This window comes from Paroedura picta, chromosome 4 (assembly GCF_049243985.1).
Source record: "Paroedura picta isolate Pp20150507F chromosome 4, Ppicta_v3.0, whole genome shotgun sequence".
Taxonomy (NCBI): domain Eukaryota; kingdom Metazoa; phylum Chordata; class Lepidosauria; order Squamata; family Gekkonidae; genus Paroedura; species Paroedura picta.
In genome coordinates this window covers 92,118,326-92,169,848 of record NC_135372.1, presented here as the reverse complement: position 1 = coordinate 92,169,848, position 51,523 = coordinate 92,118,326, and the positions used below count along the sequence as shown (strand labels likewise).

General features: G+C 45.3%; 1 protein-coding gene across 5 annotated transcripts; it reads left to right on the top strand.

Moving 5' to 3' along the window:
* The first annotated feature begins 283 nt into the window (after positions 1-283).
* On the top strand, positions 284-51,314 carry AMPD2 (adenosine monophosphate deaminase 2). 5 transcript variants are annotated; one of them, XM_077334197.1, is made up of 18 exons: positions 284-550; positions 19,947-20,077; positions 22,495-22,625; positions 23,856-23,924; positions 25,076-25,187; positions 31,638-31,824; positions 32,634-32,775; positions 35,089-35,178; positions 35,832-35,961; positions 36,466-36,660; positions 37,136-37,267; positions 38,594-38,757; positions 41,160-41,286; positions 41,622-41,785; positions 42,098-42,218; positions 42,503-42,676; positions 47,256-47,366; positions 48,432-51,314. In XM_077334197.1, exons 1-18 carry the CDS (start codon positions 541-543, stop codon positions 48,645-48,647), a joined length of 2,406 nt encoding a protein of 801 aa, XP_077190312.1. In that variant the 5' UTR covers positions 284-540; the 3' UTR covers positions 48,648-51,314. The 5 variants fall into 5 exon arrangements, with proteins under 5 accessions (XP_077190312.1, XP_077190314.1, XP_077190311.1 ...); XM_077334199.1 differs by lacking the exon at positions 284-550 and adding an exon at positions 1,204-1,887; XM_077334196.1 differs by lacking the exon at positions 284-550 and adding an exon at positions 1,907-2,457.
* The last annotated feature ends 209 nt before the right edge of the window (positions 51,315-51,523 follow it).

Below are 51,523 nucleotides of genomic sequence, written 5' to 3'. Positions count from 1 at the left end.
TAGAGCAACTCCCATTCTTTTTTGTAGGGGAAATATTGCCAGGCTTCTAAAAGCCCCTGTTTGTATTGACAAGCTGGAGAGATGTCCCTCTCTATTGCTAAATTCCTAGTTGAGAAACACACTGGGGCAAGGTGGCGCCATTCTCTGAGGATAAAGTTCTTTCGGCAAACTGGAACTGCTGTTCACGATCGCTCACAGCGGGGCGGCCTTTGGACGCCCAACCTGCGAGTCGTGGTAGGTAAAGGGGGTGGCGGAGCTAGAATCCAGGAAGGGATTCACTCCACTAACAGCTCTTTTCTCATCTAAACGGCCCTGCAGTGACCAGGACTCCAGATTCCGGCCACAGTACAAAAACCAAGACGCGGATCTGGGCTGGGTTCTTCCAGGAGGAAGTGGTTACCCCCCCCCCCCCCCCACCGGGCCCTGCAAATCTGAAGAGGCCGCCACTGTCGCGCTTCCTCGCGCGGATAGGCACAGCTGGAGTTGAGGGCAGCCCCTTTCGCTTGCTCGGCATAAGCTGGAACCCCTTCCAGGGTCGCCATGGCGTCAGGTAGGGATCGACGTGCCCCGCTTTAAACAAAGAAATGCTCCCGGCCTTTTCGGGCTTGTCACTTCTGCCCCCGACCCTTGCCCCTTCCCCCCCCCCTCCTCGCTACCCCCAGCATTTCTCTTGACTGCGCAGCAGGTTCTCCTCGAGAGGCAGGACGGCCCCGAGCAAACTTTTCTGGGCAGAAGCCGGGGGGGGGGGGAGAGAACCGGCAGCCTGCCAAGGCGAGAAGTGCCCCTTTGGCAAAGCAGCCTGCCCCCCAGGTTGCCAAGGGAAAGACCAGGAGCAAGGCGGCGCGCCGGCAGGAAGAGAGGCGTCGAAAGCGGATGCGGAGGGCTTGCCTCCTCCATGACCCCTTCTCTGCCCGGGGCCGATGCCGTCCAACCCCCCGCACAGGAAGTTTGGTTTGCAGCAAGGCGGAGGGATGGGGACGAGGAAGCCCCCGGGCAGAGCTGAGGCCGTTTGCTGCTGCCACGTGCACCGAGCTTCACCAGGACCTGGCGGCGAGTTGTTACAAGCGACCCTGGGCCTTGCAGTCACGCGCCGGCGAAGCCCCCTTCCCCGCGGGCCCCTCGGGTTGGGAGGCCCAGGTTAGCTCTTCCTCCGGAGACGAATTCCGTCCTCCGCGCCCGCCTAGAAGCGCTGGCCGCCCAAGCAGCCGCAGGCACGAATCTCTAGGCCAAACCTTTGCGTAACCGCCGTTTTGCAAACTTTTCCCCAAGAGTGGGGAAAGGCGGCACTTACGCCACCCGCAAATTGTCGGGCTCCCGTGCGGAACGGAACGGAACGCAGCGCCGCGGGCGCCACGCCCTGATGGCAGGCTCCGCCCCCCTGGCGGCCAGGCCTACGCGGGAGGAGCCCGGGGCTTCCCAGCCGCCTTTCTTGGGTCAGCGAGCCCAAGAGGGAAAGAGCAGGCCCGGTAGCTGGCCGCCAGTGCCGCTAGCGACAAAGAGGGCGGCGGGAAGCTTCCGGGGGGGGGGAGGGGAGCTGGCTGTGGTTCCGTCTCCGGCCCCCTTCCCCAATTGTTAGAGGCTGAGCGATGGAGAAGTGCTCCTGTCTGAGTCCGAGTCTTTCCCCTGCAATACGAAATCTGGGGGTTCCCCCTTCCCCCATATGGGTCTGTTCGATTGACTGAATAAAAAGCCCCGTAGTCGCTTCCTTCGAAATCCAGGCGGGGAAAGCCGCTGGCAGTCGGAAGAGCGCCTTCGCTCTCCTCGGAGGCTAGCCCAAAGCGGCGCAGATCTACTCCGGATGCTTGCCTCTGGGGGAAGAAGGGCCCCTAGGCACGGAGCCGTTTGAACACATGTTTAATGCCTCTCGGTAGTCGGCGCAGCCAGCGGGTAGGCAGCGACTTGGAATTTTCCATTTTTTCCAAGGCGTAGGTGGAGCACGTTTGTTCTCACGCTACGAGGCGGGTGTTCCTGCGTGCGCGAAGCCCCGTATCCTAGCCTGCATTCGGGCTCCCTGGAACCGGGAGGGCCAGCCAAATGCTGGGGATTAGGGCGCACCCTTCAGAGCGCCAAACGCCGCTCTCCGGCCCATGCAAACTGAAACGGCGCGGGTTCCGGCGAGGGTGCTCCCAAGCGCCCGGGACTGCAGCCCGGGTGTTTCCGTAAGAGCGGCCGGGAGGGAACAAAAGCGGGACTCCGGCTGGAGATCCGCTCGCGGCCGTCTGCGGGGGTTCTGGCCAGCCCCTCGGGCGGGAGTGCGGCGCTCTCCATCAATCAATAGCGAGGGCGCGGCCCACCGCCGTCTCCGCCGTTGTCTGGAGCCCGATCGCTCGCAGCCGTGCCGGTTGTGAGACTCCGGCGGCGCATCAAGAAGGGACAAAATGTCGTCCGGCATCGTGCCCCCCAAGAGCGGCTCCCCACTGAGGAAGCGCGCCAGCCTTCAGGCTTCCAGCACAGGAGGTGAGCGTGCACGAGGAGGCGGTAGGCAGTCCTCCCAGGCCCCGGTGGGATGCGGCTTCTCACCGGGAGGAGCAGGTCGTGTCCCGGGAAATCTCGTTCTCCTTCCCCTTCCGACGCTTTTCAACAGACGTTTGCTCTCTTGATGTATTGTAGGAACACTTCAGGAGTGGCAGGGAGAGTAAAAGAATCAAGGATTGGGAGGGGAGGGGGGGGTGTCGTGTTAGCTATCTAGTCCGAAGAGCTTCAGCATTAAGCTGCCAGCACAGCTGTATGTTTGGAAGCCTCATTTGAGGTGACCGAGAAAGGACATGGGAGGCAACTGCCTGGGTTTTGAATTTTAGGGAGGTGTTGATTTGAGCATGCAGACACTTTCCTCCTTCCTTAACATTGGTACTGTCGGCCTGTTTGATGAACATCATCAGGGACTATATTACTGGAATCTTCAGCAAAAGGTTTTTAGGATGCTGAATCGAAAGCCACTGTTAATGCAGGCGATTTAGTTAGCACTCTGGGGGTGGAGGATTGATGAGCATCTGGGGGTTGACTAATTGTATATCTTCCCACACCTGACAGGCTAGCTGGTGGCAAGGCATGTGGCTCCACCCCTTCCCAAACACATGCTCTGACAGAGGGAAGAGACTGCAGTCCTGTACGGCAGCAGCCATGCATTTCTTGTGCAAGAAAACCATCATCTGGGAAATACCTAAATTTCCTTTCCTACTTTTTATTTTTTGTTCCTGGATCTTGATATACGTCTGAGCTATCAGTCCAGAATTTCCAGGGTTCAGCTTTGAAACATTAAAGCAATGTTGTTGCTGAGCATGTGTAAAGTTCATTACTTTCCCAAGGAACACTCACAGGTAGCATCTGCACATCAAGTCATGCCTAACACTGTTCTTCGAAGAAAAAAGCATAGCCTGTACTTTCCTGCTTCTTTGGTTAGCGTTTAGCGTGGCTAGTTTCTTTTTAGTTCAGTACAGGTTGTGTAAGCAAATTAAATGGCAGGCAAGGGCATTTTTGATTATTTTATATCCTGACATCAGACTTTTGTACGAAGTGTGGACGGCTTAATGCACTTAAAAATCTTATACACTTTGGGGGCATATCTGCAATATGCAGTTATGGGGGAAGTGTAATAGCATGGTAGGCATGTGGTGTTTGCTCTTCCTGAAGCAGATTGCTGCCCCATCTGGCTTTTTGTCTTGCATCCTTGCAAGCTCCTGTTCTTCTTCATTTTGTGTAGAGATACTAAAGCTGGTATGTAAAATGTGGATCTTATAAATGGCGATAATTTACCTGCTCACATGTTACATAGCCTGGATGATTAAGGAATATGAGAGGTATGTATTCTTGAGACTGGGCATCATGCTAATGATGAATGCCTCATGCATGGTTTGAGTGGCCTAATTTAAAATGTGCTGATTTCTGTGCATCTCCCCCCCCCCCATCTACTAGATTGCGTAAATGGTCATTCATGGCATTTCATTTAATTTGGAAATAAGAGCACTGGCCAGGATTTCAGTATCACAGTGCTCTCCTGTAGTGTTTATCTACCCTGTTACCAGGACTTGCCTTTCGAGAGGCCCAATCTCACTTGTCCTGGGGTGAGCAAGCAGAAGGTGAAAACAGGGAGAGGAACCCACAAGGGAAGGAATGCCTTAAGAGTTTGCCCTTCTGGCCCCTCTCCCTTTCCATCCCTGATCTGTAGGTCAAAGTGTCATCGTCCAAAATAGCACCATGTCATTCTGTGCAATAAGGAGAAAAAAAAATCTGTCTTGAGCCTCAATGAGAAAGGCAGATTGTAAAAACTTCACCATGTTACCAGCCTGCTGTTGAATACAAATCAGATTTTCATCAATGATCTGTGAAGTGTGAAGTAAATAAGGGCAGTTTCTTTGTTCCATGGGGTAGAGAAGAATTCCTCACAGTTTGATCCTGGACTTTGTGAACCAGTAGTCTGAAGAAAGTCACCTATCTGAATCTCTGCTCTGCAGAACTTGTTCATAGACCGCTGGCATTGGGAGCATGCCATTAGTCAGTGCCACACTGCAGTGGAAAGTAGAACCCAGTGAGGATAGAGAGTTATCCCAAGCCAACTAGGATGTCGCAGTAGTCCTGTTTAGGGGTCCTGGTAAATGTTGAAGCAAAATATCAGGCAGGGTTCAAGTTTCTTCCCTCCCTTTTCTTTCTGCTTAGTGAAAAACTCAGGTTTATTCTCCTGTGAGGCAGAGGAGATGCCAAAGCTGAGTATCTTGTATGTGGGATTGCTGGGCAAACAACAAAATTTGAAAAGAGAACCTCAGTTTGGCTTGCTAGAAACTCAAAGAAAACAGTTTTTTGAAATCTCACAAGGATTAGCAAGGTCTGTAATGAGAACGGTGAATAAGATCAAAGGGTTGGTTTTTAGCAGTCTGAGCAGCTTTCGTTTCCTTCCTCTATGTTTATTAAGTCATATAAATAATATATTTACCCATTTGTGTAGTTCTCCCAGTATTTCCTAAAAATCCCACTTTTTGGAAAGGCACATGCTGAGCAAAAAGGTGTACATTTATCTGCGCTCTTATTGCATGCTTTGGGTTATCTTGCTCAGTTCGGAATTGAATTTGGAGGCCGTTTTTGTTCACAGTTTTGTGCACAGTAGGTGCAGTCCTTTGATTATATAGTCTTCAGAGCAGAATTGGAAGTTGTTGTGACTGTTCCAGTACTCAAGATCTTTATCTGCTCATCACCGTAAGTAAATCACATTCACTTAAAGGAGCTGTACAGTCTGGAGCACTTCAGCCAGTTGTCCTGCCCTTGATTTGCCCAGGATCACACACAGCAGGGTAAAGGACTGCACCCAAATGTGCTGAGTTTTCCATTGTAACCACCGTGTCAGATTTCCTTTCCTTTGTTAAATGACTCATCTTTGTCCCCCTAGGGCTATTAGATACTGGAGCACCAAGATAATACAGGATAAGAGGATTTATTATTATTAATTTTTAAATAAATAAAACAGAAAGGTAAGCGATGTTCCTCTTTTTTCTATCTGGGAAAAATCCTAACAAAACAAACATATAGGTTACTTCTTTTCTAAACATTTCATATTAGTCTATATAACGAGAGAGCTCTCTTAACCTGCAGTTTTTAAGTTTGAAATAGTGCTGGGAATATGATTAGCAGTGGTAAGTCAGCCATTTGTGTTGTTTTTTGGAGGAGGGGGGGGGAAGCTGCAATATCTTTTGAGAATCATATTAAATAAAAATAAATATTGACATGGGAAAATATTGATGGTCATTCTGTGTGACTTATGCAATGAAGTTTCTCGAATGCAGATATGTCACCAGCATAGCAACTGGGGGTGCTATAGACACATCCTGAGGATAGTCACTTGCTATGAGGAAAAATGCCTGAAGCACAGCTGGTGGGAATTGGCCGCTGTGTGAAGTGGCTGCTGGGCAAGATGAGCCCAGCTGGGGCAGGAAGATAGCTGAGAGCCTAACTTGGCCAGCAGGATGCCGCCAACGCAACCCCTCCCCCAGGAAAGGTCAAATTACCCCTTGGGGGGATCGTGACCCCCAGGTTGAGAACTGCTGCTGTAGAACAATGGGGAAATGGGCTCCAGTGACATTTAGTGATGTCAGTGGCCATCTGAACTTCTGGGAAAGGCCGTTTAACCCATAGGGATCTCTTGTGTAACCCTAAGGTTCCCTGAAACCCTGGTTGGGAATCCCTGACCTAACCCTTGGATCAGTACAGATGCCAAAGGGTGAAAGGGGTGGTGATTAGGCGTCACAAGGGGCAGGAGCAGATGCATGTTTTGGAGATCTGAGCAAGAAGGTATTGCTAGGATTTGGATGGTGGGGAAGCAATCAAGGGATATTGGCTAGTGGAGAAAAATATTTTTAAAAGGTAGTCTTATGAAATGTGTGTGTGTGGGGGGGTATTTTTGAAAGAGTTTTAAAAATTATGCTATTTGCATGCCTGTAGTCAGACAGAATGCCTAGGCTGTTTAGGTTTTGATTTCCTCTCTGGATTTATCTCAAGGGCCTTTTAACTTTTTGAGTGAATTTTCACATTTTTCTTCCTCCTGCCTTTTAAAATATAGTTGTTCATTGCCTCATATGATATCTTCTATTGTAGGGCTGCTACTATGAGTTCCATTAGTTTATTTTCTCTTGAATTTGTAATTTTGGTGTTGAGTTATATTTAAATGGACACTTGCACTGTGGGAGTAATTCACTTGCCCAGAAGAGTGGGAGAACAATTCTCTCAAAGCAGATTGCGGCATGTGGTATGAACCAGGTGTTGAACAGCTGCTGGAAAGAAGAGTTCTCCTAGGATACGGCACCACCCTCCCTCCTCAGCAATCTCAATAGAAAGGAGAGCAGCTTTATCATCCTACATTGATCAACAGACTGAATTTTGCCAGACCTATTCATTTAGGTAAACCTATCTGTTTGCATAATTCATTCCGGTGGTGCGATATAGATTTTTATCCGTCACAGGATCCTGCTAGCAATGTAACAGAGTGGCTAAAAATAATCTGGTTCCATTTTTGCTGAATTCAGTTTCTGTTCTTCTTGATACATTTCCTGACTCAAGAGGTTATTGTTAAATGAAGTGGCAGATTAAGGTGGCCTTCATCACCATCAATGCTGGCTAGGTGCGTAGGCACTGAAGACAGTGGGAGCAGGTGGGAAGTAATGCTTTTGGACCTCTAGCTCAGGAAACATACATCAAAGAAGGGGGGAAATACACACCTCCCATTTAAAAGGGAAGATAAATGTTTAGGACAACATGATTAAAATTAGCATATGCTTAGTCTGTTGCTCTTACTGAGTACATCAGCTTCATTTGGCATTATGGACCTACCATCTAATGGAGACACTAGAAGGTGCTAGAGATTCAACTGAGCTTTTGATTGTTTTAAAACTCTTCTTATGAGCCAGTCTCAGAGGGTTGATATTGGAGACAGTGTGGGATTGTTCTGTGGAGTTCCACAAAGCATTATTAAATATCTGTGTAAAGCCGCTTTGAGACTCCCTCAGATAGAGAAAAGCGGCATATAAGAACTAACTCTTCTTCTTCTCCTACAGTTCTCTGTGCAAATTGCCTGGTGGTACTGCAGAGATCCTGAGCCAGTGCTTTACTTATATGGTTAAATGACTAATGACAAGATGGAAATAATTCAGGTTGGGAAGACATAGATCTCAAATGACATTATGCTTCCCACTTTTGTTGGGGTCCAGCTGACACTTGTTGGCTTGTTTAAGAGCCTTGTGGTATACTAGATCCTGCATTAGTGCTGGAGAAACAAGCAATAACAAGCTGGAGAAACAAACTAATACAGCTGTCAAAATGCATTCTTCTAGCTTTGCTTATCCTGAAGATCCTGACCTTGACTCAGCTGATCTAGCCATATGGATCCATGCTACTGCTAGCTTGAGGCTGTCATAGGCCATTCTGCAGGGGGCTTGTTTCTAAAGTCATGGTAACTTGCTGATATAGAATACGGCAGCCTGGTTACTGTCGGGCAATAGGTGAATATGTGTGCCATGCTCATTCTGCAGTTACTCCATAGGTTACCGATCAGTTATTGGCTCCCGTTCAAAGCATTGGTTATCACCTGTGAAGTCCTTAGTGACTATGGAGGTCAGGAAGGCCTTCCACTTATATCATTTCACAGAATATGCAAAACAAACATTCCGGATTATGTTTTATGAAAAGATTAGTACTGTGGTACAATGGAATAGCTGGGGAAGTCTTTTGTGATGCTTATTGTTTGTATCTCTTTGCTTTACTGCCTTGCCCTCTACCTTTGTAACCCAAATTCTTCATTATGGTTTGCTACCCCATGGAGGGGGGGTATTTTTGTTTGGTTGTTTGCATTGTTTCCCAATTCTGTAATCTTAGTGCTGCTATGCCACTGGAGAAAGTCTACTGCTGACCAATTAAGTAAGTTTAAATATATTTAATATACTTTGCAGCTCAGTGAGAAAGATGTGCTGTAATTGAAGCAAATAAATATGGTTGGAGCCAGTTTGGTTTAGTGGTTAAGAGTGGAGGCTTCTAATCTGGAGAGTTGGGTTTGATTCCACACTCCTTCACATGCAGCCAGCTGGGTGACCTTGGGCTTGTCAAGGTCCTGTCAGAGCATTCTTAGGGTGTCTGTTGTGGGGAGAGGAAGGGAAGAAGATTGTAAGCTGCTTTGAGACTCCTTCGGGCAGTGAAAGGAGGGGTATGAAAACCAACTATTCTTTTTTTAGGTGATGCTTGGTGGGAAGAGTATATCTCATGAAATATGCATAGCACAGTACAATTTTCAAAGAGATGAGCCCAGGATTTCCCAAGGAAATATTAGATGTTGCAGAGCATACACCTCTATCTGTACTGTAATTTGAGCTATATGTCTAGAACATGAACTCTTAAAGGGAAGCAAGGGTGGCTGGGTGTTTTTGATTTAAAAGTATTTTTAAAAATTACTGCTAAGGACTGGGACTGTATGCAGCATCGTTGTGTAATGAACTGCAAACCTGTTGTGTCTGGAGCCTTTCTGTAAGTGGTAGAAGCCTATTTCTTTTACAACAAAATGTATCTACAGGCAGAGTTGTGAACTGATCATGTAGAGCCTTGCCCAGCCTGTACTTCATTCTCAAGTCAGTTCATTTCTGTGGAAGACCTGCAGACTTCTAGCTTATTTGCTGCCCATCTTGCTTGTAATAGGGTAATGGTATCCACACACATTTCTGACGCACTTATATTGGTGTGCTGCTAGATGTTTTGAGATTGTTTACGTTGTATTCTTGATATTTATTCTTGGGTTAGTCTATGCCAGCTAAAATGCTTTGAGAATTTCATTTTAAACTGTGAAATGCAAATATACTTCTTGGCCAGTATGGGCTAATCTAAGAATAAATACAAGAACTAAAATCTAAACAGTAGACCTTTCATTTCTATTTGTTAGGGGCATCAGGTTGGCTATAGTAAGATCATCTTTTGCCTGAATTTTGTGAAGTTACACTGATGTGTTTTGGATGATGTTGTGACACCAGTCATGGATTGGCTACCGCTGCCTTAACTAGTACAGACTTGGGGTTGCTGTGATTTCAAATGCAATCAATATGTAAACTTGATTTTTTGTAAATTGATCCATGTTTAAACTGTATGGATGAGAACATGCATTCAGATCAGTTTCATGGCATTTCTCACAATTTGTACATGTTAATAGAAAGAGCATGAAAGAGTCTTAGTCTTGCTTGTGAAAATGATTTTGGCTTTATTAGTGTATGAAGCAATGAAGCCATTAGAAAAGTGCTCCCAGTGTGTTAGCTGCAAGAAGATTAGGTCCCTTGTTGACTATGAACAATAGGTTCATCTCAATGTTGAAATGAGAGTGATGTGGAAAGGTATGGTTTGTCCTGTGGATATTGGGACCTGTCATCTCACCATGCTTTTGCTACGTAAGCCCATGAAGCATCTGCAATTTTTTTGAAGGATGCCACTCCATGGCTGCATTTTGACATATGTGGCAAACTATTGTAGACTTTTCAGGAAAACTAGTAAATCTCATGTTAATTTTTATTTACTAATGTATGATGATAACATCAAACTTTTCATAACTTGCTAGCCATTGTCATTAGCAGCAAGCCAAATTATAATTGCAAGAGATTTAAAAAATAGTTGCCAAATGCCTGATCTGCAGCTTTACAAAACCTGCAGTATTGCTAAAATGACCAAACTGAATTATTTTATCGGCAACTTGGAGGGTAGATGGGCTAGCAATAATTGTCATGTTAAAACCTTCTATTTGTTTGGAACATCAGAGATGGTTCTATCAGTTCTACCTTCACAAATTTTACCTTGCATACAGGATATAGGATTTGCTGCATTAGACTTTGTTTAACATTGTGGCTTATCACTCACACATTATGCATTTCAGCCAGCTGGTGTGAAGATCTTTCTGTCATCTTTTCTGGTTTTGTTGAATGAAAGTTGCCCAGTAATAGTCTTGTCTTGGCAGCAGTGACAGCAAGAAATACTAGTATAGATTATCATATCCACTGTATAGTTCCTGCAGTTTCTCCTGTGCTCTTGTGATTTGCTCAAACAGGTAATCAAGATAAAGAGTTCTAATGTTTGAGTGAGGGAGCTGAAATCATTTTTGTTGAGTTTGCTGTCCATTGTATTTAGCTCGTAGGCTCATTCAGTGTGCCTCTCTCAAGGTAGCGGCCAGCAAACAGGAGGCTTTGGCTGCTCTTGTCATCCTGAAAACAGTTCTATTTCTATAAACCTCAGCACTCCAGTACAGGAGCTAGTGCTGGCTATAAGGAAGGCCTGTGAAGATACAATAATGTGGTGCATCCCCTTCTTGCTCTAGGTTTTGTCCAAAACACAGAACTAAAACATGATTTACTTAAAATGCAGGCTAATTGTGCAACACATTTGAGGTACATTTGTATCCTGTGGACAGTATTGTCTAAAGATACCTTTTTAATGACATCTATATCACTGTTCAAATAAGTGTCAGAAAAAGGGCTATGTGTAATCCCCCCTCCGTTTGTGGGATACAGTAGTGTTACCCTCACAAACATTTTAACCAGGTTAAAGTGCTAAGTATAAATCATTTTGCTTGGAACCTCAGTAATGGAGATTTTGCCATTCATAGGCATAATGGGAGCCAGCATTTTATCCCTTTGTTTGTGGTCATTCCCACACTTAGTGAGGCATCCTGACCACAATTTCCTCACAATGTTTTTGCTCAGTTGTTTGCTGGGTGTTGGATCCAGTTCTTTTTCAGTCAGATAAAAAGAGCTTAAAATCCATGGGCTGGATACTGTGACCAGGCTGTCTGACAGCCAGGTTGCTCTCCAGAGAGATTTCTGGGTGGGGCCCTGAAGCCTGCTCTCTGGCTGTCTTTGAAGATGAGTCTGGGTAATGAAATGCCTGTCATTGTTGCCCCTGAGGCCCTTCATCTCAGTGACTGCCGAGTGTGGGACAGCCTCTTCCATTACGTGGGAGCAGGAGGGGGGCAATAGTCTCTCCTGGGTCATCCTTTGTTCTTAAAAAACCAGCAGGCTGCAGATCTTAGAAACAAAAGCTCATTGCCAGCCTCTGCCAAGACCGGCATATCCACCTCTCAAGCCGAGGTAGCCTCAGTTCCTTCTCAGCTTGTCCCACCTTGATCCTCGGATTAGAGCCCAGTCTAAGGTTGGATTTTAGTTTTAACAGTGGAACTTGTCCTGGTTTAAACTGGGGAATTTGGGGTATAGGAACCCATACTGGCTTGCTTCAGCTAGGTGGCCACTAGTGTTTTGTGGTTGATGCAGGGGAAGCCGAGGCGAAGGGCTCGACTGCCTGAGTTCCAGCCAGACGAGGATTTAATGTTTCAGGCAGACTAAGAACAATAACTTGTGAGTTGACTTCTGAGTGAAATTTGGGGGGCAAGGGAAGCAGAAGAAAAGAAGTTCTGAACTTATGCTTAGTGGCCAATTCCTTTCTCAGGCTCACCCTTTTCTGACGTGATTCGTGAAGCTGTTGGGAGTCCTGACGTGAGGGCTGATCCCGCAGTTGTGCTTTTCTGGAATTGGCAGCTGTGGCTGGCGTCAGGTTAACTCCTCCTTAGTCAGCGGCCAGGAGTCAGCTCTGCTGCTTGGACCCTGTTGGCTTTTCTCCTGTCTATGCCTCTGCCTGTCTCCCTTGGAAGAGGCTGTAATTTTTCTCTCTCCTCTCTCTCCCCGCATTGTAGCTCTGGTTGGTACAGCCCAGGCCAGCTCTGGAGCTGGAATCCTGTGGGATTGCAGCTTGCCTGGAGGAGGTTGTGAAACACCGGCAGCGGCAGCGGCAGCAGAGAGAGCAGGAACCTCTTTCTGATCAGTCCTTGACAGCCTCCTTGCTGGCACTTTGCTAGCCCGAGTGTCGCCCGGGGACTTCCTGGTCCATGCTCAGGTAGATGGCGAGGAGATGCTTCTTGCATAGACTGCCGGCTTCTTGCTTTCCAGGTAGCAAAGACAGAGGCTTAGTGGGGCCCTGACCGCAGACAGATTGGTAAGTATTTGTAGCTCTCTTTTTCTGTTCATTCTCCTGGGGCTTGAGTTACTGCTGCTTGCTTTCGTTAGTAATCATAAGAGGTTGGCTGGGTAAGTGAATCCTTTCTGTTGTTTTTAGGGGGCTGGCATAGAATTATTGTTTCCAGGAATATAAAGCCTTTTTCACAAGCTGGGCATATGGAAGTCCCCCGAAGAGGGTGGTGGGGCATGGACTGCTGCAGCTTATGCACCCTCTAAAGTTAGAGTGGGAGGATTGGCAAGTTCTACGGGTATTTGTGTGTTGTGTTCAGCGTTTGAGGTCTTTGCTGGGGAGGAGGAAGTGTTCTGTCAGGGGAAGCAGAAACTGGCAGCTCTGAGGCATTGCACTGCTGTCATTTCTAGCAGCTGGCTGCTTGCAAGGTCCTCTGTCTGCCATCCTCAGCAGATGCTGGAGCAGCAATATGCAATCATACGTATGGACTCGAGCTTCTCTTTTGGCTGTTCTGTTCCTTGTTATGTTGAGGCTTATAATAATGATGGTTTCTGGTGATGGGAAGATTCCTGAAATCTCGAGGGGGAAAACCCAGGCAGTTCTATCCCCTTCCTTCAGCCTCCATTCTATTTCTGGGCTTCGGTGGCAAGAGACTTCTAATGAGAGAAGCACATAAAAGACATATTTTGTATATACTGAGCTATATAAGCTACATTTATGTGTACGTGTACTGAAAGATGCGAAAGAAATACTGTAACAAGCATTTCACAAAACAAGAATGTTAAAGAAATGCTACAACAATACTTAAGAGTGTTACTCTCTGGAGGGAGGTACAGTATTTGTCTGAAAGACTATTTTCTTCCCCTAAGTATTCTGTTGCTATATTTATATGTTGCTACATTGTGATGCTAGAATAGGTATTTCTGTATTCCGTGATGGAATATGAGAGTTTTTCTAGTTTTTCACCAAGACTTTTGGCTACCAAGAAAGTGCCATTTAACTATAACTGCTGCTCATAATTGCTTTCCCAGTGTATGGGAAAAGCCTCAAGGACAGCTTGCAGGAAAGAAAAAGGCTGTCTGTCACTCAGTCTAGCTGCAGCACCTAAATACCTCTTGCTAAAAAGGTGTTGTAAGCTAACCCCAAAACATGTGTTCAGGAGATGTCAGCTACATTATGGCATCCTCATGCATATGAATTAGTTGCATTTCTCTGTGTGTGCATGCATGTGTGTGGATGGGTAGCATGGGATACCAGAGACCGGTTGTTCTTAGACAGATGTATGTGTGATTGACCCAGCATCCATAGCTACATTCTTGTAGAAAAGCCTATGTATGGCAGGTGGCTGATTGAGTGAAGGTCTGGGTTCCCTATGCAATAAGGGCATTAGACTTTTAAAATGCAGTGGAGCAGATTGGGGAAGCACTGTAGAAAGGGTCTGTCTTCACTACTAATAGTCCCTGATGCCTGGTCTACAAGTGCAACAGAATCAGTGGGGAGCATTTGCTGGGCAATTTCATACTGTAAGAGCAAATAAACAGCACGTTGGGTAGAAAGGTTCTTGCCTAGACCTTGTTTCCACTTGCAGGGAATTGTAACATAAGGGCATCTTTGAACAACATAATCCATCTGCAATAAGTAATACAGTCTATTTTGCTACCTTAGTATTCAGCTGTATGTGTTTACCAGACCAAATGTGAGAAAAGTAGGCTGCATGGAGACTCTTACCAAAAATTTATTCCAGCACTGCAGATGTGTTGTGTTGTCAGGAAGTCTGGAATGTTCCCCAGTAGCCTTTGGTAGGTGTCAGGAAAATGTTAAACCAGGCTGAAAGTTGTGTCACCACACCCAAAGCTGGTGGTGGGGATGGTAGATGAGACCCAACATGGCGTGGCAGGAGACCTGGAGATCTCTGCTGCCCTCCATAGTGATGGGTGGTACTTGGCTGCTCCCTTAGAGTTAAGACTTTGATGGGGTTGCCAAACCCTATTCTTACAAGTGGTCTGGCTTTTCCCCCAGGCCTGCTGGGTTTCCCTAATGAATTGACTGTTTGCACTGCGCACGGGGAACCCATTAGAGAGACATGTGATGGTCATTAGCAAGGCACAGAAGAGGCAGCAGGAGCCTGAGCAAACATGTCTTCCCTCCGTCAACCCAGCCTCTGGGACATGGAAGACAAAAGCGCTACAAATAAGTTTTGACAGCGGATGACTTATGCTGCCTGCACAATGGCACAGGTTGATGCTTCTGCTGCATGACCATGGTGCCCTCCAGAGGGCCAGATGCAAGGCAGCCATCATAGCTTTTTTGTCATGAAGGAGCCCTTGTGCTGACTGTCGAATCTTACTGTCATGCCAGGGAACTCAGGATGTATGAGTAACTTCAGAGAGGCTAAACTGGTTGCACTTATGTCACCCCACACATTGCAAGATAATTGTAACACTTGCCTAACCTACTCACTGAGGAAAAGAATGACATGTGACATAGAGGGAGCAGGCTGCTAATAGAGCAGGTCTGACTTCCATGTGCATGACAACTTCCTGGCTGGAGGGAGTAAAAACTGCATGAAACGCCACTTCACCAGTTACTGCACTGCAGCTGCTTCTGGGGTGCTGGGAGCAGCTATTTGGCTGCACAGCACTGAGTTGCATAGTAGCGAAGGAACATAAAGGCCTGCAAAATTCTGCATGGTGTAGAGAAAACAGATAGGGAGGAAGAAATTTTTCTCCCTTAATTCTTGAACTTTTGGGCCCTTACCAGTTGGCAGGAAATTCAAGCAAGTGAAAAAGTGTGCTAATGAATGGTTGGCTTATGGAACTTAGTCTCATGAGATATGGGGATGACCTCTGATTTAGATGGGCTTCAAAAGGGAATGGGCAGATTTGTGGAGGATAAGGTTTGTCATTGGCTGTAAGCCATGACAGCTGAATGGAACCTCCGGATTAAGAGGCAGAATCATCGGGTACTGGGGAGCAGTCAGCAATTGAGGCTCTGCAGGTTCTCTGTGATGTCTTACTGGCCACCATCCTGAGCTAGGTGACCCATTTGTCTGATACAGAATGGCTATTCTTGTATATGTGATATACTCTGGTATATGTGATGCGGGGAGTCTGTTTGTAATTCTTAGGCACATATTAACTAAGACGCATGTCTCTCATCCACATATCACATTGTCTTTCCCACTCAGTGGGGATGTATGGCGGAACAAGAACAACCCATCTTCCTTGTAATATGTAGAGCATCCTTCAATCATAGTCCACAAAAGTCATTTGTGGGCAAGCTTACAATGATCTGGAACTAAATCAGTTACTCTTTTCTGTGGAGCTAGTGCTATATATCTTTCAGGTTACTTCCAGTTGTTGGTTGGAGAAAAATAATCTACATGGCCAGGCTGGCTGGGAGGGGCGGTTTCAGTGCCATACTAGCTTCTCAGAGCTTCCTTGACCGTCAGATTTAGCAATGCTCTGGCTTCAGTTGTCCCCTTTCTTTCTGGGAAGCCGCCTGTATTAGCAGTTGCAGGCAGGCAAACCTTAAAAGGGACCGTTCTTCCTTTGCTGGATATGGCTGATGAGGAAAGTGTCACCTGGAATTTCTGCCCATTATGGCACTACCCCAGGCACCAGAGCCCTGCCAGAAGAGCCCTCTGGCAGCCCTCGTGCTGGCTTTCTCTTGGAAGGCAGTGAATGGGAAACAGCACAATGAGGCGGTGGCTGCTTTTGGAGGAAAAGGGCTGAGGCAGTTCTTGAGGGATGTTTGCCTTGTGTGTGTCCACAGCAAGATATATATATAGAAAAAAGTAGTTAGTATCTTCTCCAGTGCATGCTGAGCACCAAGCAACCAGGGCTCAAATCAGTTGGGTTTTATACAGATAAGGAGGAAATAGAAAGAACAGTATCATAGAAAAGAAAGAAAAGAATAAAAATACAAAGAACAGACATATCAGTCTTCCATATCATAAGACATCACTTATTAATTCACATTTATCTTTTATATCTAAATAATTTTATTATATATTTTAATGGAAGTATCATTCCTACTCTCTAAAACCACAGGTCATCAAATCATTTTTATCTCTATCACAGGTCATTTCTATCTATCTAGAATTTCTATCTATGTTGCAAGAAGTTGGGTTTTATAATAGCTCCAGTTACTCTGTTCTTTCCCTCGGGGGAGTCCATATTGTTTATCTTGCTTTATTTTTAGGAGTTTTGAGGTCAGGCTTGTAAATTCCAGTGCTTTGAGTTACAGCAGAAGGGAACATGGGCAATTGCCTCTGTGGTTTTAACAACTTGTCTGGCCCAATCCTGTGTGGCAGAAGGTAGCTGGACCAGCCCTTGGATTCCTGTGTGGTTATGGCAGATCTTCCTAACAGAGGGCTCTGGAGGTGATGTTTATTGATTTCTTCTGCACTTCTCCCAGTGCCTTGCATGGCGTCTAGGAGCGGCTGTGTTATTGCAGCAGCAGGAAGGAAAGGTCTGCTCTTCAAGCAGTTGCCCTCATTAAAAAAAGAAATCATGAAGGATTGAGAGCTGAAAGCCAGTCACCCCTATCAAATGGACATTGAGCAGTTTCTCCTGCAATCGTGTCCCCGAGGCTCACTCTAGGGTCTGGCTGATCCATCTACGGTGTTTGCCTTCAGCCTCCGTGGGTATGAATATGAACTGGAGAGAAAGTGTCTGTGCCAGTTTTCTTTCATGGAACAAAGGATACCTTATTCCTTTTACAGCCTCTCTGGAAACTGGGCTAAGGTGTGTGTTTCTGAGCTGAAGCTGGTTGCTGTCTACAGATCAGAAGGCAGGACAGGACTTCTTGCCCCCCTGATTTAGGCTGTGGCATGGAAGAGTGACCCTCCTTCAGTGTGTTTGTCTTTTTGAGATTCTTGATAGTGAACCAGAATAATTTAGGACAGCATCCTGACTAGATGACTGTTTCCCTGGGATTGAGCATAAATCTTTCCGCCAGTCTACCTGACAAGACAGAGGATGAAACCTGGGCCTTCTGTGTGCAAAGCCTGTGCTCTACCACAATGGCCAGTCTCTCTCCCCCCCCCCCCCCAATTAGGATACTCTCTGCAAGACTTGGCGTGTTTTATCTCTCTGTACTGAAGTCTTCCCATCTGTAAACAGATGCTGCTACAAAACATTAATATACTGTGATAGGCACGCTTGAAGCAACTGCAACCCCCCTCTCCGGGATGGGGTTACATATGACATAAAAATGCAGGTTTGTAGCTTGCAGCTTATTGGATTGTGGCCTATGGTTGAAGGTCAAAATCCTCTGAGACATGTTGCGTGTTTTACCAGCTGCAGCTGATACCCCAGCTACTTCTTGGTATGAACGAGTGAGCCATGCTCTGATCGCATCCAGGTTAGATTATAGGGCTGACTTGAAAACTGTCCAGAAACTGCAGTTGGATCAAGATGCGGGAGCCAGGTTACCATTAGGGACAGGATACGTGGATCATATCACCCATGTGCTGAAAGATCTGCACTGGCTGCTCGTCTATTTCCAGACACAATACCAATCTAGTTTAGAATTTTAAGGGCCTAAATTGTTGTGGCCAGGTTACTGAAAGGACTCCCGCCTCTTGCATTGTCTAACCCAGGGGTAGTCAACCTGTGGTCCTCCAGATGTTCATGGACTACAGTTCCCATGAGCCCCTGCCAGCATTTACTGGCAGGGGCTCATGGGAATTGTAGTCCATGAACATCTGGAGGACCACAGGTTGACTACCCCTGGTCTTACCCACTAGCTAAGAGCTTCCTTATAAGCCCTGCCCTTGATGGCCCTGCCTTCAGAGCTGTTGTGTATGGTAACCAGGGGTGGTGGTGGCATTTCCCCCACTCTTTTAGGCACCAGGACTGTCTCTAGAGAGGTGACAAAGAAATTGATGATGATGATGATTCGTTGGCCTAGTGTGTCCCTCTCACCTTTTATTTTTCATTAAACTATCCCTGAGAGGTCTGGCAGATAATGTTTGTAGTTTGCAGTCTGGGAGGGTGAGGTTGAGGATGAGAAAATTTGCTGGGGGCTCCTTCCTTTAGCCCCTCATCCATTAACTGAATGTAACGATGGCTTCTCACAGGGCTGTTGTGAGGAGGAGTTGGAACATGTACATTATATAAATTAAAGAACTGAATGGTGTGTTTATTGAAAGGATCAGTGTTTTGATGTGGAAGAATCTTGAAGTTCTTGTACTAGCAAAATGGTGGCTTACAAAGCAGGCAAAGAATAAAAGCTTTGTGACTCACTGGTTTTATCTCTGATCTTTAACCCATTGTAATAGCAAAAGGAAAAAGATCTTCAAGTAGTTTTGAAGCATTTTCAAGGGAACAGAAATGGGTACCTACAGCAAAGACTGGCAGCTGGGTGTTTTGACAGGGGGGTGCAGCTGACTTGTGAGTTGGACCTTGGGGACTGAGCAAATAGATCAAGCAGGATAAGTTAGTAGCATTTGAATGAAGGAGCAGCTTTCTCTTATTGTAATCTTTGATTGTAATGGGCAAATTTGCCCAATTCATGAACACATGGTCCAGGCAATGAAATAAAATCCAGAGAGTTGTCCATTTGTTGTCAAAAACTGCCGATTATTAGGCACTTTGTATAAAATGCTATCATTGTTGTAGCAGTCTGAGATGCTTTGCCACACATGCATGTGCGCGCACACACACACACACACACAAACACACACAGAGAACATCTTTGTTATGTTTGCTTTCCAGGATTCCGAGCCTGGGGGGTGGGGAGTGCATCTCGGGCATTTTCATGTGCAGCACTGATTTCTCCAACACCTTAAGTTCAAATGTTTGGGATTCCTGTGAATCTGTTTGAATGAAAAGAACACATGAGTATAGTAGACTTCACAAACTGGCTTAACTATTGTAGCATGAGCTTTATTTATTTGTTATGATGATACTTACAGTCCCTTTCCTTTATTCAAGGCAGCTTCCATGAAGCAAAACTGCTTTAATGGTCACAAAATGAGGTTCTATCAGTCATTGCTGTTGCCATCCATTGTCTGTTTCCATCAAGTATTTAAGAGTCTTGAATGAAATTATAGGTTTGTGCTAATTGGCAAAGAGGTTTGCAGATGGCCTTAGTATACAATACTGTGCTTTGAGCAGATCTCATTTTTGGGGAATGTCTTTGTTGTTGTTATGTGCGAAGTCGTGTCCGACCCATCGCGACCCCATGGACAATGATCCTCCAGGCCTTCCTGTCCTCTACCATTCCCCGGAGTCCATTTAAGTTTGCACCTACTGCTTCAGTGACTCCATCCAGCCACCTCATTCTCTGTCGTCCCCTTCTTCTTTTGCCCTCGATCGCTCCCAGCATTAGGCTCTTCTGTCTACCTAGGCTTATTCTCTACCTAGGCTTATCCTAGGGGAATGTCTACCTAGGCTTATTCTCTTAGCCACACTATTTTTTGTGCTAAACTTTCATTTGGTGGCTTTCTCTTGCCTTATAGCTGCTGTGTTATGTTTACACAGAGATCCACGGAGGGCCACGGTCCCGCCAGCTGCAGCCTGCACGTTCCCTCCCAGGGCCTTCCCATTGCCTGAAGCATTTTCCTGTTGACCTGCGTACCTCCATGGACGGCAAGTACAAGGAGATTGCTGAGGTAGCCTTTCATCTTCTCTGCTGTTGTTTTCTTTGCATAATAACCTCCAAATCATGCCTTTGAGGATCCAGACTTCTCCCCCCCCCCCAGTTTTCTTTAATGGTTCACAATAACAATCTTGCCAAGTTAAAACCTCTTCTTAGAGGAGCTTGGCAAAATACATGTGATCCTTTAGCATTATCCAGAAGAAAATCTTATCATCATCACCATCAGAGATGATGCTTGGAGTAATTTCTCACTTAGGTATGCATGTAATGTGGGGTTCTGTAAAAGATGGGGTTACCAGCATGTTACTTCCACCCCAATTTGGAGAGTAAAGTCTTGCATTGGGTCTGCTACCACAGTAAGTCCATCACAGTAAGTCCACAGTAAGCCATCTATCTCTGCAATGGTTGTAAAGCCAGGTAAAGGTAAGAACTGCAACTTCGTTCACTTCATAGTGGCCATTTCCTCAATAAGGTCCAGGACCACAAGCTGCCACAAACTTATCTTAAACCAAATCTGGCCTCAGAAGCCTAGGTGAGTGTAGGGTTCTCATCAGGACTGTTTGAAGTGCGGATTCACCAGCTGTGTGAACTTCGCTGCCATTGTTAGTGACCTGAGAAGACAAGAACAGCCCCTCCATGTTGAGAGAGCCAGGCCATATCAGACACTCATGAACAGTTTTTCAGGAGAAATAATTACAGGGAGGGATTTGGCCTGACTTTATTTTCATCAGCTTTGGAGAGTTTTTATGTATCTGCCATTTTGTAAGACCTAAAAGGGTCAATGTTTTGTAGCCAGCAATTTATTGGTCCTTACCAACTGGTCATGATCTGCACCACCATTAATTCCAGTGCTGCAGCTATTTTGACAGCTGTAAAAGAAATGATTCCAGTGTAATTGCTTGTGTGAAGATTTTGCTTTCACCCTTTAGTTACTTTTCATCAGTGAGTGCAACTCACCACAGGCACATTTTGAAGAATTGGGCCTCAAGTGAATTAATTAAAAATTCATCTCCTTTGACTGGCGGGTTAAGTAATTGAATTGATTGTTTTATTCATTGGGGGAAATCCTTTCAGAGCAAGCCTGACTCAGCATTTCATAGCTCTTATCTATTTTGTGGCACACTGCTTGCTATTTGTGCCTCAGTGCTGATTAATTGCAGAAATGATGCACGCATAGCAAATAAACTCTCCTGCATGCCATCTCTTAGTATTTTTCAGGCTTTGGCTAGCACTAAGATTTGGTGTGGGGCTGCAAGCTACTCTACACTGTGTTCCCTTGAATAACTTTGCAGCTGGGATAAAATGGTCTTTCTTACACCCATTCTTAACAATGCCTGGAGCAGGCGTTTCACTCATTGTATGAACTTGGCTTTGTAACATTTCTTACATAATACTGGATCAACCATTTCCCCCATTCCTGGATTGTGAAATGGTTGTCAGCTTTTTAGAAAAGATGTTTATATTGTGGTTTAAATGAATTTACATGCCAATAAATGTTGTCTTTCACCTCTCATCCTTCTGAATTAACTAACACTTTTAAACCAGTTAAGAAGCTTTTACAGGGATACTTGGAATTAATGATGGTATGGAAGCTAGCCTATAGACATCTCAAGTTTTCTCTATTCAAATAAGTCATAGCAAAACCTCATAAAACTGTATTTTTCAGAACTTGATCTTACACACACACACTTCTGTTCAGTTTATTCAGGGGACATGTCCAAAAAGCCATTGGCTATTGGACTCTCAAAATGTAGCCATTGAGTCAAACTTTTATTTGCCTTTAAAGTTTTAAAATCAGAAAGGAATTGATCTTAAGCAGAAAGGAGGCATGTTCAGGCTGTAGAAAGAAGAATAAGGGTTATTAGGAAAAATCTGGAATCTGCTAAAGTACCATGTTGGGCATAAGATTAAACCCCCCAGCACCTTTCTGATAAATCCTTGTGAATCCTGGGAGGTCTGACTTCCATAGGATGGAGCTGAGGCCTGTTTAATAGTTTAGGAACTGTAGTTTCTTGATGTCGACACATTAATCTGCCAGAAACACATTCAAATGAGTAGTGGTGGAGAAGGCCCTGAGCCTATAAATCATTAATGTACTGTCTGATTACCTGGGCAGTGAGAAACCAGAAACAGTGACATTCCTTCAATAGCAGGAAACCACTGTTGTTGTGACCTTTCTCACTAGTTCATTGAGTGCCCTCATTGATGCTTAAGACAAGGCTGATCCTGCATTGAGCAGGGGGTTGGACTAGATGGCTTGTATGGCCCCTCCCAACTCATGTTTATGGTTCTAGGTTCCAAGTGCCAACAGGTTACATCAGGAGTACCTCGATCAGGGACCTTGTATTTCTAATAGTGCTGTTTATCAGGGGTTTGCTATGTGGGAGGTTTACCTCACTGCCCCTCCCCCCCATGCTGTTGTGCCCACAGGAGCTGTTTTGCCGCTCGTTGGCTGATAGTGAGATGCGCAGTGCCCCCTATGAGTTCCCCGAAGACAGCCCCATTGAACAGCTGGAGGAGAGACGTCAGCGACTGGAACGACAAATCAGTCAGGATGTGAAGTAAGCTGCTGTCCTTCTGTAGCTTTCTTGCGATCTTTCTGGGTCCGTTGGCACTCCTGTGAATAGGAGGGAGCATTTCTAGGGAGTCTGAGGATAAAGATGATTGGATGAATAGGATCCTGGGAAAAATGGCAATAAAGCCTCTTTAGCTACTACCCAGAGCTGTAACTCAAGAAAAGGATTGAAGAAAAAGGTATTGGAGCTCTAAGGTTTTCCTTACACGACTGTATTTTGCAGTAATAGTAGCAACCAGCATAAGATCCAGCTGGAAAAGTAAGCTAGGAGCTGCACATTTACTACTGGGATGTCTGTGTGCTACAAGCATGGCTGTGTATATGTATGTGTGCGTGGCTGGCAGTTTTACACTGTGCTTGTCCTACACACTGTCTTAGGTTTCTTGGGCTTCTCACAGGTGGGTTTGCTTTGGAGTGAGTGGAGGACTACTCTACCAGCAGGCAAAGAAGATGTTTTATCCTGCTCCATCCAGCCCTGGTTGACCACAAGAGTTGGAAACTGCCTGGGGAAAAGAATATCCCATACCATTAATAGAAGCTTAATGAGATGTTATTTATTTATTAATATTCCATTATTTGCATCTATGTCATGAAAAATGTCAGCTGCTCATTTCTGTTCATTACTCCTATGTTAAAGGAATGGGCTATTTCTCTCCAGGCTTGTTGGCAACATACTTTCCACATTCCTTTCAAGATGAAAATTGGAGTGATTTGGCTTTCGGGAATGTTCTGCAAGTTATCCTTGCTTTCCCTGTGCATGCTGATTTCTTTCTTCATTTCTTGATTCACGGTCATCTTAGTTTGCCATGGCATCCAGATGAGGAAGGCTGTAGGTAATGCTAAATGTCATGTTCCTCCAAACTAGAATAAGGAATCAATGCAAAATTGGTGAACAGAATTTGCTGCATTTGGATGCTATGGCAGACTGTGGTTATGACAGGTTCAGAGGGAATCAGTATGTGCATGATAGCAGTGCTCCTGGTGACCAAGCCATTGTTGATCTGTGATGCAAAAGCCAGTTCACTTCCATCCATTTTCTTTGGATCCCATTGCTGGTGAATTTTGCTGTATAGTGTCTGCCGTTTCTGGTGTTGGTTTCTGCATTAATGCTAGTGTTTTCTTTTCTCCTCCTTTTCTTCCATTACTTATCTGTCTCTCTCCATTTCTCTGTTTGTCCTTATCTCGGCGTTGGCCTCCACTACCCTTTTGTCCTCAGACTAGAACCCGACATTTTACTCAGAGCCAAACAGGACTTCCTGAAAATTGACAGTGCTGCTGACTTACAGTGAGTGCCTAGTGTTAACTCTCTATGCCCTTGACTCAGGGGTGGGCATGGGAGCGCCATGCAGGCTGAATCTTTGGCAGACATGAAGTGAGTGATGCTCTTGTGAAGTTCTGTCCACCTCCATATGGCACATCCCCACTTGCAATTGTGTAAGTTCCGGGCTGGTGTTTAAACAATTAGTTCAGAAGAATCCTAATCTACAGAAAGTAATAGTATCAGAAGTGCTCCAAACCTGCCAAGAAACAGGCTCAGAATTGGGCATCAGGATGGAAGGGGAAATAAATGTCCAGGGTGAGTGCACTCTTAGGAGGAAAGGTTAAACCATTAGAATGGAGAAGTCTTCTGTAAGAGAAAGGTTAAAGTAAACCACTGGCTTTGGGGAGGGGGTGTTGCATCAGTTTTGCAAATCTTTCTGATGTCAGAGTTGAAATTAGAAACTTCATTGCCTACATTCTGAGAACATAATCAGTCTTCCAGATATTTGATTGTTGGGCTCTCCCCTGGGCTTACAGTGGCCCAACTCTGGTGACTGGTAAATTCCCCGCTTTGTACTGCTGGTCACCTATCCTTGGTCTTTTGCTGTGAGCTCCATTTCCCTCCTGTCTTCCCGCCCCACTTTTCATGGTAGACCAAGTGGATGGAGCCAGCCTCTTGGATGTGTGTTTATATTTCTTATATCTCCCCCACTTCCAGATTGTGCATGGCTGACTAGCCTTTGAGATCCTAACATGCCAACTGCTCAGCCAGGCAGGATCCATATCAGGGATCACTTAAAGCCCAGCTCCTTCTGCTTCTGTCCATTTTTTCCAGTGTGGAAATGGGGTACAATTTCCCCTTCCTAAGAGTGCTCCTGACTCCCATCTGGAAAAACTCTCTGCTAGGTACCCTCCTTGTGATGGTACTCATGGACCAGCAAGTACCAGTGACCCTTTGATATCTCCCCCTCCTTTTCTGTAGCACAGGGTTGCTGCCATCAGGGGGCCTGGAAGTCCCTGTGTTGCACGTGTTTTTGTGTGCAGTGCGTCCTGCTTTGATGTCTTCATGTGCCTGTTTGAAAAGAAGGCTCCAGTAGCAGGGCACGATACAGGCAAAGTCTAGTCCAGTAACTTAATGTTGTTTCTTTACCTCTTCCCTTTTTTCTTCTGTCACAGGTTGTTTAAGGAACAGGGTGAGGATTTGGTGGACCACCTTCCTAAAGAACGAGATGTGCTTCTAGAGAGGGAGTTTCAGAGGGTCACCATCTCTGGCGAAGAGACATGTGGGGTAAGGTTGCCTGAGGTGGGCAGAATGTAAACTAGGATTTACTCCTGCTATTCCATACTTTCCCCTCAGACGTCAGAGCATGCTGATTTCTGATGGTAAGATTGTGTTTGATGGTGTCTAGGCAGGAAATGATGACACTATTATCTATTTCCCCCACAGTCTTTTCATTGGATTGCAAGGTTTGCTGGCTAAAGGCTCAATTTTTTTTGCTTCTCCTGCCACTACAAAATAGAACAAGTCACAGTCCCCTTAGTATTTCAGTATCTTTGGCCCTTTCATTTTTGGGTTTTTTGAGATTAAAAAACTGGTAGCAGGTTCCACTGCTGTGTTTGTTCCTCCTAGGATGGCTTGCCTGAGGAATAGAATCAATAGCAAGGCTGATGACATCTCTTAACACAACTAAGCATGTCGTTGCTTTGCTGATATCTGTATTTATTGTAGTTTGGAATTATCATTTCCTCTCATGAGAGTCACGTTGGAAACAAACACATTGAGCCTCTTTTCTGTACAAGGCATGTTTCTGTGAAACAGGTGTTTGATTTATGGTTCTGGCTTTTGACTGCATTCCAGAAAGTTGAAGTCTCATTTAAAATCACTTCACACGTGCCCAGATGTGAGTTTCTCCCATATGATTACTTAGCATTTGGTCATTTGAAGCTGAATGCATGAACTGTTTCTGTTGAAAATTATTGGGTTGTGTTTAATACATTTAACTCAAAGAATGGCAGTATCCAGTACATTCAGCTTCACCTATTTCTTCCTTCTGTGTAGACCCCCATTTCCCCCCAAAAAACACTATCATGAGGTTCAAGGGACCTCAGGACCATAACTGGGTATGATTTGTGGGTCTGCAGCAACAGAAGAAAATAGATCAAAGTGCAAACAAATTCTCCTTCTCCATGATCATGGACACTGCTTTCCAAGCATTTTGGATCATAGGAATGGGGAGTGTATGCGGACACACTTCCTCCATGGTTAGGCACAGTGCTGACAAGACAGTGATTATGTGGAGGCAAGAGGTAAGTCTGGTGTGCTCATGACTGCTTCCTCCCCTCCCCCCTCTCTCTGTTGAGCAAAGGTTTGGAGGGGTTGTCCTCTCAGGGTAACAGAGTTCCGACTACTGCTCTCTCAAAGGCAATACTGCAAACTCTTACTGGCCGTGGCTTTTCAGGGTCTCAGAAAAAGGTCCTTCAGATCACCTTCTACTTGATCTTTTAAACTGAAGATGGCAGAGATTGAACCTTTGACCCTCTGCATGCAAAGTATATGCTCTTGACACTGAGCCATGGCCCCACCCCATTTGGGTTATATAAGGGAATCACACTATTGAAAATGGAATGTACAGTGACAGCTCCTCCTGAATACTTTGCCATTTTAATCACTGTTCCACGTGTTATGGCTAACCGCAGTGCACTTCCCATTTGGGTGATAATTATGACTCACTAAAGAACCTGATGGTGACATAACAGAGAGGAAGCTAAAACTTGACATGTCATTGTTGACTTTACAAACTATGAAGGTAACAACAGTTACCTTAAAACTTCAGAGAAAATAAGTACACCTCAAAAATATGGAAATCTTCAGGATGTTACCAGTTTACCTTTCTTTGGTAAGGTCTGTATGAAGAGAGAGCAATAAGGAGGGTATACACAGCTCTCTATTCTATGTATAGAGCCCAGGCATTCCAGGTGCTAGTAATGCCCTGTAGTGAATGGAGCTTGTTCAGAATCAACAACAAATATAAGAAATCTCCTAGATAAATAATTTTGCTGCACCACATGATGTCTTAAAGGCAAAAGAAACAACTCTTATACACATCTGTATCTATTCACTAAAATTCTATTTCCTTCTGATTAGCTCAATAGTTGTCTGAAGTATTTTCATTGTTAAAATATATATCATTGTACGTGGAACAACGTAGCTGGTAATCCTTCATATGGCCTTCACCACATATATAGTGCCTCAGAATGGAGTTTTCATGTTATGCTAATCTAGAACATCAGAAGATAGCAACTAAAACTCACAGACTGTTGATGCTCTCCTGACTGAACATTTGGAAAGGGTCAATAAACAACTTTCACATAATAACATGGGACTGTCTTCGTTAAGTTCTCTGAAAAGGAGACCAAGGAGATTAAGGGAGTCTCTTCTCCTGAACATTTTCTGGACCTTTTGTCTTGTTCAGGGGTTCAATCCATTTAAACATGGCAGGTGAGCAGGTCAGTCCACCTTTCTGTTTCACTGCTCACCCCCTTTCCAAGTGGGGAAAAGAATAAGTAATTTTGCTCCCTTCTGCTTTGGAGTGGGGGGGAAGTGAAACGGATGAAATGGCTTGCAGCCATATCAATGGATGTTCCTACAATAAGAACATCATCAGAATATGGTACCACACCTGGAATTCCTTCAAGGATGTCCTCCATGCGGTTGTGAAAAAATACCAGGAGCCACAGAAACCCTAAACTAAAGACGCTTTACTTTTAAAGCACCATGAGTGATGATAGTTTGAGCATCAACCATAGTATCATCCACCAATAAGCTTGTGCCAAATCCAAATTTGCAACCCCCACCCCCCCATTAGGGAAGCCAGGAGATGACTTACCACTGGAACTGGGTATGGATACTGCTACAAGGCTTCGTTTTTGATGCACGTAGTCACCACAAATCAGAATGCCCCCATTAGCCTTCATTGGGGTGACAGTGGGTGTCTCCCAAGTGGTGTGTCACTGGCTCTATACGTTGTTTCAGCAGATGATCAGCTTCAGCATCAGTCTTTACCTGCATTGCAGCTGGGACATGGTGAGGTTTCATCCGAATAGACACCACAATAGGATCCAGGGCCAATGAAACAGGTGGGCCCTTATACTGGCCAAGCCCCTCAGCAAATAATGTTTAACTCAGTAATAATATGATTAATGGGTGAGCCATTAACTTGATGGATGCCTGTAGTTGTAATCCCTGGAGGCTCAAGCCAGTCCAACCCAAGGAGACCGGTATGGTGACCATAAACAACCAATAGCTGTAAAGTTTCACTAAATGTATGGTACTGCACTTCAGTGTCATAGATGCCTTGTACTTGCAGTTTATTTCCCTGATAATCAAATTGGGTATGGAAAGGAAATATCTCTGGGCCCTTATGTGGAAAAATATGAGGATAAGTCTCTGATGAAATAGTAGAGCATCCTGACCCAGAGTCCACTTCCATGACATATGGAGCATTCAGGATAGGGACAGTTGCTGTTAATGGTTTTGTACACATGGTTGAATATGATCAACAATATGCTTCGCTTAATCATATGACACTTGTACAGAGTGTGTAGTGAGATGACTCTGGGCTTTCTTTTCTGCTTCTTTCCCAGAAGTGGCTTGTTTTTCTTTAGCTCTACTTGCTCAGTATGTCCCTGTGGCTTACAAGAACAACATTGTGCTTCTCTAAATTGGCAAACTTGTCTTTCATGATGTCCTCCACAACTGTTGCATCTCACAGATGGTGCTGGAATGAATCACCATGACATTAGTTTTGATTGGCAGGCTGTTGTGCTGCGCCCTGTGAATATCTAAATAAGAATTTTTGGTCAGTGGACTTGAGAGCAAGGTGGACTCCTTGGCAGCTGCACTTCCTTTTTGCTTACTGCTGCTGCTTCAGAGACCGATGCTTCCTCTTGTGCATTTTGAAATGTAAGCTGCTGCTTTGCAAACAAATGCCTTTGTAAGGCTTCTTCATGCAGACTGCAACATTGCAGTGCTGTGCCAGCTGTTTAAGTTCAGCAATACAGATAGAAACACCCTCTGTTGGACTCTGGTTGTGCTTGTAAAATCAATGTGTGGTGCGATCTCAGAAGGCTGTGGTAAAAAATGTTCTCCCCAGTCATAATGCCTCTGGAAGACATATCAGAAACGTTAGCTAATGCTAGAAGAGCTTGTGCTCAATTGAAGGTATCTGCTCCACTGACACTAAGTAGCGCAGCATGTTTCCATTCTGGCTCTGTGATACAGTTAACTGCTAAATAAAAATCCAGTCTAGCTGCACAATTTGCCCACTTGCTGGGACATGCAGGATTAAATTCTTCTGGGCTGCCATACCATTTGTGTTGCCAACTGACCTGATGGTGTTCTGAAAACAATTTCCACAGAGGTAATAACTTTAGCCCAACTCTGTATTTTCTTTAGTCCATAAGGGGGGGAAAGCCTTTCTGCATGCCTCAGGCTCATGCCACCTTTCACCAGTGTTAGGTTCTCTGAAAAGGAGACTGCCAAGGCAGCAAGACAAAAAGCCAAAGCTGAAAATGAGGCATGGAATGAAATCATCCTATTTAAGGGGTGAGTGTCAACACTATCACATATGGCAAGCCAGAAAGGCGAAACAGTACATTGTCTTCCTCCAATATCATATCTTATTGAAGCATCCTGAGCTAAGACTCAGTTTAAAGATAGATCCTTACACACATGGAGCTACCAAAGTTTTCAATGGTAAGACCCATGTACTTGAATTCAGTCTTCACCAACCCAGAACTCCTTCTATAGAATTTTTTCGGGATCTGCTCTCAAAGCAAAAATTTAGAAAATCAGCTATCCCATGTAAGCTATATGTCCTTGAATTTCAAGCAGCAACAACCCAGTTTGGCATCTAAATGTTATGAAGGCATTTTTAGGGACCTCCAGAAATAATCTCAGGATTATATGTCTGATTCAGCAGTTCTGTCAGAGTTTCATAGGGCTGGGGTCTTCAATCCCAGCTGTTGAGCTACGTATAGAACTTAAAGCAGAATTCAAAGCTGCTTACAATGTAAATAAAACAACTGTTATAAAACAAAACCCTAAAAGACTACAATTTAAAATCTTGGTTAGGATTGAATATAATAATCCTAAATAAAGCTGTCTTCAACTGCCTCCTCAAGATTGTAACATGGTGGCCAGGTGCACCTCCCTGGGGAGATTGTTCTATGATCATGGGGCTACCACCACAAGGAACCCATTCTTGTGTGACCACCAGAACAGTGTGTCCCTCTCATCTGTCTGCTTCACTAACCTCTTTATGTATTACTAGGGGCCAATCCCATTGCATTCAGGAATACAACAGGCGCTAGACTGGGGGTGTGGAAGAACTCTCTGGATGGCCTCTCCCTACTCCTGGGAACTGGAAAGGCTGCAGGCTGGAGGCCCCCAGGAAGGGAACTCCTCAGCAGCAGCAGGGATCTGTAGGCTCTGAGCCTCAGGAAAAAACAAAACAAAAAAGAAAATATTCTGAATTAATCCAATGTCATCTTGTTGCTTTTTATTTTGGAGGATTTCAAGGAAGGTTTCTAAGTAGTAAAATAAATGTTATCTTTACATCAAGCAGACTGTTTGGTGAAATGGTCAGTATATATTTTTTCTCCACTGTGTCATGTCACAGCCAGAACACTAAACCCTTCAGATAAATGTCCGTCATCAAAGATGGAAGAACTAAAAAAGAAAAGGAAAAATAACTAATTATATGTTGCACAGAAAAAAGTAGAAAAGAGCTTCAATTAGTATTTTTGCTCTAATTATTGAAGCTGAGATTTCCTTGCAAAGCAGCCAAGTGTAGTTCAGCCAGAGGTATTCCTTAAATTGGCCACATAGATCTCTGTTGTTAACGATCAAACTTTATCAGAACCCTTGCTCAACAGAGACGATACATTTACAAAAGGATTCTCTTTACCCCTCTGCTTGGATACTGACTTCAAATGCTGCTGGTAGTTTGCCAGTCTTTGCAATTATGATTGCAGTTTTGGGAGTCCAAAATATTGCAAAGATTGCTGATTTCAGTTTAATAAAAAGAATAAGTATAACAGGAATAGGGATCCATTGGAATTAGCTGACCTTATCAGCAAAAAGTCATCTCCATTGTCCTTGATATTTTCAGAACCCCTGTGGTAACCTAATAAATCAAGCCCCCCCCCCCCGAGGGTTTACCTGTCAGTTGGATCTCCCTTGTATGGGAGAGGTAAGGATAGAGAAATAAATTCCTTCCTTGGCATTGTTCACCCCACAGCAAGATGGAACTGGAGCCCTTAGAAATTCTTCTATCAGGTTGCCATATTCCCCAGAAGTCCATCTTGAGATCAACAACCAAAGCAGCTTCTGTTCCAAATCCTGGCCTGAAGCCAAACTGAAATGGGTCCAGAAAATCATTCTCTCCCAAGAACCCCTAGAGTTGAGAGGCAACAAGCCTCTTTAACACCTTGCCCAAGAATGAAAGACTGGAGACTGGCCAGAAGTTCTCCAACATCAAAGAGCTTCATCATTTCTTCAGACACTGGTTTGAGTTTACTTGAACTCTGAATATTATATTTATTCTGTTAAAAATGTTATTATTTGTGCATTAATACATTTTTGACTTTTTATCCAGAGTGGTTCACTTCTGTTCCATGCCTACAGTGTTATTGTGAGAGGAGCTGTTTTCTTGTATTTTTTTTCTCTGATCTTCAGGTACCTTTCACAGATTTGCTGGATGCGGCTAAGAGTGTAGTGAAGGCGTTATTTATTCGGGAGAAGTACATGGGGCTTTCTCTACAAAGCTTCTGCAAGACCACTGCCCGCTTCCTACAGAACCTTTCAGAAAAGCCTTTGGCCCCAAGGATGTATGAGGAGATCCCTGAGACTCCAGTGGCTCCAGGTGGGGATTGAATGTGGACCTTTATGTGAGAGAGCAACTTGAGGCAATAACTGGCAAAATCTCCCCGTAGCTGAGACAGTAAAGAGGTAGAGGAATAAGAAAGCTGAAATTAGTTCCTAGTTCTACTGAGGCAACCAATGCACTAAGGAAGTGCTAGGAAGCTCAGCGGGAAACCTAAATGGAGGGGAAGGTGGTATCACAGCAAGGGACAGCTATGTGAGCAAGCCATGCATTGTCTCAGTCTGGGGGTGGGAGAAGCAGAATAGTTACAGAGCTTAAGGGTCTGTGCAAACTCTGATAATCTGATTGGGCTCATCTCCAAGAGGCGGTGAAGTGAATTCATGGACAGATAGTGACAAGCACAGACAGCTTTAAAAGTGGATTTGACAGATTCATGTATGATAGGAGGATAGGTCTATCAGTGGCTATTTGGAGCAACATTCCAGTTGCCTCAGCGAAAAATGTCAATTAAAAAAAACTGCCCAGAGCTTTGGTGACTAAAGGAAACCGCCATGTCCAGAGGCAGTGAACCTCTGTGTACCAGTGCCAGTTGGCAACATCAGGGGAAGACCTCTGTGCTGTGTTGTTGGATCTCCAGAAGATCTGGATGGCCACTCACTGTGTGAGACAGGATGATGAACTAAATGGACCACTGGTCTCATCCAACATGGCTTCTCTTATGTTCTTACCAATTAATTAGCAAAGAAACTGGGAGACAGAATGCGGCAATGACATCAGAGGGAGGTGGTTCAAGAAAATGTGGTGGTTGAACCAAGGTGTGACTTCTTGTATGCTTCATCCTGTTTTAGATGCTCCAGTGCATCCACCATTTGCAGATCAACATCCGTATGAGAAGTGTGATCCTGAATCTATGCCTGGAGACCTTGGCTTTGGCCTGAAGATGGTTAATGGAGTAGTTCATGTGTACACCAAGCAGGACATCACTGACAAGTAAGGGAAACTGGCAGGGTTCAGGGGAGTCTTGGTGCTCTAGCAGTATTTCTAGGAAGACACAATCATTGGAGGCAATTGGAGGAGGACAGACGTTATCCAGGAAAGTGTGAGCGCCTACAACCATACTGGGCGAATTCCTGACTTTTTCACTTGTATCTTCTATATCTTGGAAATGCTAGATCTAGCTTTCTTAACCAAGGTTTTGTGAAACCCTGGGATTTCTTGGCAGCCCTGGAAGAGCTTTGCCAATTGGGTGGAAGTTAATTAATTTTTGTGTATATTTTTAAAATATGTTAAAAATGTATTGCGTGATATGACCGTATATTGTCATGTTGACCTGCCCTCCCCTCCCCTCCCCCCATGGCCAATCATGGGCCTGGAGGGAGTAGAAAGGAAAGGGGCTCCCAGTGGGCCTTCTCAGCTATGCTTCCGAACCGTATTCTGCACAGTCGTGCCACTTCTAGTGTTTCTCAAAGCCTGAAGAATGTTTCAGGGGTTTCTCAACAGTAAAATGGTTGAGAAAGGTTGTGTTAGATGGTGAGGGTAGCCTGTGCTTGATGGAAGTGCAGACTCGTCTATCATTCAGATTTAGTATCTGCTTTCTGAAGGTTTGCTGTGTAGTTTTATATGGAACTCTTTGCATAGCTAGGCACTTGATCAAAGCACTGACCATTCTTATTTCATGAAAGACACTGTGTTTGTGGTGACCAGCTTTAAAGTTGTTATAAAGGTAAAATGGAGTAGAAAAGAAGAGCTGCTTTTTATGCCCCATTCTTCACTGCCTGAAGGAATCCCAAAGTGGCTTACCAACACCTTTCTGCTCCCCACAACAGTCAGACGTCCTGTGAGGTAGGTGGAGCTGAGAGAGTTCTGGAAGAACTGTTCTTTCAGAATAACTCTGAGAGAACTGTGACTAGCCCAGTGTCACCCAGCTGGCTGAATATGGAAGAGTGAGGAATCAAACACAGTTTTCCAGGTTAGAGTCCACTGCTTTTAGCAACTACACCAAGCTAGAGGAGCCTTTAGATCTCTATTGGGAAAAAAAGATGGGGTATAAATGAAGGAAATAAATAATTTATGGTGACAGTGACTGGCCTGTTCTCATCCCAAAAGCTTCATGGCAGATTGGGGTGTTGAGTCTGAGTCTCCCAGATCCCAGTTTAACTCTCCATACACTATGCTGACCCTGTTACCTCCCTATTCTTTGAAGCTCTATAGCCAGACTTTTGAAAATGGAGCAACCTGAAGAAGAAGCAGAAGAGTTGGTTCTTATATGCCGCGGCTTACAGTCGCCTTCCCTTTCCCCACAACAGACACCCTGTGAAGTGGATGAGGCTGAGAGAGCCCTGACATTACTGCTCGGTCAGAACAGCTCTATCAGTGCTGTGGTGAGCCCAGCATCACCCAGCTGGCTGCATGTGGGGAAGCGCAGAATCAAACCTGGCTCACCAAATTAGAAGTCTGTGCTCCTAACCACTACACCAAGCATTCAGTGGGGAAGAAATATTATATGTGGAAAAGATACTGCTTCATATACGCAGAATCCAGCATTTTACAAGGTGATGGCCAGCACTTTGAATTGGAGGGAGGTCGGCAGAATAGAAACGAAGTGCACCTAGCCAAAATTCTGCATCCTCTACAGCTTTTGGGTTGTTTCAAGAACAGCCCTACGCAGAATATATAACGATAGTTCAAATGATATCAAAGCATGAGAGTAGCCATGTCTGTGTCTGAAAGTTAAGATAATAGAATAGCCCCCTGAAATTTACACAGCAAAACAGATCAAAGGAATGTCCAGGCCATGGGGTATTTGAGCCCTGTTTAGAACAAATTAATTCACTTTCCTTACATCAAGCGTTCTTTCAACCAAATTGACTTCTGTCTGGCTGGAGCCAGCTGGAATATATTACTGACATTGACACCTGGTACTAGGCTTGGGCACTTTGGTGCACTTCGGCAGCCATTCGAGCCCGAGGTGTCCAGCACTGCAGCGTGGGGGGCAAGGCAGTTCTGGTGGCAGCGTGCCACCCAGCACCCGCACACAGGTACAAAGACTGCTGTGCCAGCACCACCTCTCCTCCCTACGCCTTGCTGCTGGCCACCTCAGGCTTGAATGGCTGCCAAAGGGTCCGAAGCGTGCTGAAGCGCACAAGCCTACCTGGTACTAAGTGCCTATTCATGAGAAAACAGAGCTGGGCATCCCTAGTAGCAACTCTTAAACCCATGTCTGGATGCTGCTTGTTTTATGCTCCACTTGATGTCCTCTGGTTTCCTTCTTTCACTCTCATTGGTCTCTTTATTTCTTTAAAGATCTACAGAATTGGACTTACCTTACCCTGATCTACCGGAGTTTGTTGCTGATATGAATGTCTTAATGGCTCTGATCATCAACGGTCCTATGTAAGAGACACAGCTTTCCCTACTTCCTTCATCCTTGTATGCACAGGCCAGGCTTATATGGCACCTGCTTCCAATGGTGTTTCTGCTAAATCTGGTCATGCTCATATTCTAGTAGGGTGGAGGGTGCTTCTGATAACTGTCATGTAGAACTCATTTCCATGGTAACACCTGGAGGAAGAAATCTGCTGATGTCTGCTGTCCATGACCGTTGAAAGTATAAACGTGTTGAAACTGAGACACAGTCTCCAGGAGGTCAGGAAGGCTCCCACTGTCCTGTATACAGGTGCCAGGAATTAATGAGGATGGTTTATGCTTTACTTTTGCATTTCTCTGCAGCATATAGCTGGCCATTTTAAATAACAGAATATTTAGCTTGATTCATCATTAGTCAGATCTGACTAGGCCTTTATATACATTCTGATACTGTTGATCTGCTAGTTCCCATCTTCTACCTCTGGGAATCAGCACGTAGCTGTTCCCATCCATCTAAAGTCCCCTGGGAAAGTCCAGTTATTACTTAATTGCACTGAAATGAGTTAGCTGCATTGGGGGGGATATGGAAGTTAGGTTTTCTGATTAGCAGTACTGGCAACTTTGCCATAAGACTCTGAGCAGAGTGAAGCGTAACCTGTTCCCTTTTTACATCTGGACAGAAAATCCTTCTGCTACCGACGACTTCAGTACCTGAGTTCAAAATTCCAGATGCATGTCCTGCTCAATGAGATGAAAGAGCTGGCAGCCCAAAAGAAGGTGCCACACCGTGACTTCTACAATATCCGGAAGGTATTAGTGCTGAGTGTTGAAGGAATGTGAATGTAGCTATGCTAAATGTGATCAGAATTCAGAAAATTCCAGCTGTTGTTATATGGTGCTCAGCCACTTTGATTCTGACAGTGCCTGACCTATGAAATGGCAAGGAGATGCATATCAAGTGGAAGCCCAAATCTATATTTCCTATGGCAATATACCATCAAAGGCTTTTTATATATTGATTTTTTTGTACCTTAATTGCCGAGGCAGGCTAGCTGTTGAGGCTTTCTGCCCATTCAACAGTCTTCCAGTCAATCACAGTAGCAAGAATCTTGGAAGACGTTGAATGATAAGACTTTTTTTTGACATTTCAGTGCTCCTGTAACAGTTATCTCAGTAATCCTTACAGTAAATTAACATTGTTTTCATGTTGCAGATTAGGAGGGAGATTGTCTCCAAGGCCTTCTGGTAAGTTCATGGCTGGGGACTCCCCAGTTGTACGCTCTTAGCAACTGTGCAACTCCATCTCTTGTACAGGTAGACACACATATCCATGCGTCATCCTGCATGAACCAGAAGCATCTGCTGCGCTTCATCAAGCGGGCTATGAAGAAGCACTTGGAAGAAATTGTTCACGTGGAGAAGGGCAAGGAGCAAACTCTTAAGGAAGTCTTTGAGACCATGAACCTCACAGCATATGACCTCAGTGTAGACACTCTTGATGTCCATGCGGTATGTTTTTGGAAAGGCAGCCAGAAGCTGCCCATTTTAGTTAGCTACAAAATGTTTTCTTACTCCTTTGGAATAAACCTCTTTTTGGCAGAAAGTCATGCTGGACAAGTCATCACCTGATAGGCCTACCTCATATGTGTAACGACAGTCCTCTTTTTCTGTTCAGCTGTGATTACATTACTAATATTTACTACTTGTACAGGCCATCCAGTGCAAAGGTTCAGTTTCCATTTCCCCATGTTGGTACAAAGGATGGAGCAGCTGGCGGTGATTTTCACACAGAGAAGTTTTGCTTGAGAAAGGTTAAGCAGAGCCATATGGTAGAACAATGGAGTTTGGGCAAGATCAGCTTTGATTATAGGGATTATAAATAGGGGTTACAAATGGTGAAGGAAAAGAGAGTTGCAATCACAGGCCTTTGTAATTATAGCTATTTAACTATGATGAACTTGTTTGCTACTTTCCCCTTTAACAGGACCGTAACACCTTCCATCGCTTTGACAAGTTCAATGCAAAATATAACCCCATTGGAGAGTCTGTCCTCCGTGAGATATTCATCAAGACAGACAATCGAGTGTCGGGGAAATACTTTGCTCATATTATCAAGGTGAGGGCAGCTTGAAAGCTCTGTGTGTAGCCACAGTTTTGAATAAACTATGCAGACGTAGAGATATCTTCCACTGTTTTGTGTTTTTGCAAAGTATGCAGGGGGCATGAGGAGAGGCCAGGGTATGCAAATCAGGCTAGGTAATCAGTCAAAGTCAAGAAGCTGGAGGGTAGGGAGCCATACGGGACTCTTTCTTATTTCTTCACTACTAGAAACTTGGCTCACAGTTTTTACTGGACACTTTATTGGTTCTGTGTCACTTTCCATGCAAAAGGACCCAAAGTGACTTACCCAAAACTTTCAGAACAAAGAAATATTAAGCAATGTCATGTAAACAGTCCTGTCAAGAAGCAAATGGTGGGCAGATCCTTGTTAACAGGGCTGGCTATTGTAAGCCCCAAGTTCTGACCCTCTGGCCAAGAGCTCTTTTGCTGGTGCCCAGTGGTTCATGTCTTTGGCCACTCCCACACTTTTATACCCTCCAATAGGAAGGAGACCAAAACGCAACTAGATGTTATGTAGCTGGCAAGATGTTTACAAAAAACGCCCTTTCTTTACCCCCACTTCTTCCTTGTTTCCTCAGCTTTCCCCATAATCACAGGCATTTGAAACTTAGATTTGTGGCATTTCTTTTTCTTTTTTTCTTTTTTTGAAAGCAAGCTTCCTGGACTTCCAAAATCTAGTTTAAACACTTACACAGTGAATGTCAGGAAATGCAGGACATTCATATTTGTTTCTTTCGTTCCCAAGCTGTAAAGGTATCCCCTGTGCCAGCATCGGGTCACGTCTGACCCTTGGGGTGACGCTCTCTAGCATTTTCATGGCAGACTCAATACGGGGTGGTTTGCCAGTGCCTTCCCCAGTCATTAGCGTTTACCCCCAAGCAAGCTGGGTACTCATTTTAGCGACCTTGGAAGGATGGAAGGCTGAGTCAACCTTGAGCCGGCTGCTGGGATCGAACTCCCAGCCTCATGGCAGAGCTTTCAGACTGCATGACTGCTGCCTTACCACTCTGTGCCACAAGAGGCCCATGAGGGCTATAGGATTTTCTTCATTCCGTCTTCCTTCCTCTAGACTTAGGAGTAACTGATACATCATCCTTGGGATGGAAGGGCATCAGAGTTGGTGGGCAGCTAGAGCAAAGGATTCTGGGCAAATGGCTTCTGATTTTTGTCTGCTTCGTGGAAGCTTCCTAGTGCATCTGTGTTTTTTTCTTTTGTAGCCTAGGAAAATAGGCTTGCTTTTTTTGCCCTCCTTCTTTCTGATCTTGTCGCTCCCAGGAGAAGCTGTGTAGCTCAGGCTAACAAACCCTTTCTCTTCTGGCAGGAGGTGATGTCTGACCTGGAGGAGAGCAAGTATCAGAATGCAGAACTGCGCCTTTCCATCTATGGTCGTTCACGGGATGAGTGGGACAAGCTGGCCAAGTGGGCTGTGCGCCACAAAGTGCATTCCAACAATGTCCGCTGGCTGGTGCAGGTGCCTCGCCTGTTGTGAGTACTCCTCCCAATATTCTGGGAGCAGGAGCAGATCTTTAAGGCTGTTTCCCTAATCTGCAGCCATATTTTCCTGAAAATATGATTTATTGATAGTCCACTTTTCTCACTGAGAATCAAGGAGGATTATGTGGTATAAAATCAATGCAGTCAATGAGATGATACATCCAATAAGTAATGTAATGAGACTAGAAATTGCAGAGATTTGAAATGGAGCTGTTGTCTCAACAAAATACAAATATTGTATTTGTGGTGTGTTAAGCAATACAATAGATAGTATTGCATCAATAGGAACATGGTGCATTTTCCTGGCCCAGTTTGTTAGGATGTAGGTCTAGTTCCTTAACAAAAATGCTCTCTTGAAGTATTCTGTTTTGCATAGTTCATTTAAAGCCAGGAGCATGGGAGTCTTCCTGACCTCCTCAAGCACACTGCTTATGGGGGGTGGCTGGTCACAACAGAAAAGGGATACATACAGGCAGTTGCCCATCTGCGGGTGACGCTTGCAGAAAGCCCCGCTCTCCGATGCAGTTATTTTCGCAGGACATTGGGGGGGGGAGTGGGGAGTGGTCTTGCAGATATGTGGGGGGGGGCAAGGCCATTAAGGGCTTTGTATGAGACAGCAAGTACCTTAAATTGAGCCCAGGTACTGATGGGCAATCAATGGAGTACCTGCAGAATGGGTGCAATAGGCATGACCTGCCTAGCTCATGATAATAACTGAGCAGCAACATTCAGCACCAACTAAAGTCTCCTTAGAAAACAATATTGTTGTCCTCTGTGATTACAATAAAAAAAATAACTACTCCTTTTATGTAGCATAGGAAGGCAATTGACCAATACTGTCTGCCCAGTACATGTGAGAAGTAAAAACTTGTCTGGGTATGTGTGTGTTCTCACTTTTAGGTGTTCATAGTATTTATGTATGTGTGTGTGTGCATGGATTTATTGCTGCTACTCCCAATCAAGGCTAGCTTGTGGTGGGTTCCAGTCAACTACAAACATTACAGATTAAAACCCCCCAAAACTATAAAAACCCAGATTTTTTTCTTGTGTATGTGTGTTTGGGCAGCCAAGGAGAAAGGTCAAGCTGATGAAAAATATACAGAATGTTTTACCTATGAAGCTACTGTGTCAGACTGCTGGTCCCTCCAGCTCATATTGTCAACTGTACTGGCTAAGAAAGAGCAGTCTTCCCCAGACTTGCTGCTCAGTATCCTTAAATTGAAGTCACTGGGGAGTAAACCTCAGACCTTAGCATGCATGGCCCTTTCTTTCACTGAGCCCATATTTCTTGGAGGTACCATATGCTTTTGACTCTAGCCTAGCAGAGGACCATGTTCAAAGCCTAGCTGCTCAGCTGTGTTTCCAATGCAGCTTGTAAGCACTGCTTACGTGTTCCCCATTCAATACCTGTTTCACTTGCGGGGAGAAATATATATGAAAACTTCATAACCAAAACAAAACCCACACAAAAAAAGGTGCAAGTATTTTCTTCAGTTTTTCAAGTAATGTTGAGAAGGCGAGGCAGCTTGTTGATGAATTTGTAGAGCCACATATGGGGAGATATTTAGAGAGTCCAGATATGCAGAGAGAATAGCATAAGCCATGTTTTCTTAAGAGAAGGTTGTGAATGGGAAAGTATGTTATTTCAGTCTTGGGCGATCCAGATAACAAGTACCCATGTAGTGGCTGCTTTAAATAGCAACTGAAGAAAAATAAAATCACCCCGTGTAAAGAAAGTATCAAAATGTCCACGCTACAAGAAATCAGTAACAGGTACCAAAGATGTTCTATCTTTCTCTCTTCTTCCATTTAAAAAAAGGACAGAAGATATGTAGTTAACTCTAGTGTGAGTGAGTGAGGTGAAAGCAAGCCAAGCTGAATAGCCCCTGTTGTGCTACAAGGCAACACAAACCACGGAGCTCAGTGGGGCTGTCAGTGGGCATTAGTTTGCCCACTGCATCCTCCCAATTGGAAGCAGTCTGTGGGCTGGTTCCACCTGCCATTTGCTGCTGAGGGGTTTGAGCCAAGAGGCTGCTAAAACACTGACAGAGCTGCTGGGGTTTGGATCTCCTTGCTCCTGAGCCACCAGCAGACCTTCCAAGGCAGTGGCCTACTTGGAAATTTCTCCGTAATTTAAATGGCCAGTTGCACCTGGTATGTGGCTTGCATAAATTTGACATAGATGAGATTTGACCTTGTTTGGCCTCTAGGTTACTATGCTAGTTCACTTGGAGAATCTGGTCTATAAAATGTCCCAGTGCACGAGATTGCCCCTAGGGTAATGGGAAGAAACAAGGATGCAGTTGCCGAAGAAAAACAGCACAGAGATAACCCCATGATTTAGGATCCAGGGTGTAAGGTTGGCTGTGTCCTGATATATCTGTTTTCAACAGTGATGTGTACAAGACCAAGAAGCAGTTGGCAAACTTCCAAGAGATGCTAGAGAACATTTTCTTGCCCCTCTTTGAGGCCACTATCCATCCTGCCAGCCATCCAGAGTTGCATCTCTTCCTGGAGCATGTAAGTATTAAGCCTTGTAAGACATGTTTGCTTTTCTGGTGATGCCAAAGAGATGGCTGGCGAGATCTCCCTTACGGGCCAGAATGGCACTTATCCAGGATGTTTGGGCTTCTTGATCATGGTGTTAACTTTGGTCAGATGGAGCACCAAACCCTTTTAGTCCCTCTGAGTTTAGTTAATTGACTTTGTTGCTCTTCCTGACCAGAGTCTTAGAGTAACACCTGGAACAGCATAAGATATTTCCCACATGGGGTTAGAGACCTCACAAGGTCTTTGAAAACAAATGTTGCCTTCTCATCCTCTTCCCTTTCTTCCCTGGCATCTGGCTGGGCCAGGTGGATGGTTTTGACAGTGTGGATGATGAATCAAAGCCAGAGCACCACATCTTTAACCTGGACAGCCCCTTGCCTGGGAATTGGACAGAAGAGGACAACCCACCCTACTCCTATTACCTTTATTACACATATGCCAATATGGTGGTCCTCAACCATTTGCGCAGGTAGGTGATAAGCTCTCCCCATGGCTCCCTTCCTCAATTCCTTGTTTTCTGAGACACCAGGGCGGCACTGTGGTCTGGGCTCTGAGAGGTGACTTCATGAGCCGGACTCTTGAGAAACCTGGTGATTATGTTACCCACCAGTAGCATACCACACATCTTGATGGGCAGGACCCTCAATGTCTGGCTGCTCCTGAGTTCTGCAGTAATTTCGCATTTGCTGTTGAGACTCCGGCCTCCTTTTATCCATGCAGCTAATTTTATACTCCTGTGCAGTGACACTAAGCTGTGTCTTTTGCTGCCCTTTCTCCCTAGGAAGAGAGGCTTCCATACGTTTGTGCTGCGCCCCCACTGTGGGGAGGCAGGCCCCATCCATCATCTGGTATCAGGTTTCATGCTGTCAGAGAACATATCTCATGGCCTCCTGCTCCGCAAGGTGAGAGAGACGTCAGTAGTAGCACATGTGCATACTAAAGTTTTGGTAGCACATCCACGTGCATGGAAGCTTGCTGGATTTTTCAGGATGAGCAATGGGTTGGGTTTTTTCATTAAAGAAAGCACTGGAGTGGTTCTGGTGCCAGGTATCTGACAGGAATCCAGACACATGAAGAACATTCTGTTTCCTCTGGACCTGCTAGAGGAGAGAAGATCAATGTTTTTGTTGCTGTTTCCTTTGTGCCAAGCATTTTCAGTATTTCCTAACCCCAACTTTGTCCATAGGCACCTGTGCTACAGTACCTCTACTACCTGGCTCAGATTGGCATCGCCATGTCTCCTCTTAGTAATAACAGCCTGTTCTTGAGCTACCACCGTAATCCATTACCAGAGTATCTCTCTCGGGGCCTGATGGTCTCCCTGTCCACAGATGACCCCCTGCAGTTCCACTTCACCAAGGTGAGTATGGGACAGCAAGGCTGTGACCCACAAGGGAACAGGTCACCTGCAAGGTCCTGCACAGGCATTTGAGAATCTGGTAGCGAGAAAGTACAAATTGAGTGTGCAGCCAGGAATGGAAGAATCTGGAAATTTGGCTTGCAGATAAAGGAGAAGAGAACTGGTTATTCATACCCCACTTTTAACTGCCCAAAGCTTACAAATAGCTTTCCTCTCCATAGAACAAACATCCTGTGAAGTAGACGGGGCTGAGAGAGCTCTAACAAAACAACCCTGCAAGAACAGCCCTAAGAGAACTGTAACTAGCCCAAGGTCACCCAGCTGGCAGCATGTGGAGAAGTGGGGAAACAACCGTGGTACTCCAGATTAGAGTCTGCCACTCTTAACCACTATACCAAGCTGGCTGTCTAATGGCCAGGGAGTAATGGCAAGGGAGACAGGAGTGATCATAGAATCACAGAATCATAGAGTTGGAAGGGGCCATACACACCATCTAGTCCAACCCCCTGCTCAATGCAGGATCAGCCCAAAGCATCCTAAAGCATCCAAGAAAAGTCTGTATCCAACCTTTGCTTGAAGACTGCCAGTGAGGGGGAGCTCACCACCTCCTTAGGCAGCCTATTCCACTGCTGAACTACTCTGTGAAAATTTTTTTCCTGATATCTAGTCTATATCGTTGTGCTTGTAATTTAAACCCATTACTGCGTGTCCTTTCCTCTGCAGCCAATGAGAACAGTCCCTCCACCCCCTCATCTAGATCATTAATAAATATGTTTAAAAGTACCGGGCCGAGCACCAAGCCCTGAGGTACCCCGCTACTCACCTCCCTCCAGTCTGATGAAACACCATTGACAACAACTCTTTGAGTGCGGTTCTCTAACCAATTCCTTATCCACCTTACTATCTGAAAATCCAGATTGCAGTCCTTCAGTTTATCCATCAGAACATCATGGGGAACCTTATCAAAAACATTACTAAAAGACATGTTCAGTCCACCTTATCAAAAGATTTACTAAGATTCTTCATTCCCCTTCCAGTCTCTGGAGGGTCAAAACTATTCTGGCCATTATAAGCTAAATGTACTTCTAGAGCCAAATGGCTTGGCAATATAAATCAGTGGTCCCCAACATTTTTATCACTGGGGACCAGTCAATGCTTGACAATTTTACTGAGGCCCGGGGGGGGGGGGTAATCTTTTCCAAGGGACATCACTGCCGCCCGAGCCATTTGCTTTCCTGCCGGTGCCCCTGACTTCTAGCTGCCCGCTGGGAGGCTCTGCCAGCAGCAGCTGCGCAGTGCCATGCCGAGAGGACCCCTAGCCATGGCGGCCACTGGTGAACACCAAAGGTGAACTGGCAGCAGAGTGGCAGGGCAGCCCCCAAGGCAGCAGCCAAGGAGGAGGAGGAGGAGGAGCCACAGCCCGGTACAGAATGATCTACGGACCGGTCCCCGGACCAGGGGTTGGGGACCACTGATATAAAGCTTAAGGGAGAGAATTACCATGGCCCTCTACAAACTGGCCAGCTTCTTTTGAAATCTGCATAGGTCTAGGTAGTTAATACGATACTTGATATGAGTTCAGATCCTCTTGTTCTGTCATTGGCTGATCATAGGAATACCTTGCCTTTTTCCAGAGCATCCATTGTGTATGGGGTTGTTGTTTGGGTAGGAAAGTACTAACCAGTTTTTAAAATTACCAGTCAGTTGAATACATTAAATTGCCAGCTGTATCTACCCGGAAGATACTGGACTGAAGATTGTTTGTTTTTTCCAGCTGGCAGCTCCTCTTGAAGCCAGTTTAACATAGGGCTGTTGTTGTTTTCAGGTGACCAAATTGCTTTACAGATGTACATTTTCCACATATCAGTCAATTTTGTCATGTTGTAGAGTTCTGCCTTGAGGTCAGAGAATACTATCTTATGGAAAAGTTCAGAGAATTTTTCCATATCCATTTCCAACCTTCCATTTAAATACATAAAGTTGTGTGTCATGCTTTTGAGCTTGGATTTCACCCCATCCTCAATTTTTGTAAAGTGGGAGACATTTTAACACCTATTCAGAGTGAATGCTGCTGGCATAAATCATGCCATCTAGTTGCCATATGGTTAGTTGTCTGGGCTAACTTCAGCCCTCTAGACTGGTTGCAGTAGCTGAACTTAGAGGGGGAAGTTTAGACCGCTGCACCTCCATTCTTTTTGAGTCATTTCCTGCCTCTCTTCTGCTTTCTCCTTGAATGAACAAGGGCACTTAGCCTCCCCTCAGGCATCCCCTGGATTCTTGGGATGAACTGAATAGATAGAAGGCATGTTCAGTCCACACGATAGCTCAGGCTGCTGCTTCTCCTCCCAGTACTGCATAAAAACAGCATGAACAACAGACCTCTGCCCAGTGCCAGTGCTAACATCTACTAGGACCTCTATAGGTGGTGCTCCAGCCATAGCTTCAATGAAGAGGGCCAATGTGCCACCCCAGCCAGAAGATGACTGCTGTGGGGCAGGCCTCCACAGAAGTGAGGTGAAAATTACAGCCCTCCACTACTGTTCTTCGTAGCCGTCTCCCTGAAACAGCAGTGCACTATCCTCCTATCATTTATTTTGGCCTCCTGCATTACTTCACCGAAGTAAGCCAACTGTTACACAAGGCTGCACTTCCCTCTCAGCACGGTCTAATCTGCTCTTGAACCTGACTCTCAGTAGTCAGACGGCTTTTCCTCTCTGCCTGTCCTCCTGAGCACTACTAGCCTGTGGTTGCCTGCCCCCCACAACCGTTCTTTGAATTCTTTTTTTAAAATAACATGTTCCTGACTTTATAGCTTGAAAAGCTGACTGGGTTTTTTTTGTAATTATAACTTATGATGATGCAAATATGGTATTCTCTTTAAAAACCTGTATTTATTTCCCAAGCCTACAAGCTTAATCTCCCCCCCCCCCCAAAAAAAAATAGACTGATCCCTAGTCTTTCTGAAAACCCAACTTCAGATTTTTGGAAGACTAAAACATCAACCTAAATGCTATTTTTAAACATGTGGCTTCAGTTATTTTGAAGCCTAGGTCAGCCTAATATATATATATTAGAAAAAACCAAAAGGTTATGCATCAGTTAATTTTAAAAATACCACCTGCCTTATTTTTGGAACCCTAACCAAAGCCTAATTAATTTTATTTGGGAATTACCTAAACTGAAATTCATTTTTTTAAAATACCTAGAACCTTGCCTACATGTAGCCATTAAAGCCTAACCAGAATTTTCCTTCAGAATCTGCTGCAGTTTTTAAAACAGGAATGCCCAAAGCTCCATAAACCACTTGCCTAAAAAACACAACACAGAAAGATCTTAAAACAGTTATAAAAGAACAGTTGTAAAACTAGAAGAATGCAAAAAGATAAACAATTTAAAACAGTAACAACTTGGAATTCCAAAGCTGAACCCTTTAAAAATTAAGAAACCTTTAAAAATTCAAAACAAAAGTTCTAATACACACCAAGAGAAACAGCACAATCTTTTAAAAAGGACAAAACCAAAGAAAACTATTTTTAAAAAAGAAAATCAGTCAAAGGTTCCCTCCCTGACAGCTGCAACCACCCAGGAAAAAATTTAAACAGAAAAACTTGAAACATTATTTCACATAGTATTTTAGAACAAACTCCATCATGTCTTGAAACTGTCCAGGCACAAAACAAGAAGGTGTTCCCAGGGTGGTAGCAACATGCTACAGAGATCCAAGGCACAGAGCAGCAGAAGCAAGTACTGCCAGCTGTCCAAGAAAACTGCCCATGAAATGGAGACAAAACTTTTATTCTCTTTGCCCATGCAAAGAGAGCCATGGAGGGCTGTGAGAGAACTGTCGTGACCGAGCAGGTGCTCCCCATAACATCTGATCCCATTGCCTGGGAGAGCTGCTTCCTTTCCCCCTTCCGGCCCAGGAAACCTACTAAACCGAAAGTGAATGGGCCTGGGAACCTCTAGATGCTGGCCCCGGATATTTCCAAAAGTTTCCAAAAATTACTGGTACTCCAAGTATCCCAAATGTTGCTCTGGATAGAAATTTGAACCAGAGTTATCAAAATATGCAAGTGAGGCTGAGCGGCAGTAAAAAGGTGACTGCAGCTGGTGGTGAGGCAGTGTCAAGAAGAAGCCAGCTGAGTAGAGGAAGTGAGAGAGCTAGCAGGGGGCAGTGGCAGCCACCCCTAGGTGAAACAGACAGAGATCAAGCTGGGAGGGCCATGCAGGGGCTGGGCAGAGGAGGAACAACCAGTGAGGCTGCTTTCTCCTTCCTTCCCCCTGCAGAGCAGAGCAGGTGGGCAAGTAGCAGGGGCTTGGAGGAGGTGGTACTGCTTTCTTCTGCCTACTCCATTTGGCATCCCAGACCCCACCAAGGAGAAAAGGAAGACAAATACCAGGCCTTGGAGGGGAGTTTTTGCAGGGGCCCCCTTTTTTCAGCCCTCCCTTTTTTCGGCCTGTACCACTTACCCAGTGAAATTCCTAAACTCAGTCCAGGGGCCTGTTTTGCTGCTAGCTGGCACTCTGCATGCATGCACCAACAGTAGACCCTATCTTGAGCTTACAGTGTCTCTTGCAGGAACCTCTGATGGAAGAATACAGCATTGCCACCCAAGTATGGAAGCTCAGCTCCTGTGACATGTGTGAACTTGCGCGAAACAGCGTGCTCATGAGCGGCTTCTCCCATAAGGTAAAACTGGACCTTTTGTGGAACGGGGGTGGGGGTGGTCATGTCTTGATCTCTCGCTGGCAGAATACTATTGTATTCAAAACTCTTGTGTGCACATGAATGGGGAGCCTTTTATGTCCTTCAGAACACTTCTGTATTTATAAAATGACAAATTAGAACTGCATGCTCCAAACCAGCAAGGTACATTACTAATGCAATCCCATGCAGTTACTTTAGTATAAATGCTTTAATTTCATATGGACTAGGCTGTAGTAATTCTACATGACAATAGAAATATCATTCAAATTCAGTGGTGTGTCCTCCTCCAAAATTGTTCTCTAAGGCAGGGGTCATCAACCCCCAGTCAGCGGCCCAGTGCCGGGCCGCGAAGGCCACGGTACCAGGCCGCTGGCAGCTGCGCCTGCCTCCCCCCCCCAGCGAGAAAGTAGTGGTGAAAACACGCATGCACAGCAACTGCGCGTGGACGTTTGTGCGCAGCTGCCGCACGTGTGCACAGCACCCGGGCTTTTGGCTCTCCCCTCACCCCCGGAGGCAATCCCTGACCTCAGAAAGGTTGGGGACCACTGCTCTAAGGTCTTTCCCAGAGAACCCCGAAGGCGGAATGCTATATGTTCTCCAGAATGCCCGTGGGAAATACCTTGGTCCCACACAATAGTTTTGCTGCAGGGAGATGGCCTCCGTTGATGCCTTCTAGGAAGGAAGGAAGGACAGAAGGATGGATCGACGGACGGACGGACAGACGTTATTGTGCTTGACAGCCTTAGAACATCCAAAGAGCTAATTGTTGTAGAAAGAGAAAATAATGTAAATGGCAAAAGGAGGCTTGCCCAAATCCCTGGAAAAGAGATACCTGGTTTAAAACATTTTCATCTTTCCACCCAGCTTAGCATCCCCAAGGCAAGAGACAAGCAAGCAAACACATTAATACCAGCTTTAAATACAGAACACGCCTACAGTTGGTTTTTCATGGGCTTCAGGAGCCCTTTTACAGTTGGCGTGGTTTGGCTGGGAATGCAGGTGGTCACGTGTCCTGGCCATGGATTGGCTGTTGTCTTTGTTTTGCAGGTCAAGAGCTACTGGCTGGGACCCCACTACTGGAAGGAAGGGCCTGAAGGCAATGACATCCGGCGCACCAACGTGCCAGACATCCGGGTGGCCTACCGCTCTGAGACCCTGTGCCAGGAGCTGACCCTCATTACGCAGGCTGTGCAGACAGAGGAACTGGAGACCATCCAGGAGGAAGACTCTCTGACCATGAGCCCCAACCTGGGTGCTCGCTAAAGGATGCTGGTTTACTGTCTCCCAATCAGCCCCTCTCTGGCCTTCCAAGATGGGGCTGTCCCAGAGCATGAAGGGACCCCAGCTACCTCCCTGCCCCACAGAGCTTTTTAATTTCCTGATTGTGTCCCCTCCACCAAACATAGTGTTACCTTCTGTATCTCTTGGAAAGGGATTTCTGTTTTGTTTGCACTTGGTAACCTGCTGGAGCATTTGGGATCCTATCTAGAATGAAGTTGGGGAGGGGGAAGGGAGTGTCCTGCCCATTGGATTGGAACGCTTGCAATGCTGTTGGCAAAGACAGGCTGGCGGCAGAGGCTGGAGAGCCAGGAACAAGCAGGTAGCCAGGGGCAGTTGAGCAAACTTTGGAGGCCCCAGCTGGTTGCACCAAGGCAGACTGAAGCACTTGCATTTTTGGCATTGTGAATGGACTGCTGTCCTTTGTTCTGCATCTGCATGCCCCCACCCAGGGAGAAGGACATGGTGGTGGGGCTGATGGGCAGGGCAAGTGCAAACAATGGGTTTCTTGTCCCCAGCTACCTCACACGGGTCTCCATGTTATGTCCTTTTCTTGGCTGTTGCTGGCTATGACTTCACAGTGGCCCATGAAGCATCCTTTTTAGGTGAAAACTGCCCCACCAGCATATATGCAACACCCCACCAGAGTTGCTGGGAAACGGTAGCCTCTGATTTTCAGTATTAAAGGCCCAGTTGGAAGCATAGCTGAAAAACAGAACCTATTTGTCTTTCCTTGTCAAGCCAGAATATTTTGATACCAGCCTCTTCTTGGCTCAGGGAAAGTAGGAGCCCTTGAACCTCTGTCTTAGGAAGCAGACTCAGATGGGTGGGAGTAGAGGAGCTAGTGTGCTGCATAGAGGCACTTTTAAACTTTTTGTGTCTCTTTCGTGCATCTCTCTGTTCCTTTCTGCTATCATGTATCCGAAAAAGGGATTGCATGTTTTTTAAAAGGTAACAAGGGGCATCTGATGATGGTTTTGGCACTGGACAAATAAGGCTGTTCCAGAGGGGATAGTTTTAGAGCTGAGAACCTTGCCCAATGTGGGAAATTAAGAGGGCATGGCCCTCACCTTATTCTTTGTGCCTGAGACGAGCACCCTGTTTGGGGGCACTTACATAGCATCCAGTCTCCTTTCTCAAAGGTTGGCTGCTTCTCAGCTGCCTTGGGCTGGTAACAAAGGAGAATGTTTAGCTCCCAGTAAACTGCATGTGTGTGTCTGTGTGGGGGGAGAATATCCTTGTCACATGCTTGGATGTACCCTGTGTACTACATCCTTTTCCCCTCTAATAGGTTAGGGATACTCTCTCTCGGTTCTACCCATCTACTGTGCGTACGGATTTTATTTATCTGGCAAATACAAAAACCATAGAATGCTTTGGTTTTCTTACCAGTCAAGTATCTGCTGTTCTGGGAACCAGCACAAAGCTGGTGGAGCGGGATGGGGGGGGGGGGAGACAGCATCAGCGCAGGTAATGAATGTGGGAGACATCATGGTGACTTCTGCCTTCCTCTGAAGCTGTGTGGGTAAAACTGGAAATACAACATAAGGCAGAGAAGGAAGGAGATCTGTGCATTTCCTGGCTCTGTCTTTTGTGTTCTGAAAGGGCTGCAGAGAGATGTCATCATGTGCCCTTGGCTAGGTGCTGCACCAGCACATGGCTTTTGATCCTCATTGGAGGACAGGCCAATGAACTTAGGATTCTGGCCCTCTGTCAGTTAGTTGGCAGCTTTTGTGCAGTCTGTCACAGCACCTATCCCTCCTCTCTTGGGAGCGAAGCCCCCAACTGTCAGAACCAGAACAGTATCTCCTCCCTCCAAGCTCCTAGATGAATTGTGCATGCTCCCAAAATTCTTGCCCGTGACATGTGAAGTGCAGCTTCCTACTTGCTGCCAGGCTGTTCTGTCACTGCAGCCGAAAGAACTGTATTATTCAATGGGAAGAGACTGCTGGAATGTGATAGAAGCTGCAGTCGATGGGGAAGGGGCAGGGTGATGGGTACAGACAGTGCCCTGACTCTGGGCTGCTCCTGACAAAGATCTGAGGATCCATGTTGTAGACAGTGCCTTGCCTAGCATAGTGCGTGGTATGTGCCAAGACTGGGTAGGTCCTCTTGGTGATTCTCCCTCTGAAACAGGCACGTACTGTACTTTGAGTCACTGTATGTGTGTGTCTGAGAGAGTGTGCACTATTATTGAAGTGTTTGTATGTCTAGCACCCCCCCCCCCACCGGCCTAGAAAGAGAATCTTTTCCTCCCTGCATACATTGGACTTTGCAGAATATCATGAGCATCTGCAGTGATGTCTTGCCTTGCCTATGGACAAAACTGATGCTGTGTAGCCCAAAGCCACAATGTGTTGGCCTAAGGCATGGCATTCTGTGAAAATGCACGGATCCTGTGTGGGGCCAGGAAGTGGAAGGAGATGACAGGTTTCCATTTGCTTGTCCTCCCATCCTCCTCCCTTGCTGTGACCTTGACTTGTGCCCCCGTTAGTGTGGCTTTGTTGTCATCTGGAGATGAGACTAGCTTTCCCCTGGCAGCCAAGGCATCCTCCCATCGGTCAGAGATTTGGGCTTGTCTGTGCCGAAATGTGATGTTAGAAATCCTGTTGAGCACAAGCATGATCATTAAAGATTATTTAAGTAAATAAACCTACTTTTTGTTTTGTGTTTCTGATTGAGAGGGATACTTCTTCTTGGGGGTTGACATACCAAAAATGAGGAGAGCACTCAAATAATTTTCCTACAAGAATGGATTTTGCCCCAGAATATTCATTGTCCCGGACAGAAGGCTACAGATGCCACACCGGTATGCTGGCACACCCCATTATAATTGATCCTGGATTGCAGAATAATTTCAC

Excerpts from the sequence above, each read along its gene's own strand:
- AMPD2 (XM_077334196.1), top strand. The coding sequence starts at position 2,379 with ATGTCGTCCGGCATCGTGCCCCCCAAGAGCGGCTCCCCACTGAGGAAG. Across the intron at positions 36,661-37,135 it reads ACACTCTTGATGTCCATGCG|GACCGTAACACCTTCCATCG; the intron begins GTATGTTTTTGG and ends CCCCTTTAACAG. Across the intron at positions 47,367-48,431 it reads TGAGCGGCTTCTCCCATAAG|GTCAAGAGCTACTGGCTGGG; the intron begins GTAAAACTGGAC and ends TTTGTTTTGCAG.